The following is a 68440-nucleotide window of genomic DNA, read 5'->3' as shown; positions in this document are numbered from 1 at the left end:
CGCCCCTGCCAACCTTCAGCCGATATATTTTTGTTTTTTAAAACAATCTGAGCACATGTCTCGATCATACAACAACCACACTGGCCATAGCTTTATCAGATCAAGTGGTTCCAACGTTGTTTGAGCGGTGAATTGTACGCCGATCAGATGGAGAAATATGGCTGATACTACAAATTTCCGGAATTATAAGTATGATTTAAAGGAATTTCTACCCGTTAAATAACGAATCAAATGAAAACGATGGGTGCACCTGGAGCGCAAATGTGTCTATATTTTAGCACATGTGTCTATTTAGCTGAGATTTGTGCCGTTTATTCAAACACTTCTGTACAATCCGGCGGGGGAAGGAAATTTTTGACAGTTTTTGACAATATCGTCTCAAATATAGTGTTTATCGGGAGCAAGTAACTTTTTTAAAACACTTTTTATGTAAAGGGCTACCTCTTAAAACAAAGCGTGTGTATTTTTATAGAATTATTCAGGGTTGTTTCTGAACAATCGGCCGAAAACCTAATGCAACGCCGTTTCGAGTGGGTCGCTATGCAACGCAATCAAGTGGATACAGTTGTGTGTCTTACTTGCGAAGTCTTATCCGTCTTAAAAACAGTCATTATTTTCAAAGCCTAACAATGAATAAACTAATTTGGAGAGTTTTATATCATCATAATGATCCCGCCATTTCTAATATATTGTACTTTTATAGTTTTATGCTCGCTTAACATTTAACATATTTTTGCGGACATTGTCAAACACATCAACACATAAACATAAAGCAAGGATGAACATCGAACAATATCATTAAGTAAATAATAGTAATAGTAAAAACAAGAACCAGCTCACGGATATCTATCTCCTCCACGAATGGTACTGAACTGCATACCAAAGCGGGTTGGCTCTTTAAATCAGTATAGTTACAGTTGGTTACTTTTAGTCCCTAAAAAACAATACATTGCGATTTCATTACTGATTTGTTGTGCATTTAAGCTGTTCATACAAAATAAATAAAGTTTGGTCCATGATAAAAATATTGATCAGTTGTTTGTGTATATTTTCATTCATATTCCTGGTGGAACGTTCATTTATTTTCAGAGAGATAAATCACAGAGACCGTTAAAATTGGCCAGGGAAAAGGCAAGATTTTATTTGTCCTCCATAAAACAGAAACGATGTAATAAAACTCTATGGTCGCCGTTTAAAAATGAAAATACAAATGAAATGCAGACACCAATGAAAAAAAAGTTGTGTTGCAGACAGTTAAATAGTACAACTGTAACACGTCTCTCTTAGTATTGCTAGTCCGTTTATTTTCTTTCATTGGTGTCTGTATTTCATTTGTACATTTATACATTGATACCACACCCATTAAAATCCGTTCACTTTAGCTGTGTCTATCGCTCGCTAAACATTGCCTACTCGTGTATACTAATACAAAAATGTTGGAAGAAGGTCAGCGTACGCCGTTGAAATACGGTCCTATATTAAGAATCGTTGTATTCTTGGCATAGGGTGTAAAGACATTTTTGATGAAATATGTTCTGTTTATGGGCATAATGAAATATCTTTTTCGACAGTTATTCGTTGGTTTAAGAAATTCAAATGTGGATTAGTTTCAACAGATATACACCACATGGCCGTCGGCCGAAAACAGCAACGTCTGCCAAGATGGTTGCTAGAGTGAAAGAAATAGTTGCTACTGATGCAAGATACACCGCTAGGCAAATAGCTAGTATGGTTGGCATCTCATAAGAGCAGCTCATACAATTCTGAAACGTAATTTGAAAATGAAAAAGATCTGTGCTAGATGGATTCCCCATCTGTTGACAGATAAGCAGAAAAAGGCACGCGTGCAATGCGCAAACTTGTTGCTTAAACAGTTTCCAGATTACAATGCACGATCTTTCGCAAATGTCGTCACTGGTGACGAGATATGGGTTCACCTTTTTGAGCCCAAACTAAAGATTCGGAACAAAATATGGGCAACAAAGTCTGGCAAAAGACCATGCATTACAAAGCGGACCATGAGTGTCAAGAAGGTAATGTATGCCATATTCTTCACAACTCAGGTCTTGCCATTCAGGTTGCTGTACCTAAAGGCAAATCCGTAAATTCGAAGTTTAATAAGACTAAAGATCATACAACAATTCTTAATATAGGACCGTATTTCAACGGCGTACGCTGACCTTCTTCCAACCATTTTTGTATTAGTATACATGAGTAGGCAATGTTTAGCGAGCGATAGACCCCGTTAAAGTGAACGGATTTTAATGGGTATGGTATCAATGTATAAATGTACAAATGAAATACAGACAGCAATGAAAGAAAATAAACGGACTAGCAATATTCGCCTGACCTTGCCCCGTGTGACTTCTTTTTGTTCCCAAGGCTTCTGGTCGAAACTTTGTGCAGCGCAAACACCCCGGTTCTGCAATATTCCAGTGTCTTCATGGTATACCTAGAAAATACTACAAAAAGGTTTCAAGGATTGGATTAGAAGACTGAAAATTTGCAAATCAGTTGGAGGTGAATACTTCGAGGGGACCAAATAAAATTTTTATTGAAATCTATCAAGGATACATTTTTATGTGCTCAGATGCATTCATATTTGAACAATCCTCATAAAGAGTCAACCCGCTTTTGGCATGCTGTTCAGTACCATTCGTGGAGGAGATAAATGTCCTTGAACTGGTTCTTGTTTTTACGAACTATTACTATTATTTACTTAATGATATTGTTCGATGTTCACCATTGCTTTATGTTTTTTGTGTTGATCTTTTTGACAATGTCCGCAAAAATATGTTAAATGTTAAGCGAACATAAAAATGTATTATATATATTAGTACAAGATATTAGAAATGGCGGGATCATTATAATGATATAAAACTCTCTAAATTTATTCATTATTAGGCTTTAATGATTGTTTTTTAGACGGATAAGACTTCGCAAGTAAGACACAGAACGGTATCCACTTGATTGCGTTGCATAGCGACCCACTCGAAACGGCGTTGCATTAGGTTTTCGGCCGATTGTTCAGAAACAACCCTGAATAATTCTATGAAAATACACACGCTTTGTTTTAAGAGGTAGCCCTTTACATAAAAAGTGTTTTAACAGTTACTTGCTCTCGATAAACACTATATTTGAGGCGATATTGTCAAAAAACTGTCAAAAATTTTCTTCACCCGCCGGATTGTACAGAAGTGTTTGAATAAACGGCACAAATCTCAGCTAAATAGACACATGTGCTAAAATATAGACACATTTGCGCTCCAGGTGCACCATCGTTTTCATTTGATTCGTTATTTAACGGGTAGAAATTCCTTTAAATCATACTTACAATACCGGAAATTTGTAGTATCGGCCATATTTCTCCATCTGATCGGCGTAAAATTCACCGCTCAAACAACGTTGGAACCACTTGATCTGATAAAGCTATGGCCAGTGTGCAACTTCCGCTACCATTTTAACATGTTTAAAAGAACTCCCATATTCTATCAATGCTCAGAAAAAGGCACTGACCTCCAGATTTGGCTAAAAATAATCTTTCTTTCAACTTGAGGTTTGAACAAGTACATTGTCTGCTGTCATTTATGTCTTGGAAAGCTTTAATGATTTATCGGGAAAATAATTGATAAAGTAAAATAAATGTTAAAAAAATCAACTTAATTGATGCATCACAGGAATAAAGCTATTAACTGCAAACATATTGTTTTTTCTATTTGTTGCATATATGTTACCTCTGACCAACAGCCTCAAGACAAAAACCTCCCGACAATAACACCTCTCCAGAGCAACCAAAATACCTGTCTCCATCAGATGTTGCTCTGCATAGGTTATACTGAACCAATCAGACTTACACCAAACCTAGTCTGTAGCATGAACCTCTCAAGTTTATTTTTCAAATAGTAGTCCTACCTGAGTGCATTAAGGGGCTGACAGTTTGAAAAAGAAAAAGACAAAGAATAAACAATGTTTTTGTTGAACCATCTGATGGGATTTTCACCAAATTTGATATACGAGCAGTGTTCGAAAAGTATACGGAAAAGTTTCATATATAACTTATTAATTATATGGTTTAAATATTAGAATGAATATTCTAAAAGTGATACTTTGATATATTTTGTACATAATCCTAATGACAAAATGATACAAACTGCAGTCACTATGGCAACGTTGGGTAATGTTGGTGGTGGGGGGGGGGGGGGGGGGGGGGGGGGGGGGGGCAAACTACTCATTACTGGAACATGGCACCTCTAAAATTTATATCTTTTCAAAATATTTGCCTTTGCATGATATACATTTTCTCCCACCTACAAATCCACTTGTCAAAGGATGACCTGAAAGGCTCCTTTGGAAATTTACTCAGTGTTTCCCGGACAACAGAGTGCTTTTCCTGACATCATGCATGGGCGTCCAGATCTTGGGCGGTCAGCTACATCGTGCAAAGGATCGTTCTTGAAGACGTTGAACCACTCATATATATGCTGGTTTTCTTCATTGCATTTTCGCTGCAAGTGTCCATGATCATGGAGAACGTCTCTGATTTTTAGCTCGACTATACGTAGTATAAGGAGAGCTATCCTACTCGACCCGGCGTCGGCGTCGGCGTCTTTCCGCGTCCCCACCTTGGTTAAAGTTTTTTTTACACTTTCGCTTTTTTCAACTTATCTCTGTAATTACTTGATGGATTTGATTCAAACTTGAAATAGTTATTCCTCATCATCACCTACATCATCTGGCATAAGGGCCATAACTCTGGCACCAATATTTCATGATTTATCTCTCCTTTCCACTTAGTTTTTAAGGTTAAAGTTTTGATGCACTTTCATTCTATCTCTGTTATTACTGAATGGATTTGATTCAGACTTAAAATAATTGTTCAACATCATCACCCACATCATATGACACAAGATGCATAACTCTGGCACAAATTTTCCATGAATTATTCCCCCTTTTTACTTAGAATTTCAGGTTAAAGTTTTGATGCACTTTCACTCTATTTCTGTTTTTACTGAATGGATTTGATTCAAACTAAAATAGTTGTTCAGCATCATCACCGATGCCATATGACACAAGGTGCATAACTCTGGCACCAATTTTTTCATGAATTATTCCCCCTTTTTACTTAGAATTTCAGGTTAAAGTTTTGATGCACTTTCGCTCTATCACTGTTATTACTGAATGGATTTGATTCAGACTTAAAATAGTTGTTCAACATCATCACCGATGCCATTTGACACAAGGTGCATAACTCTGGCACCAGTTTTTCATGAATTATTCCCCCTTTTTACTTAGAATTTCAGGTTAAAGTTTTGATGCACTTTCACTCTATCACTGTTATTACAGAATGGATTTGATTCAAACTTAAAATAGTTGTTCAACATCATCACCCACACCATTTAACTCAAGGTGCATAACTCTGGCACCAATTTTTTATGAATTATGCCCCCTTTTACTTAGAATTAAAGGTTAATTTTGATGCATTTTCACTATCTCTCAGTTATTATGAAATGCATTTGATTCAAACTTGAAGTAGTTGTTCCACATTATCACCCACATCATATCACACAAGATGCATAACTCTTGCACCAAAATTTTATTAATTATGCCCCCTTTTTGCTTAGGCTATACTTATATAGTGTTTTGATACACTTTATCTGTACCTCTCTTATTACTTGATATTTTTGACACAAACTCAGGCAATTGTGCAATATCTTCATTCACCATTGGAGTTAATTAGAAATTGCTTTTGTAAAAAAGCGCATGTCTCCCCCAATGCAAAGTCCTATAGGCAAGAAGTCAATAGGGGTCAGGAGCGAAAGTCAAAGAGACACTGATGGTTGGCTTCAATAGGGATAATCTACTTGGCATGTCTAGTCATCCCGCTAAGTTTCAACACTCTTGGCCTAGTGGTTCTCAAGTCACTGTTTAGGCTCCTGTGACCTTGACCTTTGATCAACTGACACCAAAATAAATAGGGGTCATCTACTCTGCATGTCCAATCATCTTATTAAGTTTCAACATTCTAGGTCAAGTGGTTCTCAAGTTATTTTCCGGAAATGATTTTACATGACCAGGCCCCTGTGACCTTGACCTTTAATAGACTGACCCAAAAATCAATAGGGGTCATCTACTCTGCATGTTCAATCATCCTATGAAGTTTCAACATTCTGGGTCATGTGGTTCTCAAGTTATTGTTCGGAAACTGTTTTCCATGTTCAGGCTCCTGTGACCTTGACCTTTAACCGAGTGACCCCAAAATCGATAGGGGTCATCTACTCTGCATGTTCAATCATCCTATGAAGTTCCAACATTCTGGGTCAAGAGGTTCTCAAGTTATTGATTGAAAACGGTTTTCGATGTTCAGACCCCTGTGACCTTGACCTTTAACATAGTGACCCCAAAATCGATAGAGGTCATCTAATCTGCATGACCAATCATCCTATTAAGTTTCAACATTCTGGGTCAAGTCGTTCTCAAGTTATCGATCAGAAATGGTTTTCCATGTTCAGGCCCCTGTGACCTTGACCTTCAACGGAGTGACCCCAAAATCAATAGAGGTCATCTACTCTGCATGACCAATCATCCTATTAAGTTTCAACATTCTGGGTCAAGTCGTTCTCGAGTTATTGATCGGAAATGGTTTTTCATGTTCAGGCCCCTGTGACCTTGAACTTTGACATAGTGACCCCAAAAACAATAGGGGTCATCTACTCTGCATGACCAATCATCCTATGAAGTTTCAACATTCTGAGTCAAGTCGTTCTCGAGTTATTGATCGGAAATGGTTTCCCATGTTCAGGCCCCTGTGACCTTGACCTTTGACGGAGTGACCCCAAAAACAACAGGGGTCGTCTCCTCCATAAGCCCTACCAACCTATGAAGTTTGAAGGTTTTGGGTCAAATGGTTCTCCAGTTATTGCTCGGAAATGAAGTGTGACGGACGGACGGACGGACAGGGCAAAAACAATATGTAACTAGAAAATGCTTTTGTAAAAAAGCGCATGTCTCCCCCAATGCAAAGTCCTATAGGCAAGAAGTCAATAGGGGTCAGGAGCGAAAGTCAAAGAGACACTGATGGTTGGCTTCAATAGGGATCATCTACTTGGCATGTCCAGTCATCCCACTAAATTTCAACACTCTTGGCCTAGTGGTTCTCAAGTCACTGTTCAGGCTCCTGTGACCTTGACCTTTGATCAAGTGACCTCAAAATAAATAGGGGTCATCTACTCTGCATGTCCAATCATCCTATTAAGTTTCAACATTGTAGGTCAAGTGGTTCTCAAGTTATTTCCAAAAAATGATTTTACATGAACAGGCCACTGTGACCTTGACCTTTATTAGACTGACCCCAAAATCAATAGGGGTCATCTACTCTGCATGTTCAATCATCCTATGAAGTATCAACATTCTGGGTCAAGTGGTTCTCAAGTTATTGATCGGAACTGGTTATCAATGTTCAGGCCCCTGTGACCTTGACCTGTAACAGAGTGACCCGAAAAACAATAGGGGTCATTTACTCTGCATGAACAATCATCCTATAAAGTTTCAACATTCTGGGCCGAGAGGTTCTCAAGTTATTGATTGGAAATGGTTTTGCATGTTCAGGCCCCTGTGGCCTTGATCTTTAACAGAGTGACCCTAAAATCGTTAGGGGTCATCTACTCTGCATGACCAATCATCCTTTGAAGTTTCATCATTCTGGGTCAAGTGGTTCTCAAGTTACTGACCGGAAATGGTTTTCAATGTTCGGGCCCCTCTGACCTTGACCTTTCACAGAGTGACCCCAAAATCGTTAGGGGTCATCTACTCTGCATGACCAATCATCCTACTAAGTTTCAACATTCTGGGTCAAGTGGTTCTTAAGTAATTGACCGGAAATGGTTTTCAATGTTCAGGCCCCTGTGACCTTGACCTTTAACGGAGTGACCCCAAAATCGATAGGGATCATCTACTTTGCATGTACAATCATCCTATGAAGTTTCAACATTCTGGGTCAAGTGGTTCTCAAGTTATTGATCGGAAATGGTTTTCCATGTTCAGGCCCCTGTGACCTTGACCTTTGATGGAGTGACCCAAAAATCAATAGGGGTCAATTACTCTTTATGACCAATCATCCTATGAAGTTTCAACATTCTGGGTCAAGAGGTTCTCTAGTTATTGATCGGAAATGGTTTTCAATGTTCAGGCCCCTGTGACCTTGACCTTTGATGGAGTAAACCCAAAATCAATAGGGGTCATCTACTCTTCATGACCAATCATCCTATGAAGTTTCAACATTCTGGGTCAAGTGGTTCTCTAGTTATTGATAGGAAATGGTTTTCAATGTTCAGGCCCCTGTGACCTTGACCTTTGACGGAGTGACCCCAAAATCAATAGGGGTCATTTACTCTTCATGACCAATCATCCTTTGAAGTTTCAACATTCTGGGTCAAGTGGTTCTCTAGTTATTGATCGGAAATGGTTTTCAATGTTCAGGCCCCTGTGACCTTGACCTTTGACAGAGTGACCCAAAAACTACAGGGGTCGTCTACTCCAGCAGCCCTACAACCCTATGAAGTTTGAAGGTTCTAGGTCAAATGGTTCTCCAGATATTGCTCGGAAATGAAGTGTGATGTACGGACGGACGGACGGACGGACAGGGCAAAACACTGCGAAAAAAGAGTTAATATACGGGAGTGTACGGGATCCCGTATATTACCCGTATACGGGAAGAAATACGGGAAAACTAAAATACGGGCGTGTACGGGGCTTGTATATTTAAAAGTCCGTATACTAATAAAATACGGATTTCCGTATACTATGAAATACGGAATTCTTAGTATACGATACCCCGTATATTATTGAAATACGGGAAATTCTAAAAAGGGTTATTCTGATCGTATACAACACCGTATATTCCCGTATATGTCTGGTGTACGGAAATACATAAATCCGTATATTACGAAAATACGGGACGTATATTTCCCGTATATGTTTCATATACAACCCCGTATACTTCCCGTATATTCTGGATATACGGGATATGTATAGTTTGTATATTTCGAAAATACAGGGATTAAATTTCCCGTATATTCTTTGTATACAACTCCGTATATTTCCGTATATGCCTGAATTACGGGATTTAAATAATTTGTATCTTTCGAAAATACGGGACGTATATGTCCCGTATATGTTTCATATACAACCCCGTATATTTCCCGTATATTCTGGATATACGGGATATGTATAGTTTGTATATTTCGAAAATACAGGGATTAAATTTCCTGTATATTCTTCGTATACAACTCCGTATATTTCCCGTATATGCCGGAAATACGGGATTTAAATAATTTGTATATTTCGAAAATACGGCACGTATATGTTCCGTATATGCTTGGTGTACAACTCCGTATATTTCCCGTATATGCCAGAAATACGGATTTAATAATTTTGTATATTTTAAAAATACGGGACTTATATTTCCCGTATATTCTTTGTATACAACACCGTATATTTCCCGTATATTCTGGATATACGGGGTATGTATAGTTTGTATATTTTGAAAATACAAGGATTAAATTTCCCGTATATTCTTCGTATACAACTCCGTATATTTCCGTATATGCCGGAAACCCGGGATTTATATAATTTGTATATTTTGAAAATACGGGACGTATATGTCCGTATATGCTTGGTATACAACACCGTATGTTTCCCGTATATGCCGGAAATACGGGGTTTAAATAATTTATATATTTCAAAAATACGGGATGCAATCAATATGTGTAGTGAAAAATATATTCTCCGGCCATTTCAAAGGTCAAACGTTTTGCATGTTTTCGAACTTGTACGTGTATGTAGAATGAATGCCAACATTGAAAGAAAGAAATGTTTAATACAATTGGACATGAACTGAAAAAAGCATTCACGGACCAAAACAGGTATAAATTTAAAATCAAACATGAATGAATCCATCATTTCATCTAGCGCGTTCCCGATTTATTTAACATTTAATCTAAATAGCCGACTGAGAAAAAAAAGGATTAATCAATTCATCCCTATTTATTTGTAGTGATAAATACATCCGTGATCATCGCCATTGTAAAAATCTAATGCAAGCATAAATTAACTCTTTTTCTGCACATTTCCAACGCTTGTGCATACAATGCAAATATTTGTAGAAAAAAAGAGGAACTAATCCATTTATATTTTTACTGAAAAAGTATATAAGACATGTATTGATACTTTACTTATGAAATCAATTCTAATATTTTTACAGACGAAAAATAATCGATATAATGTGTCTGCGTCCAAAGATTCGAACAAACGCCTTTCGTTTCGATTTAATACAGTATCGTCTGCTACCGACCGAGTAGGTCGTTTTTTGTGTTTTGTTGGGATTAACGTTGCGCTGACACACTTATTGGTCCTTTAGCGACTTTCCTGTTTTCTTGGTGGAGGAATACCCCAGGTGCCCTAACGTGCATTATTTCATCATGACGAGCGAGCACCTGCTTAATGTCTTCCTCACATGGAGAATTTTAACACTCTGAGTGAGGCTTGAACCCGCATCGGTGATGGGCAACTGGTTTGAAGTCATCGATCTAAACCACTCGACCACGGAAACCCACTCCAGGTGGGCCGAATCTTTAAACCAACATGTAGATAACATAGCATTTTGGTAATAAAGAAAGCACATAATGTACCGAAGTCATTCAGTTTAATATAATTCAAAGAGCTATAAAATATGTATTTTATACCTTTTTGTTCAATGTTCACTTTCAACTGTTACTTAATTATAAATCATTAAGCGAAAAATATTTTCATATCCGTTGACTTTTGTTTCGAAGTAATTCTGCAGATGTTCTATGTATAGTACGGTGGCATAGCGAGAAATAGGAAATATTTTATTTTTTCTGTGGTCACGTGTTAGCTACCACGTGCGTATGTGGTAATTCGCACGTGCGCGGTTGATAACTATCACGTGCGCAAGTGACAGCACGTTATACTACCATGTGCCCATGTGAACTAACACGTGCGCACGTGTTAGCTGATCAATGAAAAAGCGTGAAAGATCTAAATGGATGTCTTTCAAAAGGAAGTGTTATTTATAGTTAGCTGTAATTTACGAAGTAAGTGTTTCTTTTTTTTTTGAAAGAAGGCTGATATCTCGATTAGTTTCGTTGGTAATATTTCACGTTCGCACGTGTCAGCTAACAACTGCGAACGTGATAGCTATCACATGCGAACGTGTTAGCTAAGATAGTTATTACGTGCGCACTTGTTAATCAACACATTCGCACGTGGTATCTAACATGTGATCGACTACGGAGTAAAATATTGAACCAATCATTCTGAAAACAAAGTGGTCATTTATTAGGAATGAAATCGAGTATGTCTGTAAATTCGATCTTCAAACATTCAATCAAACTAGTACCATTTCTTTCATTTTACCACAGATTAGACATGTATACACTGTTACATAATTATTATCGAATATTCGGCAACTCTAATATGAAATAATGTAAATTATATGATACCCTGATATTATTATTATATTTTAGTTAGGTTATATCTATGAGATTTGGATAATTTTAAATCCAGATTTACAGATGCATTATATTTATTTGAACATGATAAAGAGATGGGACGTTTATGATGAATATTTTACTTGTCTAAGAATATTATACTGACCGCGAGATTAGAAATTCTGGAAACTCTTCAGATTGTTTAACCAAATATTTAAACGTTTAGAGGCAAATATATCGTTCAGAACTTGTTCAGTCACAAAGTTTAAAGAGATGTTTGAAATATTAAATTAAAAAAAAAAGCTTAACAACGCGACTGTTATGCATTCTCATCAGTCAGATGTTCGTCAAAATCCCGGGGAACCACGGTAGACCTCTGGTATGCGAGAATGCTGTTATGTCACTGTGATATATTTTATCCAAACTGTACAAAAGATTTATTGTGCATTTTGAATGTTCTAACACGAAGGATTGCGTAATGGCGGACAGGTTAAGGAGCACTAATTTAGCATAGTTTACGTTAACACTATCGTTGGTTTAAATTATACCGTGGCTGTAGTTTTGACATTTTGGTAGGAATAAAATGGGGAAGTGTTATTTAGATCCCATTACCGCACTTTATGTGCTTTTGAAGTTTTGTGACAGGTAAAATCTCTCTTGAAAAAAGTCTCTCCCGTATTTATGTTATTACTGTATGTCAGTTTGAAGACAATCCATCAAAATGAGGTGAGGGTTGACTGGACAACGTGTGACGGCACTATGAACACCATGTATTTTATATTAAATATAATTTGGGAGATAGATTTTAACGTAATATAACCATAAAATGCAAATAAAACACTACATAGATAACTTGTATTAAATATCAACAGGCACGTTTAACGATATCTAATTTCTTTTCGCGACGAAATGAGTATGGGCACTTAATGATGTCGTCATCCCTGCCCACATGTCATTTTATTCGTCTTAATTTTCACATCACTTAAAAGATATAATTATCAGTATCTATGAATTGCAAGAGTCCATTTTTTATAACTTTTAATGCGTGCATTTTTTTTATTCCAGGTTGACACAACAGTTGTTTACTGGAATCAGAAAAATGGACGACTATTTATTTTCACGATAGAGAATATACTTATGTGTGAAGTTTCTACTAGTTTGATCAACAGATGCAGACAGACAGCCCGGACGAGCCATTCGTTCTCAGTGACATTCGTAACAACAGATAAAAGCTTATACTTATTGAGATCAGGAAAATGAATATTTCCATGTGGTTCATCATTTGTAACCTGCTTACATATCGTGTTCCAGTACAGAACCAACATGCGTCTTTTTAAAGTACATCTTCGGACGTTAGGAGGGGTGTACTGCTCTTTTTAGAAGACGGCAAATCGAAAAGCCTATAGCGGTAATCAGCATTCATGGGAATAACGAAAACATGTACAGACAATAGTAAAAGAAGTGATACTCAACTGATTTGTTGAGTCAACCGCGCAGAATTAAATGTGCGAATTGCTAGTTTTTCAGTTAGAAATGAACATAATAATATTAAGAAATGCTTGATGTTATTGATTACTCACATTTTAATTCTGCTTATTTCATTTGGACAAGAAATGAAAATGATTCATAACCGTTTGAAAAACTGATTTAAAACGTATTTAAGTTGAATAAAATGTTAGTTTAATCTGACATGTCTCCAATTAATAACAATATCATGATTTTTTTCTCATACCCTGTCTTTGTCTTGCTTTTTTCTAACATACCGTATTCTGCTGTAGGTATCACCGACATTCATTTTGTCATCTGTCAGTGTGTGCCCATATACAAAATCAGTTCACATAAAAGAAAAATACGGGATTTGTATACTACACATGCATACACGGGAAAAGTCTGGTAAATGTATCTTTTAGAAATACTGGTCCGTGAATTCCCCGAATACGAAAACCAAATTCAGTCTAAATGTGACACAAATATGGAATCTGTATACTCTGCATATCTTGCATAAACGGGGAAAAACCTGGCCCGTATATCAAAAACTACAGGTTCGTATATCCCCGTATATCAGATGCAAATACATTCCGTATATGACACAAGTACGGGATCCGTATATTGCGTATACCATGCATATACGGGACTAGTCCGTAGCCCGTATAGTAAAAAATACAGTTTCGTATTTTCCCCGTATATGACACAAATACGGGATCCGTATATTGCGTATACCATGCATATACGGGACTAGTCCGTAGCCCGTATATCAAAAAGTACAGTTTCGTATATGCCCCGTATATGACAAAAGTACGGGATCCGTATACTTAGTATATCATGCGTATACGGAAAAAATCCGAAGCCCGTATATTAGAAAATACAAGTCCGTATATGCCCCGTATATTAGATGCAATAACACTCCGTATATGACAAAAATACGGGATCCGTATACTTAGTATATCATGCGTATACGGAAAAAATCCGAAGCCCGTATATTAGAAAATACAAGTCCGTATATGCCCCGTATATTAGATGCAATCACAGTCCGTATATGACAAAAATACGGGATCCGTATACTACGTATATTCGGAATATACAGGCTCGTATACGTGTTCCGTATATTCCAAAATACGGAAAGTATACAGGAAAAAAAAATCTCAAGACCCTTCGAATACATGAAAAAGAAACTTATGTTAAAGCAGGACACGAATAAACACCATTTCTAGGGATTTTTTTTTTAAAGTTCGTATATTGCATATATACGGGAAATATACATTTTTGTATATTCGGCGTATACGGGATCCCGTATATGCATGACAAATATACGGACTTCCCGTATACTAGATGTTCCGAATACGGGATCGTATATTAGTTCCGTATATTTGTAATATACATCCCGTATACTCCCGTATTTTCGAAATATACGGGACCGTACACTCCCGTATATTGACCCTTTTTTCGCAGTGAAAACAATATGTCTCCTTGGGGAGACATAACTAGAAGATGCTTTTGCAAAAAAGCGCATGTCTCCCCCAATGCAAAGTGGTATAGGCAAGAAGTCAGTAGGGGTCAGGAGCAAAAGTCAAAGAGACACTGGTGGTTGGCTGCAACTGGGATCATCTACTTGGCATGTCCAGTCATCCTGCTAAGTTTCAACACTCTTGGCCTAGTGGTTCTCAAGTCACTGTTCAGGCTCCTGTGACCTTGACCTTTGACCAAGTGACCCCAAAATAAATAGGGGTCATCTACTCTGCATGTCCAATCATCCTATTAAGTTTCAACATTGTAGGTCAAGTGGTTCTCAAGTTATTTTCCGGAAATTATTTCACATGACCAGGCCCCTGTGACCTTGACCTTTAATAGACTGACCCAAAAATCAATACGGGTCATCTACTCTGCATGTTCAATTATCCTATGAAGTTTCAACATTCTGGATCAAGAGGTTCTCAAGTTACTGATCGGAAATGGATATCAATGTTCAGGCCCCTGTGACCTTGACCTTTAATGGAGTGACCCCAAAATCGATAGGGTCATCTACTCTGCATGAGCAATCATCCTATGAAGTTTCAACATTCTGGGTTGAGTGGTTCTCAAGTTACTGACCGAAATTGTTTTCCATGTTCAGGCCCCTGTGACCTTGACCTTTAATAGAGTGACCCCAAAATTGATTGGGGTCATTTACTCTGCATGTCCAATTATCCTATAAAGTTTTAACATTCTGGGTCAAGAGGTTCTCAAGTTATTGATAGGAAATGGTTTTCCATGTTCAGGCCCCTGTGACCTTTGACAGAGTGATCCCAAAATTGATAGGGGTCATCCACTCTGCATGACCAATCATCCTATTAAGTTTCAACATTCTGGGTCATGTTGTTCTCAAGTTATTGACCGGAAATGTTTTTCAATGTTCAGGCCCCTGTGGCCTTGACCTTTACCAGAATGACCCCAAAATCGAAAGGGGTCATCTACTTTGCATGTACAATCATCCTATGAAGTTTCAACATTCTGGGTCAAGTGGTACTCAAGTTATTGATTGGAAATGGTTTTCAATGTTCAGGCCCCTGTGACCTTGACCTTTAATGGAGTGACCCCAAAAACAATAGGGGTCATCTACACTACATGACCAATCATCCTATGAAGTTTCAACATTTTGGGTCAAGTGGTTCTCTAGTTATTGTTCGGAAATGGTTTTCAATGTTCAGGCCCCTGTGACCTTGACCTTTGATGGAGTGACACCAAAAACAATAGGGGTCATCTATTCTTTATGACCAATCATCCTATGCAGTTTCAACATTCTGGATCAAGTGGTTCTCTAGTTACTGATCAGAAATGGTTTTCAATGTTCAGGCCCCTGTGACCTTGACCTTTGATGGAGTGACCCCAAAATCAAATAGGGGTCATCTATTCTTCATGACCAATCATCCTATTAAGTTTCAACATTCTGGGTCAAGTGGTTCTCTAGTTATTGGGAAATGGTTTTCAATGTTCAGGCCCCTGTGACCTTGACCTTTGACAGAGTGACCCCAAAAACAATAGGGGTCGTCTACTCCAGCAGCCCTACAACCCTATCAAGTTTGAAGGTTCTAGGTCAAATGGTTCTCCAGTTATTGCTCGGAAATCAAGTGTGACGTACGGACGGACGGACAGGGCAAAAACATTATGTCTCCCCCAGAGGGGGGTGGGGGGGTGGGGGAGACATAATAAACACTCCAGTGACAGCTCCACTTTCCTCAGATGTGCCCAGTTTCACTATCCAGCATCGAAATAGTCGAGCTCGCTGTCTCCTGTGACAGCTCTTCTGTTTTTCCCATTAATACATAAAACTTTATGGAATATCACTGTTCAAGTGCCATATCGACGGCTTCAGCAAGACGAATGTTCTCTACTTCCATTGTTTATGGAAATGACGTCAGATTTCAGCCCATGACGTTACGCAGGAATTGACAAAGGGGCACGAAAGATGCACTATTTGGGCAGTTTTTGACATCGAGAATAAGATGTCTTTATGTACTCTTTAAAGACACATAAAAACTTGACATGTTCCGCAGTTTGCTTAAGTTGCCCCGCTCAACGTCACTCGACGTGGCTATGATGACAGTGGATTTTGAATTAGTGTAATTTGTATCATGTTTTCTTTTGGATTATGTACAAAATATATCAAACTATCACTTTTGAAATTTTTATTCTAATAACCATAAAAATAAATAAGTTATGAGACTTTTCCCGATACTTTTCAAACACCCCTGGTATAACATCCTTGTGAGGACCTCCCTTCAAAACATCTTTTTCATGTTTGGTCAGATAGTTCCACTTGACATCACTTTTGTAGCATAAAAAAGCTGAAATCAATGTAATGTTATGAACAGCTTGTTTCATCTTCATCAAACTTGGTTGGTAGTATCCTTAGAATGACTTTTTGGTCAGAGACCACCAATTCAAAAAAGTACAAGGAACTTACTGGGTATGAGGTAAGTGTATACCTGGGAATAAGGTGACGTCTGTGCGTTCTGATTGGTCAGTCATGTAAACAAACCCAGGAAGTAATTATTTTTTCAAAATTGATATTTGGTTGCGGGTTTATCCCGCTACCAAAGTTAAGTGTGTATTTCTGATTTCATGTAGCATCTTTATTTGATTCCAAATCACATCCAAAGGATATTCATGTGCTACACAAAGTAGTCCCATTCATGAACAATGCGGATGAATTATCAATGATCAAGCAGTTCTTATTCATCCTCTATCCATTCACACTGGCCATTTAGATTATATAAGATCTGTCAATGATTAGGTATTCCAGCCCATGGTTACATCACTGACTTCCAACTGTTCATGTATGGTCAGGCAGAGTTTATCTTAGATATGAGGCACATTAGTATTTGTTTCTTATACATGTATATTTATAGATTGGCATTTAAAATGAAAATAAATCTAGCAAAACCGGCAACCACCAGACATCTCAAGGCTTTGATTTTTCACTGCATTTACAGTATTTTATTATACATTTTGACAAAATTTGCTACATTTTATGTGTATTGAAAAAAAAGTTTTATCAAACGAATTTTTCCCGCCATGTCAAAGATGTAAACAGGGGGTCATCTCATTCACACAAAAATTACTTAAATAAAGTATCACAATTCGTATGTTTTTCGTCCGATATTTTGGTAGAACTAAGATAGTTCTTGAAAAACTTGTAATTAAATATACATGTTTCGATGTATGGAAGGCCGTACAAGCCATAATGTTACAATGTCAGTCTATGGGAGAACAGTTGGTGGACTCTAACCTTTTCAAAGTTTATTCAAAATGGTTCTTTTCGAACATACATTAGGGCTCTACCAGAGCTAAAACAGATTTTTGTGAACAGCTTTTATTTAAGGTAGTTATGCACATTTTGATTGAATTTTTTTCTACAATGTAGAATTTGATTAAACTCGGACTTTTCAAAACTTCAGAATATACTTAGAAAAGTCAGCAAATAAAAAAGATAAGGTCGTTTGCTTTGTTTTTTGCTAGACTGATTTGAAAAATTTGGACCTCACGCAATCTTTCATAATAGGAGTCTATGGGAAAATCGCAACAAATAGAAATTTTTCTACAATGTGGATTTTAATCAAACATCTCACAGTCATATACTTATAAACATATTGTCTATAATATGATGAAATAAAATCTATAGGTCCGTGTGCTTGCTTTTGAGATATTTGGCCATGATAAAAGTAAACCTCACATTTTAAGCTAGTTTTATGACATTATTTTGAATCTAACATGTCACATGTTCTAATATTATACTTTTATTTTAGAAAGATAGTAACAGTGCCATTGTAAGAAATTTATTCACAGGTTGCCATTACTTCACAAGATGATTTTCATTTCCGTAGGCCAAATCCAGCCTTTATTCTACATTTTCTGGATATTTTAAAATGATGTTACGTCATCACTTCCGGTTTAATTGAACATGTAAAACTACCTTTATACACCAAAAGCCACATTTTCTTCCAGATCCACATGGAATCTTGTCAGAATGAACATTGTATCTACTCACTATGGGTTTAGTTTGAAAGGCCATAAACAATGTCACATGGTCAAACCATAGAATAAATAAATAAATCTAAAATTTCTTTACTAACTGAAGTTAGGTCAGTTACAAAGCTAGCTCACCTAGGGTAAAAACTTGTTTAGTCACTAGGCCAAACCACAGAAAACCCTGTTTATACCCAAAGTCTCAACATTTTCTCACCACTCTACAAGTAACTGTTGAATTTGATGAACAAAATACCCCTTCATGGTCTTTTTATTTTGTCTGTAAAATTTACCATGTCTACAAACTATTTAAATCACTCTGCTTTGACATTTTAACAACTGGCTGCACAGAAAATTAAAGAAACAAGGATGAAATTGATAAATAGATGTTATGTTTTTCCTAAGGATTACAAAGTACTGAAAAATAATTTAATCAGAAAAGGGCAACTATGCTTCGCACTAATTACTTGTAAGGTTTACTGAAATTCATCATAAATGTATGTAGCAAGTAATTTGAAACATGCCACATCAAGGGCTATAACTCTGCTAAAAATCACTGAAGTGGAACATGCCACTGATATGCATAAGACTTAATAATGATCATTTCTGTATGGTTTGGTTAAAATCCAACTAATATATAAGAGAAGTGGCTACAACATCATAAGATTTGACCAATCAAGGGCCACAACTCTGCTGGAAAACACCAAACTGTAACATGCTGATAATATGCACAACTAGGCTTGGCAATGATCTCTCGTGATGTTTGGTGTACATCTGCCTCTGGTATTGGAGCAGTTGCCCAGGCAAGATAAAATAGACCAATCAAGGGCCATAATTCCACTGAACAAGAGGACCACGATGGTCCTGAATCGCTCACCTCTTCCCACATGACCCAGTTTTGAGTATGGCATCGTTCTTTTTATTATTTGACATAGTGACCTAGTTTTTGAGCTCATGTGACCCAGTTTTGAACTTGACCTAGATATTATCAAGATAAAAAGTCTGACCAATTTTCATGAAGATCCATTGAAAAATATGGTCTCTAGAGAGGTCACAAGGTTTTTCTATTATTTGACCTATTGACCTAGTTTTCGAAGATACGTGACCCTGTTTTGAACTTTACCTAGATATCATCAAGGTGAACATTCTCACAAATTTTCATGAAGATCTCGTGAAAAATATGGCCTTTAAAGAGGTCACAAGTTTTTCTATTTTTATATCTACTGGCCTAGTTTTTGATCGCACGTGACCCAGTTTTGAAACTGACCTAGATATCATCAAGGTGAACATTCAGATCAATTTTCAATGAAGATCCATTGAAAAATATGGCCTCTAGAGAGGTCAAAATATTTTAATAACTTTAGACCTACTGACCTAGATTTTGACTGCAGTTGACCCAGTTTCAAACTTGACCAAGATATCATCAAGATGAACATTCAGATCAACTTTCATACAGATCCCATGAAAAGTATGGCCTCTAGAGAGGTCACAAAGTTTTTTTATTATTTGACCTACTGACCTAGTTTTTTAAGGCACGTGACCCAGTTTCAAACTTGACCTAGATATCATCAAGGTGAACACTCTGACCAATTTTCATGAAGATCCATTCAAGGGTATGGCCTCTAGAGAGGTCACAAGGTTTTTCTATTTCAAGACCTACTGACCTAGTTTTTGATCGCAGTTGACCCAGTTTCAAACTTGACCTATACATCATCAAGATAAACATTCAGACCAACTTTCATACAGATCCCATGAAAAATATGGCCTCTAGAGAGGTCACAATGTTTTTTCATTATTTGACCTACTGACCTACTTTTTGAAGGCACGTGACCCACTTTCGAACTTGACCTACATATCATCACGATGAACATTCTGACCAATTTTTATGGAGATCCATTCATAAGTATGGCCTCTAAAGAGGTCACAAGGTTTTTCTATTTTTAGACCTACTGACCTAGTTTTTGACCGCACATGACCCTGTTTCGAACTTGACCTAGATATCATCAAGATGAACATTCAGACCAACTTTCATACAGATCCCATGAAAAATATGGCCTTTAGAGAGGTCACAAGGTTTTTCTATTATTTGACCTACTGACTTAGTTTTTGATGGCACGTGACCCACTTTCGAACTTGACCTAGATATTATCAAGATAAACATTCTGACCAATTTTCATACAGATCCCATGAAAAATATGGCCTCTAGAGAGGTCACAAGGTTTTTCTATTATTTGACCTACTGACCTAGTTTTTGATGGCACGTGACCCACTTTCAAACTTGACCTTAATATCATCAAGGTGAACATTCTGACCAATTTTCATGAAGATCTCATGAAATATATGGCCTCTAGAGAGGTCACAAGGTTTTTCTATTTTTAGATCTACTGACCTAGTTTTTGAAGGCATGTGACCCAGTTTCGAACTTGATCTAGATATCATCAAGGTGAACCTTCTGACCAATTTTCATGAAGATCTTGTGTAATATATGGCCTCTAGAGAGGTCACAAGGTTTTTCTATTTTTAGACCTATTGACCTAGTTTTTTATGGCATATGACCCAGTTTCGAACTTGACCTAGATATCATCAAGATGAACTTTCTGACCAATTTTCATGAAGATTTTGTGAAATATATGGCCTCTAGAGAGGTCACAAGGTTTTTCTATTTTTAGACCTACTGACCTAGTTTTTGATGGCACGTGACCCACTTTCGAACTTGACCTAGATATCATCAAGATGAACATTCTGACCAACTTTCATAAAGATCCCACAAAAAATGTGACCTCTAGAGTGGTCACAAGCAAAAGTTTACGGACGGACGGACTAACGCACGGACGGACGGACGGACGCTGCGTGATCACAAAAGCTCACCTTGTCACTATGTGACAGGTGAGCTAAAAAATCACTGAACCAGAACATGCAGACAATATGCATAATGAAGCTTGGTACTGTTAACTCTTGTAAGGATTGGTGGAATTCCACCCAATTATATAAAAGAAGTGGCCTAAACCTCATAAAATTGGATGAATCGATGATAACCCAGCTAAAAATCATCCAACTGGAAGATGCCAAGTATTTGCCCAATGATCTGTGAGGTTTGGTGGAAATCTGCTAAATACTAAATGTGGCCAAGACATCATAACATTTGATGAACCAAGGACCATAACTCAGCTGAAAACAAGAGCACCGCCTTGCGGGTGCTGACGCTCATCTGATTTTTTTTTTATAATAGAAATATTGTCCTACCCATGATTTTCTAAGTCTAAAAAGGGCCATCACTCTTGCAAAAAGCAGGATAGAGTTATGTTTCTTGATGTACAGTGTCCACTTATGATGGTGAAAAACTGTTGCAAGTTTTAAAGCAATAGCTTTGATAGTTTATGAGAAAAGTTGACTTAAACATAATATTCAACCAAGAAAATGATTTTTCTAAGTCCAAAAGGGGCAATAATTATTGCAAAAAGCAGGATGGAGTTATGTTGCTTGCTGCACAGGGTCAGCTTAATGTGGTGAACAAGAGTTGCAAGTTTTAAAGCAATAGCTTTGATAGTTTAAGAGAAAAAGTTGACCTAAACATAAAACTTAAGCAAGAAATCTGATATTTTCTAAGTCCAAAAGGGGCCATAAATCTTGCAAAAAGCAGGACGGAGTTATGTTTCTTGCTGTACAGGGTCAGCTTATGATGGTGAACAAGTGTTGCAAGTTTTAAAGGAATAGCTTTGATAGTTTAGGATAAAAGCTGACCTAAACATAAAACTTAACCAAGAAAACTGATTTTCTAAGTCCAAAAGGGGCAATAATTCTTGCAAAAAGCAAGATGGAGTTATGTTTCTTGACGTACAGGGTCTGCTTATGATGGTGAACAAGTATTCCAAGTTTCAAAGCAAAAGCTTTCATAGTTTAGGAGAAAAAGTTGACCTAAACATAAAACTTAACCAAGAAATCTGATATTTTCTAAGTACAAAAGGGGCCATAAATCTTGCAAAAAGCAAGATGGAGTTATGTTTCTTGCTATACAGGGTCAGCTTATGATGGTGAACAAGTATTCCAAGTTTCAAAGCAATAGCTTTGATAGTTTAGGAGAAAAGCTGACCTAAACATAAAACTTAACCAGGCAACGCCGATGTAGACGCCGACAACCGCTCAAGTGATGACAATAACTCATCATTTTTTTTCAAAAAATCAGATGAGCTAATCAATGAACCCGAAAAAGCCAACAATATGCACAAGTAGGCTTGGTAATGATCACTTCTGGGAGTTTGGTATAAATCCCCCCACTGGTGTTCGAGTTATATAGATAAACTTTGACAGACAGCACTTAATCGATTAAGTAACAAGAGCGCACTCGACTATTCCAAGAATTGATGTCCGTATTTTGTCTTAACTGTTTGACATATGGCTTTGAAACTTTAACCACTCATTAACCATTACAGTCTAGCTTAGAAGTTCTGAGTAGAAAAGTTATGTACTCTTGTCTACAGATAAAGACCATAATGGAAGCAAGTGTTGAAAGTTTCATAGCTATATATAAAATAGTCTAAACAAGCGCCACAACTAAGTCAAAATCCTTGTCCTAGCTATGTAGTCTTGCCTACACAAAGTTTCAAAGCCACATGCCAAATAATTTTGACAAAAAGTGGACTTGTACAAAAAACTGAACCAATTTTCAAGTCCAAAAAAAGCCATAATTCAGCCAAAATACTTGACAGAGTTATGTACTCTACATGTAGCCTACAGTTAGAGTCTGTTACAGTATTAGTAACTAAACAAGTGATAAAAGTTTGAAAGCTATACATCAAAGTTAACAGTTTACACAAAATATGAACAGTTAATTACGAAAAACTTAACCAAGATTTGTAACTTAGAAGAAGCCATAATTCAGTCAAAATCCCCAACAGAGGTGTTTACTCTTTCCTAAAACTGGACATGGTGATAGCAGACAAATGTTGAAAGTTACAAAGCTATTTGACAAAATGTGGACTGGTCATTGATTATACGTTGTCTTCACATTACGATTTCACTTTTTACGCTTATGTTTAGTCATTCATCAACAGCAGTTACATATACATGTATAGCCCAGTTTTGACCATTTTTGCCTGTCTCTAGCATAGTCGTGTATAATGCAAGCTATTTTGCAGTCAGTGTATACTGTACACTTGTGCATAAAGCCTGAACTAAAAGAACTAGGGTAAGTGTGGATTTTAAAACAAAAAATCTTTGTGTATTGAGTGATATCCTTTTGCATTTTCTAAGTCCTTTGTCCAGATTTTCAAGTAAGATGCGTTATGCGAATTTAACTGAAAAAAACCCAATGATCTAAGTTTTATGGGACCTCATACAAGTTTTAAATGGAACACACAGCATAGCTGTATATAGTTTGCAAGTTATTTCATAGTATCATAAATTCTTTTTAGACCCAAGCAACGTTGATCAGCTGTGACTGGAATTCTTCAACAAAAACAAACGATACGTTATACAGAGTTTGCAAGAAAATGAAAATCTGTTTGAAATGGTGACCACAAACCGTATTATTAATAAGCCAGCTATGCCTTTTTTATATACGTTAAGAAAATGTAGTAAATAGACCTTTTTTATGTGGGGTTCAGTTTCATAAAATGCACGGTCGGCATTAAATCTCCTGCATCGAGTGTACGCACGCATTGAATGTTAAACCTAACCGTAACATTTAGCCAGTATATAATACACTCAATACGTGCGCACATCAAATAGGGGTGATTTAATGCTGACGTAAAATGCACGTAAGATATGTTTAAATAAGGTACATTATGCTGATAAAATAATTGATTAATTCACAACGACAAATTACGTAAATCGATGTATGCCAATTAGGTACTTTAACAACATCTGGTTTACACATAATGCTTACTGAGTGGGAGTGTTAGAAATATGAAAGAAGTATAGCCTAAAATAATCCACTATTTGCAATTTGACAGTAAAATGAATTATGTCTCAATAAGGTATCTTATGAAAATCTGTTGTTTTATTCTGAAGTGTAGAAATGGAAATACAACTTGTATGCTTACAATAGGATCAGTACATCTACATTTCATATTTTTTTTTATTGTCACAAATTACATCAACAATGCAGAATTATAGGAAGAAATAATAGAGATGAAGAGCAAAGAAATCTGATCTTGATAATCTGAAAAGGACAAAGAGTTAAAACAAACGAATCCCATGGCCAGTAAACACATTAAAAACACCAAAAAAACACAAGGTATGAACAGAATATATCAGACATATGAAAGAGGCCTACAGATAGATAAAATTTGATGTTCTATATTAACTTTATATGAACCTAAAAATTTTAATAAATTGTGTGTAAACCATCATATTTAGATTTTCTTAAGAAACTATATATATGAATGAGATAATGATGATGTATTTTTAAAAATAGTTGGAAAAACATTACCTACGTATCGTTTTAACAGTATAATTGCTGAACATGTAATGTGTAATTCTGAATAAATTGTTCACGTTTTTTCTTGCTTTTGTGTGCGTCACTGAAGGTGATAGCTGTATAAATATTTTAAACAAATGAAAGAAAAAGCTGCTGTAACCAGTAATATTTGACTTTATATAAATGGTTTTAGACTGTTTTTTTTTTCGTGTTAGACATTAATAATTTATCTTTAAACATTTTAAGAAACATATTGCATAAAGCATGAGATACGTTATGCTAGGGACAGTCATGTTATATCAGATTTGCAGAGTTAAAAAAATTTTACTTTCAAGATATGCATTGCAATAAATGGATGCACGGTCTTGACCGATTTTGATATAAAATTATTGGATTGATGTTTTTCTCTTAAAAACATTAATACTTTTAGAAATTGAAAGTAGAAAATATGAAATATTTTACTTTTATTACAATTTTTTTTATAGAATTGTTAATTATGCCATTTCTTATAAAACTTTCTTTTAAAAAACATGAAAAACAAAATTTTGGCCTTGAGGAAATGTGTATCATTCAATATAACATATCTTAATTTAACTGTATCTGGGTGTTTATTTCTTATATTCTGGTACAAAATCTAGGGCCTGTTTTGACTTCAGAATGTTCGATCACTGTTGAAAACATTGTTCCATCAAATAAAAACACTCAAAAACCGTTGGAAGATTCGTGTTTTTTAACTATTTTTTACCTCTGAATTTAACAAGTTAAAGTAGAATCAATGTGGTATGAAAAACTTAAAAGTGTGACGCCAACGCTGTGTTGAGTAGGATAACTCTTCTTATTCAAGCTTAAACGGAGCATATTGTACAGTATGAATGTCAGCATACATGTGAATGTGGCCCAGGGAGATTGCAGAGATTTTTTGGTCTCTTGTGGTAAAATTATGCAACTACTAACCAATCCAAAATGATCAAAACAGTTGGTCCAGTTTGTTTCTTTAGATAACTGATTCAACGAAATGATATATATACACTGGAACAATGAGTTACACATTATTATTTGACATTATCAATCAAAACACATATTATTCACATTTTACTGTACCTACTGTCACTTTTTAACATTATTTTAATATCTAATCTTATAGATTTTTACTAGTAGGTATAACTGTCTTTCTTTCTCAGTCATCTAAACTTTGATGTCACATTCATTGAGTTTTCACTACTACCTTTGACCATTACTTGAATGTTACTTAAAATAATTTGGATGTCTATATATCACGGTCACATTAAAAAAATTTTTCACTAATGTCACACACAGTGAGTTGCATGTTTACCTCCACTTTTTTTCCCCAGTGTTCAGCAGAGTCCAGCCTTCAGTATCAGGAGTGTTAACATAAACAGATAATAAAGATTTTATTGCACCTATTGACAGGTAACTTCAGTTATCTGTCTGAATTTTCCATAGAAAAGCTACACTTTGGGGTCAGTATTACAGTGTATAATACTCGGTAGCAACATCCTAAGTCAACGTTACTGTGTGTTTTTCCTGTGTGGACTACTCAAGTCAGTGTTACTGCATGGAAACTCTTAATAGCAATGTCCTTGTCCACATTACTGTGTGGTAGACTCAGTAGCAATGTTCTGGGTTAGTGTTATTACATGGCAGATTTTCCTAATGGTAGTCTCAGCTCTTTAAATTCCAGCCAGATAAGATAAAGCGATTTCATCTGATCAGAAAACTGTATCCTACTACTTAGTTGATCATCAATGACTCCCTGTGAAGCAGATCCAAGTTAACTTCTTAGTTAAGATGCAACTGAAATAATGCAACAATATTAATCAGTAAGAGAAACAACAGCTCTTAGCTCGACAGTGAATAATACATACGTATAGGACACTAGAGCTATCACTAGAATAAGCAATACACCCAAAATACTTCTTTACCTGAAGAAACAGCATTTCAAGTGTAAAGTTTCTTTACTGACAAGTAGATTTCAAACTGGAGCTATCACTAAAGGAATTTTAAACACTCAGACACAGCTACAGATACAGAGAAAGTGAAATCATGACCTTTGACCTTCAAATGAGATCTTCACCTAGAATCCTGGATTATGGCCTAAGCCTTTGCATGATGTTAACAATAATTATTGATGCTACCTTTATGAAGTTTATTCTAGTGGTTTGAAAATACTGATTGGACACAAGCTTAAGATATATGATCTTTTGAGCTATGTGACCTTGACCTTGGAACTAGTAACTTTTGTTGTGTGCTCTGTGCTCTGCAAGATATCTTGATGAGGCAAGTAACTGATGCTACTTTTATGAAAATCTTTCCAACAGTTTAGAAGATAAGGAGCAGACATGAGTTTTAAGCTACTTGACCATTTACCTTAAACTGTGACCTTAAACTAGATCTTTGACATGTGAAATGGGATATGCACTCTGCACCTTGTCTTGAGGTAAAAAACTGATGTTAGTTTTGTGAAAATCTTCCAAGCAGTTAGGAAGATATGGATCTGAAGTGGGGATTGCTATGACTGGATCCCAGAACAGTTTCTAGACCTAAAGGAATAAAGGAGGAAATTATTTGCTTCTGGGTGAATAGAGGTTTGGAAGTGGGCAGGGGGCAGATAGTTGGAGGATTTGTTTATTTGTTTTGGGTTTAACGCCATTTTTCAACAGTATTTTAGTTATGTAGCTATGGGTATTTAACCTAACCAGTGTTCCTGGATTCTGTACCAGTACAAACCTATTCTCCGCAAGTAACTACCAACTTCCCCACATAAATCAGAAGTGGAGGATAATTGATTTCAGACACTATGTTTTTTATCAACTTGTCACAGAACAAGGGCCTCGCCCAAGGACCAAACTGACATTCCCCGCGACCCGTAGATCTGCACTTTCCCTACTGAGCTAAGCAGGCGGGCTGATTTTTTGAGGTACAGACATGTATACTAGCATTTCCATACATTAAACCCTTTAGCTTTATAGCAGAAACTAGAGTTGTCACACGAGTGACGAATTATACCCCAACAATATGGCCTTGTGACAGAACTAAGTCAATGTCAAAGCTGACCTTGCTTGACCTTTGACCTATTGACCTCAAAATCAATAGAGGTTATCTGCAGTCATGATCAACCTCCCTATGAAGTTTCAAGATCCTCGGCCCAAGCATTCTCAAGTTATTGTCCAAAAAAAGGTTTAAATGTTCCAGGTCACTGTGACCTTTGGAACTCAAAATCAATATAGGTCATCTGCTGGTCATGACCAACCTCACTATTAAGTTTTGTGATCCTAGTCCCAAGCATTCTGAAATTATTGTCCGAAAACAGTTTAAATGTTCCGGATCACTGTGACCTTGACCTTTGACCTACTGACCTCAAAATCATTAGGTGTCATCTGCTGGTCATAACTAACCTCCCTATCAATTTTCATGATCCTAGGCCCAAGCGTTCTAAAGTTATCGTCTGGAAATGGTTTATCATCCGGAAACAGTAACTGTTTTGTGTTATTGTGACCTTGACCTTTGACCTACTAGCTTCAAAGTCGAACTTTACCTGTATTCAATCATGTTACACCTGTGTACAAAAATTTATGATCCTGTTCTCAAGTTATCATACGGAAACCATTTAACTGTTCCAAGTCACTGTGTAGAACATGACCTGTTTTTCATGATGTTACACCTGTGTACCAAAATTTATTTTAATCAGTCGAGTCTATCACGAGTTATCATCCGGAAACCATATAACTGTTCAGGGTCACTCTGATCTTAACCTTTGACCTACTAGCCCAAAATTCAAACTTGACCTGTATTTTCTGTTACACCTGTGTACAAAAAATTATTTAACTCTGTCAAGCCTTTCAAGAGTTATCATCCAGAAACCATGAAAACTGACCGACCGCCAAGCTCACTCCTATATACCCAAACTTCATTTTGTGGGGGTACACCTAGCAAACTTCATTTATTTATTCTATTTATTTATTTGGGTTTAACGGCATTTTTCAACAATATTTCATTTATATAGTGGCGGGCAGTTAATTTAACTAGTGTTCCTAGATTCTGTACCAATATAAACCTTTTCTCCGCAAGTAACTGCCAACTTCACCACATATATCAGAGGTGGAGGACACACTATTTCAGCTTTCATTCTTTTGTGAAGAGTAATAAATGAGACACAAGCTTGCTTAGAGTTGTTCACAGTCTAAACATGAAGAGCTCTGGGGACAATTTTGTCAGTGAGGTAAAACAGGTAATTTTCTGATTAACTTACCTGAATCAATGGATACTTGGTCCTTCAGTTGGACTGATGTGCTGAATCTTTGTATTATCTTGGCTTTCATCCTCACATAGATCTCTTGTACAGACCTGTTGTTAAATATTATAAAATTACAAGTTTTCACAAAAAATTTACCATCACTGTTTTACCAAATGTTTTACATGTTTTAAAATATGTTATTTCTTGTTCAGCATTGTAATATTTCCTGTAATTCTACCTTCATTCTCAAAAAGAATAACAAAACACAGCTTTTTGATTAACACCTAAAATCTTAAGTTAATTAATATGCATGAAGATAGGCTGCATACACCTTAAAACTATTAAACAGGAATTAACAATCACAAGAAGTTATTTTTTACTATCTGATTGTGCTGATCTCTCCATGTATCACATGGAATTCAACATCTTTTGTGTCAAATTGTGATCTTCATTTTCACTGTTGGGTCTCTTTAATGCACAATTAATGTGATTATGTTATTTCATCTTTATAAAATCTGACACATGACAGAGTTACAAATAGTGCTAGATCTGTTGAAACAAGTGCTTCAAACAGGAATTATTCAGAATAACACTTTTTTAAAGCATTTCTGTGTAGTAAGCCGATATATGCCAGAGTATATACAATAAAGCTTGTTTGAAAGCTTATTTGAGCCGCACCATGAGAAAACCAACATAGAGCATTTGCAACCAGCATGGATCTGTGCAGTCTGATTAAGATCTGCTCTGTTCGCCATTCAGTCAGTATCTTTTCTGTAAGCACCCATTATAACAGTTAATGGTTCTGTCCAAATTAAAAGATGGACAAGTTCATTATACAAATTTAGCAGGGTAAGGGTTAAAAAGATGTTTAAGATAAACAGATTTGGAGAAAATTCTCATATACATAATTATACTCACTTGAAGAATGAAGGTACTCCTGCATATGGAATGTCTGGGCTTTTACAGAGGTACTTCCTGGCTCACATTCTGTCTGCACCACCAACAACCATGGGGATTTTCAGGAGCTGTAATTTTCATCAGATTCTGATCAGGTAATGGATTTGGTCAAAAGTTAAACAAAATTAATGATCATTAACACTTATGTGTGTGTTCACTGATTGCACAATACATGTCGAAATTCCACTGTAGATATTTTTAATCCCCCGCCACAGGTGGTGGGGGGTTATAGGAATGGTCTTTGTCCATCCTTCCGCAACACTGTGTCAGCTCCGTATCTCCTAAACCCCTTGAAGGACTTTCATCAAATTTGGATTAAATGATCACCTCATCAGGGCATGTGCAGAACTTATGAATCAGTCATGCTGACTCAAGGTCAAGGTCACAACTCATGCTCAAAAGTTTGAGCCTTCCATTTTGTGTCCACTCTGTATCTCCTAATCCCCTTGAAGGATTCATACAACCTGGGTCAAATGATCACCTATCCAAGACGATGTGCAGAACTCATAAGTCATGAGTCAGCCTAGTCGACTCAAGGTCAAAATCACAACTCAAGGTCAAAGGTTTAAGCCTTCAATTTCGTGTCTTTGTATCTCCTAAACCCCTTAAGGAATTTTAAGGTCACAAATCAAGGTCAAAGGTTTGAGCCTTCCAATAAATTGTTCATGTCTGCTCTATATCTCCTAAATCCCTTGAAGGAATTTTATAAAACTTTGGTCAAATGACTACCTCATCAAGATGATGTGAAGAACTTACATGTCAGCCATGCTGGCTGAACGGCAAGGTCACAACTTAGGGTCAAAGGTTTGAGCCTTCCATTTTTGTGTCCACTCTGTATCTCCTAAACCATTTGAAGCATTTTCATCAAACTTGGGTCAAATGATCACCTCATCAAGAACTTGTAAGTCAGCCATGCCAACTCAAGGTCAAGGTCACAACTCAAAAGTCAAAGGTTTGATCTCTGTATCTCCTAAACCCCTACAAGGATTTTCATGAAACTTGGGTCAAATAATCACCTCATCAAGACAATGTGCAAAATTCATGTGTGTGTGTGTGTATGTGTTAGGGTTTAACGTCTTTTTCGGTTCAATGTCAAGGTCACAGCTCAAGGTCAAAAGTTTACCCATTCACTATCTGCAACAGTGGCATGGGATTTAGCTGTTTTCAGACTGCTTTGTTAAAATTTGATTTTCCTATTCTAGAAACCAGGATAGTTATTTTAGCATGTGCATGAATTTAGTAAAGATACTTCATATGAATATGAGAACTTCTGTATTATGTTTGTCAAATATTAACATTAATTTAACAAATATATATCTACCCAAGGTTCATGACAAATTCAGTTTGTAACATTCTTATTACCTCCCTTTACTTATCCTTGCTGCACAATCAGGATATATTGGAAATAAATGAATTCCAAAGCTATATACTGTTTTAAAACTTGCCTGTTGGTTAAGATTGTTGAAATATACCAAAACTATGAAACACAAAATGTAAACTTAAGAAATTACATTTAAATCAAAAGCAATAGTCCACTTTTTGAATACTTTCATATTAACGGGGAAAAATCACAAATTTTCATAAAATGTAATAAAACATACATTTCTAATAAAGATCTAACACTATGAAATGAATATTTGTCTGAGGTTTCTTGTTACCCAGCCTAACTTGCAAATGAAGTGTTTTACTGTGTGAGGTTCTGGTTGTGTTAGCTATCCTCAATGCTTCAAGATTTTACATTTTGATACTGTGCTTCACATCTACCCTGCTAAATTTCTACAAGTATGCCCATGGGCATGATGTCGAGCCCGCCAGCTGTCAAGAGTAACCTTGACTTTGGACCTAGGGACCTGGTTCTTGCACATGACTCTCCATCTCATAATGGTTAACATTCTTGCCAAGTTACATCAAAATTGCCCCATTCAAGAAAAAGAAGACCTCCGGACAAACTTCAATTTGACTTTTGACCAACTGTGACCAAGACCTTTTAGATAGGAACATGGAGTTTGCATATGACACACCTCATTGAGGTAAACATTCATGCCAAATATAAACAAGATTTGTCCATGCGTGTCCACGCTATGGTCCAGACAAAATTGGATGGACGCACGGACAGACACATGCACATACACCGGAAGTGGCGACTATATCGAGCCGACTGCAAGCGGGCTCAACAACAAGAGCTGTCTGTAAGACAGCCAAGCTCGACTATTCGAAATATTGTCACAGAAGCAGGAAATTATTACCCAAAATGTTAAATATCAAAAGAGTTTTAAGTTCGAAAGGGGACATAATTTGACCAAAATGCATATCAGAGTTATGTGACTTGATGCTATCAACTAGTCTTATAGCCCCGAAGAAACATCTTAAGTTTCAATTCCATATTTAATCCCCCGCCGTGGCGGAGGGATTATAGGAATGGTCTGCGTCCGTCCTTCCGTCCGTAACAAAATCGTGTCCAGTCTGTATCTCCTAAACCCCTTGAAGGATTTTCATGAAACTTTGGTCAAATGATCACCTCATCAAGACGATGTGCAGAACCCATGAGTCAGCCTTGTTGGTTCAAGGTCAAGGTCACAACTCAAGGTCAAAGATTTGAGCCTGCCATTTTGTTTCCGCTCTATATCTCCTAAACCACTTGAAGGAATTTTATAAAACTTGGGTCAAATGATCACCTCATCAAGACGATGTGCAGAACCCATGAGTCAGTCATGCCGGGTCAAGGTCACAACTCAAGGTCAAAGGTTTGAGCCTTCCATTTTGTGTCCGCTCTATATCTCTTAAACCCCTTGAAGGAATTTTATAAAACTTGGGTCAAATGATCATCTCATCAAGACGATGTGCAGAACCATGAGTCAGTCATGCTGGCTCAAGGTCAAGGTCACAACTTAGGGTCAAAGGTTTGAACCTTCCATTTTGTGTCCGCTCTATATCTCCTAAACCCCTTGAAGGATTTTCATCAAACTTGCGTCAAATGATCACCTCATCAAAACGATGTGCAGAAATTATGAGTCAGCCATGTCGGCTCAAGGTCAAGGTCACAACTGAAGGTCAAAGGTTTGAGCCTTCCATTTCGTGTCCGCTCTATATCTCCTAAACCCCTTGAAGGAATTTTATAAAACTTGGGTAAAATGATTACCTCATCAGAACGATGTGCAGAAATTATCAGTCAACCATGCCAGCTCAAGGTCACGGTCACAACTAAGGGTCGAGGGTTTGAGCCTTCCATTTGGTGTCCACTCTGTATCTCCTTAACCCCTTGAAGGATTTTCATCAAACTTGGATCAAATGATCACCTCATCAAGAACTCATGAGTCAGCCATGTCAACTCAAGGTCAAGGTCACAACTGAAGGTCAAAGGTTTCAGCGCTGTATCTCCTAAACCCCTTGAAGGATTTTCATGAAACTTTGGTCAAATGATCACCTCATCAAGACATTGTGCAGAATTCATGAGTCAGCCATTTCAGTTCAAGGTCAAGGCTAAAATCAAAGGTTTTGCCTTTCACTATCCATAGCAGTGGCGGGGGATTTAGCTGTCTTTCAGAATGCCCTGTTGTTTTGGAGATAGTAACTTGCATGTAAAACTTTAAAAAAGTCCAAAAGGGGGCATAATTTGCTCAAAATACATGTAAGAGTTATGGAACTTGACCCAGTGAGGTTGGTAATTGACCTAGAAAAAGAATAAGTAAGTTTCAAAGCTAAATGCCTTTTGGTAATAGCTGTATGTACTTGCACGCAAAACCTTAACCAGGATTTTCTAAGTCCAAAAGGGGGCATAATTTGCCCAAAATACATGTCAGAGTTATGGGACTTGATTCTATCTACTAGTTTTATAATCCCGAATACACATGTGACGTTTCAATTCAATATCTACATTAGTTTTGGAGATAGTAACTTGCATGTAAAACTTTAACCAGGATTTTCAAAGTCCAAAAGGGGCATAATTTGCCCAAAATACATGTCAGAGTTATGGGACTTGACCAAGTGAGGTAGGTAATTGATCTAGAAAAAGAAAAAATAAGTTTCAAATTTATATGCCTTTTAGTAATAGCTGTATGTACTTGCATGCAAAACTTTAACCAGAATTTTCTAAGTCCATAAGGGGGCATAATTTGACCAAAATGAAGGTCAGAGTTATGGGACTTGGTGCTATCAAATAGTTTTATAACCCCAAAGACACATGTGAAGTTTCAATTCAATATCTTCATTAGTTTTTGAGATAGTGACTTGCATGTAAAACTTTAACCAGAATTTTCTAAGTCCAAAAGGGGGCATAATTTGCTCAAAATACATGTTAGAGTTATGGAACTTGACCCAGTGAGGTTGGTAATTGACCTAGAAAAAGAATAAATAAGTTTCAAAGCTATATGCCTTTAAATGATAGCTGTATGTACTTGCATGCAAAAACTTAACCAAGGTGTGACGCCGACGCCAATGCCAGGGTGAGTAGAATAGCTAGACTATTCTTCGAATAGTCGAGCTAAAAATGGACTGGTTCATCATTCAGTTTGGGCAAATCTTACTCACAGAAATGTTCACTGAAAATTAACTGACTGAATAGTGAGATGTGCAGGCTGACCTTGGTCTGCACTGGTCGCAAAGGCAAAACCACTTGCCACCAGTAGTCTAAAGGTTAACTTAAAGAGATTAAGACATGCCAGGGAATATTGTAGTTATTCCTATTAAAAGCCAAATATCGGTTGTCATCTACCTCTAGTATTAAACAATGGTGGGATCAGGTAAAAGACATGAATAATTGATAAGAACACAGAGCTCTGAACCTGATAAAAACACTTAACTTGATAAAATGTCCTGGTCTACTAATTATTTCATACTAATTTGTTTTAGCTCGATTGTGATGAAAACTTCAAGCTTATTGGAACAGCTCTGGAGCCTGCTTCCTGGAAAAACCAGTACTGGTGTCATATGAGGTCATGGTCTTGACCCCAGTGGGGCTCAAACCCACTGGATTGGGTGACCGACACCTTATCATCTAGAACACCACTCCCCTAAAATTATTTCATAATTATGTCTCCCACCACACTGTGGAGTTAGACATATTTACTCCAGTCCGTGTGTGTGTGTCTGTCACAAATCTTGTTCGCACTCTAATTTGAACATTTTTCATACGATTTTCACCAACTTGAACAAAATGTGTTTGACCATAAGACCTCGGCCAAGTTCAATAACTAGCCAAATCCACCCAGGCACTTTTGAATTATGGCCCTTGAATTACTGATGGGAACCATTTGTCTGAACCATCCAGACAAACTAGACATTAATGATACAGGGCTGTAGGAACAGGGGTGTGGGGGCAATAATTTGACCGATTATGGTTATAATCTTAGCATTTTTTTTTTTGACAGGGAGTCAGTTTCAGCTGATTTTCATAGTTTGTGCCCTCTCCCCCACCCCCCAAACTGAAAATGCTTCCTACGGTCCTGTGATAGGAACCACTCATCCAAACCATCCAGACCCCCAATACATTACTGATCAGAACCATTCATCCAAACCACCCACACCACTTTGAATCACTAAAGGATAAGGCAGTTGTGGGAGATATGCGCTTTTTTCAAAAGCAGCTCTAGTTGGTCTTAATATCTCCAACAGTGAAAGGGCAACACACTGGATTTCTGGCCTATACCATATCAAAAGTCTAGTGCCATGGCAGCTATTCTAAAGTGCAATACAACAGTGATTCTGCTACAGAGAACACAACAGATTCATTTTATTTCCATATTGCCAATTTAGCTTGCTGCGCGAGCCTTTTTGCCAAGAAACATTTCCTATTTGTTCGTGTAACAGTTATACAGTAAAATTAGGTGACAGCCATGTGCCAGTGAGTCGGACGATTGATTTAGCTAAACCCTGTCTACACATTAAGTTTTGTAACAAAATACTCACTTTAAATTAGAGGTATACATCTGGTTGGTCGATTCATAGATGTCTTCAGCATAAGGCCAGGTGATTTCATGCTTAAAGCCATTGGAATACAACCACTCTCATCCTGAAATTATTAATAAAAAGAAAAGAAAAAGCTGCCAAAAGACGGGAAGAAACATGGCTTAAAATATTCGAAGCTAGTAGATATCAAGTTATCAAGAGGTACTGCCAAAAGTTTTATACAGTCGAATACCGTTACCTCGATATTCAAGGGACTGTAAAAATTGCATCGACGTATCCGAAGTTCGACGTAACGTTATCGACTATCTGGGACAACTTTGTACTTGTGTCGGACGTCTTTATTGTCACTATATCCAATGCTTTTTTTTCAGAGGGTTTGAAAGGGGAAAGAAAATAATATAAACGTAAATACGATTTTAATTTTTTTTGACAAATAACTTTCTTAATTAAATAGTACATACTTACATTTAATTTTTAAAAATTTTTCAAAATATACGTGTAAACATTAGCATTTTATTCCTTCCATAAACAATTGAATGCAGCTGTGATGTCCCTACTTGGTAGCCCTTTTTGACGTGCTTCGATAACAAAATTTGCCTGTGTAATACGCATATTGTTACCCCAATCCTAAATGGCAGATACAGAAAAATATTTCATCCCAATTAATTGTTATACTGGAAAACAAGTTGCCCGCTTGCACGCTGTTTTATAAGACTAATTATTGGAAATTAAATGCAAACTTCCTAACATTTGAATTGGATTAAAGATTAAATAACAAACACTAACTTATAATGATAAATACATCGCCGGACAACAATAGGTTGCTTTTCACACGTCCTTACAAATAGCATGGATATTTTTGACACGCTGTGATATCGACGAAACCAGGTGTAAAAACATTACAGGTAAGTTGACGGGACTGAAAAATCTCATCGAGCTAAACAAAATATCGAGTAATCATATCAAGGTAATGATAAATAATTACATTAGAATATATAGGGAAAAAAATCGGGACCGACTAAAACACATCGTGCTAATCGGAGTATCGAGCTAACCGATATCGAGGTAAAGATATTCAACTGTATTTAAATAGAGAAAATATCAAATTTCACAGAATTGGCAAATGGAGACACTGGCTATTAAATAAAGGAACAAAAGTTTAAATAATTTCTACTGTGATACTGGCTTACTTCAAAGAAAATTCTTTTAGTTATTGAACAGATGCTATTAACTGTCACAATTTTGACCATTTCATTGATCTAAACTATTTGCCCTTAAGTGTTGGAATAAAGAATCAAAATTCAATAGGAGGTATAACAAAATTTTAACCCTTGGGTCAGGAGTATTTTTATAATTATGAAAGTGCATGTGAACTTGTTCTGCGTAGCAGCTAAAACCAAGGCCTTATCATGTCCTATAAACTTATAAGTGCTTACTTTATAACATGTCTTAAAAGAAATTAGACTGAATACAAAAAAATTGAAAATTTTTTTTGACAGTACTGGGTAAAAATTCAGATGGCTTACGAAACTATTCTGTCATATTTTGCCTATTCTGGTAAGGAAAAATACATTTTGGAAAGTCCTTGAAAAAGAAGTTCTATCCAGTGTATATTGCAAACAAGTTAAAACTGATATCAGCGACTGCTGGCTGATGAAGACCTTACAGAAAAAATCATTGAAAATCCTTATATTCCACCCTCTCAACACAAAATCAGTCGTCTAGCAAAGCTGGCCCAAATGTAGATCTGTGCTCCAAATGACTCCACTTGTGAATATTGTCCCAGAATTACTGAATGGAAACCCATTGGTCTGAATCCAGTCAAAAGGGATCATTAATGATACAGGCTGTAGGAACAGGGGATTGGGCAATAATTTGACGATTAGGTTATAATCATAGCATTTTTTTTTTGAAACGGGAGTCAGATTAGACCTGATTCATAGTTTGTCCCTTCCCACCCAACTGAAAATGCTCCTACGGTCCTGTGATAGGAAACCACTCATCCTAAACATCAGACCCAATAATTATGATCAGATCCATTCATCCAAACCACCCACCCGTTTGAATTCACTAAGGATAAGAGTGTGGAGCAGATAGCGTTTTTTCAAAGCAGCTCTAGTTGGATCTGTAAGCCTATCGACACAGTAAAAAAGGAACAACATGGATTTCTGGTCTACATATCACAAGTCTAGTGATGCAGCTATTCTAATGTGCAATACAACAGTGATTTGTACAGAGAACAAAAATTCATTTTATTTCCATATTGCATTTAGTTGACTGCAGCGAGCTTTTGCCAAGAAACATTTCCTATTGTCGTATAGACAGTTTACAGTAAAATTAGGTACGCCATGGCAGTGGCGAAACGATTATTTAGCTAAACGTCACTTTAAGTTTTGTTTAAAAATACTCACTTTAATGAGGTATACATCTGTGGTCGATTCATAGATGTCTTCGCACAAGGCAGGTGATTGCATGCTTTAAGCATTGGATACAACCACTCTCATCCTGAAATTATTATAAAGAAAAGAAAGCTGCCAAAAGACGGGAAGAAACAGGCTTAAAATATTCGAAGCTGTAGAATCAATTATCAAGAGGTCTGCCAAAGTTTATATTAATAGGAATATCAAATTTCACAGAATTGGCAAATGGAACATGCTTTAATAAAGGAAAAAAGTTTAATAGATTTCTACTTGATACTGGCTTACTTCAAAGAAAATTTTTTGTTAAGTTGAACAGATGCTATTAACTGGTCACAATTTGACATTTATTTCAAATGATACTTTTGACTAAGTGTTGGAATAAGATCTATCAATAGGAGAGTATAACAAAACTTAACCCTTAGTAGAAAGTATTTTTATATTATGAAAGTGATGTGAACTTGTCGCGTCTACAGCTACACCAAGGCCTTATCTGTCCTCAAAACTTATAATGTGGCTTACTGTTAAACATGTCTAAAATGAAATTAGATGAATACAAAAATTGAATTTTTTTGACAGTAGGGTAAAATTAGATGCTACGAAAACTATCTATCATATTTTACCTTTGGTAAGGAAATACATTTTGGAAAGTCTTGAAAAATGAATTCTATCAGTGTATATTGCATAACAAGTTTCAACTGTATCAGCGATGCTGGTGAATGAAGACCTAGTACAGAAAAATCTTGAAAAATCTTATTTCCACCTCTCTCAACACAGGAAAACGTCGTCTACAAACCGCTGGCAAAATGTAGATTGTTGCCAATGACTCCATCTGCGGTTATATTGTCACCAGAATTTCTTAATGTACTTGAATGTCTTGATTGGCAGTCAAAGGATCATATGTAGAATTTTACGACTGTGAGCAGACTAAAATATGGAAAGAACAAATGCTGAATACGGTAAGGCGAAAGAACCTGACAATCCGATCCATCTCTTCAACACTGGGAAACATCATTAAACATGTGGCCATATTGTAGCTGTATCTTTCCAACCGACCACGCTGCGGATATATTGTACCAGATCCTAAATGGCATCGTATAGCTGTGTGGATCAACAGTACAAAGGTCTGTTCAGGCTTGACTTCGTAAAAAAAGGAAAAAAAAACTTGCAGCCGAAACAGCACAATGGAACTATCATATCAGAATTTATTTACAGTATGATAATAATTTATGCTATCTTAAGGACCATTACAAAATTGAATGAAGCAAAAATTATAATTAATTCAAACATGTTTAAAAATTCAAGGTGTAGCAAACTATGCTTGTTAAACTACTGACACTACATCTTGCTATCATTTCAGTTCCTACTTTTTAACCTTACCTGACAAAGACTGCCAAGATGACTAATTAAAGAAAACTCATGCAAAATATGAAAGCTGCCAAGCTTATCGATACAAAACCAATATTATACTGAATTAAAAAAAGCTAACTAGTATTTGTACTTTACCATATTTTGATAAAATTATGTTGAAAGATAAAATCCTAAATTGATACTGGTACTGTAATTTATTTAAAATGTTATTTCAAGCTTTAACTGGTATCTCAATAAAAAAAAAATTTACTTTCTAGTAAAACAGATGGTATAATGAAAAAAGTGACTGAAATCAGTCAACAGAGTAACCAAACGTTAAACTTCAACTGAGATAAATTGGCTACTGACAAAATTCTTTATCAATGGAAATACAAGGTTTTTGCATGATTTACTTGAAATACATCCTTTGTTACTTTGAGTGCATTCTATTCAAAGTAAAAATCAAACTTCTCGGTTTGTGACTTATTCACTGAAAAACTTGAAAACTCTATCTGAAATTAAATCCACTTAAAAATACTTTGCCAGAGTGATACAAAAATTAAATCAACTTTAACCTTGCAACTGTGTTTTACAAATTAAATACACTCAAAAGTTCTTACCACTTAACAACACAAAAAATTATTAATATGCCATGCCACTGTCTCTTTAACAGAATAACCTAACTCTGCCACTGCTTTACAAAATGATTAGTTCTACTGTCTGGTCATTGTGTTTTAAAAAACAATTTACTTTAAACATTTTGATTTTGATATTCACTCGCACAATTTTACAATATAATTCATTTAACATTCATTCACTGCACGTTCTTTCACTGCATTATACAATGTAATTCTTTGACAGTCATTCAATGCACAAAAGCATTACACTGCACAACATTATTCTAGTAACTATTTCCATTTAACATTCACTTCATGATAAATGATTTTTTATTTCAAAAGATTTCTGTTTTAACGAACATTCTTAAGTTAATATTTTCTTTTATTGTACCTACCATCCCTAATTCTTGAAATTTACTCCAAAAATACACAATATTACTTATTAAATTTAAATAGTTGAAATTATTGATAAAACACAGATTTAATTGATAGAACTAAACAGCATTCAATTAAGCTTATTAGCTTAGGATTTTCTCTGAACTGGCTACAGTTACAGAATTGAGCAATAATAATGATATGGTACTCTAGTGTCTTTGGACTGTCAAGTTTGACAGTGGCTATAAAACAGTACAGTCCACAGTACAGTCCAGGAGATAAGTAAACCTCACAGAAGTATCTCCTCAGCAGTCAGAATGATAAGCAACACAATCACACATCTCAAACACACATAAATAATGAATAAAAAATGTCTGTAGGAAGACCACAACCAAACATATTTCTACTTAACCTTCAACTCTAAATAATATCTTACTACTTAAGTATCAAGATTGTCTTTGAAATGGAAAACTAGAAATTCAATTGCCAAAATGCTGCCATTCCTAAACAGATGTGCAGGCAGTGTGTGGAGGAAAATTCTTTGGAGCAGAGTGTCTAGCACATGAAAAATTTTGAACAGAACAAAAGCTTATTGTATATAAATTATATCTGAAGACACAGTACAAGTAATTTTTAAGTTTTGATACAATTATACACATTGTAAAAATGATGGAAATGATTACAGGCCCAAGGATTTTAAGTAAATTTGGCATTTAGGTTACAGGTTGCTGGAATGCCTTAAACTAAACAAACACCTCAATCTTTTCTGTTACAATGAAATGATGACTTGGTATCAACAAGACTATTTTTCCAAAACACTTATTAAATTAAGTTATTATGCCAATCCATATGCAGAACTAAATGTGTACTAAACAGCAATGCTGATGAAAATGTTCTTCTATTGTTATGTTTCTACAACTAGACAGTAATTTAGTGTATGACTTAATGACTAATTGAATTACTTTGTTTAGTAACATGTAATTATTTCATTTCTTTAACATTCAGCTAGAAAACCAAATAATTCCTGTGATTGCTTGAATTACATGAGTATCAAAACTAAACAAGTTGGCAAAAATTTTTTCCCATTCCGTTTCTATCTCATGGCAACAGTAATGCAATTGGCTTGGTGGATTTTTCCTCAATAGCTGTACCGGACAGAAGGATTACTAGAATCCTTCCAAACAGTTGTACAGGACTGGTTGCTCTTCTCCCGCAATACATGGTTGGGACAGATGGCTTGGTGGAATTCCTCCTCAACAGTTGGTTGGGACCTTAAGAAGCTGTTTTGACAACCTACTTGGCCGTAAGTATAGGACATTAGATGGCTTGGTGGAATTTCTCCAAAACAGCTGTTGGGACAGCTGGCCAGGAAGAAGCTGGCTTGGAAGACTTCCTCACCAATAGCAGGTTGGGGCAGGTGGCTTGGTGGAATTCTTCCTGCAAAAGCTGCATGGATGGGACAGCTGGCTTGGTAGAATCCTCCTTCTGAAGCTGTCTTGACAACAAATTTTGACATAAGTATAGGACATTATCAGGTGGTTTGTTGGAATTCCTCACGCAATAGCTGGATGGGACAGCTGGCGTGGTAGAATTCCTCCTTTTGAAGTTGTCTCGACAGCTAATTTGGAAGGAAGTATAGGACATTAGTGGGCTTGGTGTAATTCCTCCCGCAATAGCTGGATGGGACAGCTGGCTTGGTAGAATTCCTCCTTCTGAAGTTGTCTCAACAGCTTATTTGGACAGAAATATAGGACTTTATTGGACAATAAAGGGCAGGTGTATGGAGGTTTGCTGGCTTGTGGAATATTGTCCTCAGCAGCTGAGAGAGAGCTGGCTTGGTTGAATTCTACAAGGCAGCAGTTTTGGCCACAGCCAACTGGTCTGAATTTCCACTCTTAGAAGAATTGGACAGCTATTTGTGGGAGAAGTACGGGACAGCTACCATGGTTGAATACCACCCAGACAACAGAACTCCACAACTGCTTTTGAGCAAATAGCCATGAGGACAGTAAAAGCAAGTAAGTAGAAAAGAGACTTTGACTTTTATTCTATGTAAAACAGACTTGATTCCATCCCAAAGTTCTTTCAACAATTTAAATCAATGAGCCAGTTAGTAATACCTAATTCAAAAGAGAATGTTCAGGTTTCCTTGAAGGTAGAATTACTCTAAACAAATAATAACTAATTATCATAAATAAAACCTTTGAACTATGAACTTATGGACAATTATTGAATAAAATAATATTTTAGAAGAGAATCCAGAACCCAGCCATTAATCCGATGCCTAATTTCTGTACCAGTAAATACTGTTGGAATACTCTGTCGACAGTAGTTAAGTTTTTAGGTTAAGCTCCCTTCATCAATCTTTAGAACAGGTCTCCCATCTTTTATTTAAATGTATAGGTAAAGCCATTTGAGTATGGGTGTAATGTTAAGAAAAAAACAATGTGTTCATTTTTTATCTTGCAATGCAGATATTTATATCATACAGCTCCAGAAAGAAGTGAATGGCTGATGATCTTCCTACATTCTACCATATCATCCCTATTCACTAAAATTTTGTCCAAAAATATATGATGGCCAATTTACATTGCCCTTACAATGTGTTGATATGGCAGTTTTCATACAAAACCAGTAGCCAGAATTGAACCTTTGCCTAATTCTACCATATCCCTAGCAGCTACAGGATTTAATCATTTAGAAATTATCAAATATGCAAGTAGTTTAGTTTAAATTTTAACCAGAAGCCAGTTTTTCTTTGGCTTTTATCACCAGTACCAGAGTCCTAGCAATGAAATTCAGTGTTCTCCCTGAGATTCTGTGATGTACGATCATCTTAATTTTGGACAAATTTTGGATGAATCCCTCAAAGACATTCAATAACTCCAAAAAACACACTAGGATTAGTGAGTTATGAATTAAACGAATGTTCAGGTAGAACACTGAAATCATATACAAATAAAAAATTGATGGCAAAAAAAATAAATAGATATGACCAGCAACCCTCAGATTTTGATGTGTGGATTTTCACTAAACCAAGTAAATGGCCTGGCTACAACTGATGCATACACTGTATGATATGGTAGTACCTATTACATTGTTATTTTGAGGGCTGACAAACACGACCGTACAGTTCTCTTTCACACTAACAGTGGCAGAAAAACACCTTATTCTACCTTATCATCCCTATCAACTGAAATATAGTCCAAAAATACAACCCTTAAGATGCAGTGATATGGTAGTTTCTAGAAACCTGTAGCCAGTATGCCTTTGTCTTATCCTACCATATCCCTATCAGATTATTTTTAAATGTAGAAAGTCGCAGCTTTTCAGTCTTAATTGTAGTCAGTTATATTACCTGGCCTCCGCTTGACTTTGTTTAAACCGTCTGGCTATCTATAAGAGTTGACAAAGTAAATGATAAGGTAGTATCTTGAACTGCATTTAATTGTGGGGCATAAAGCATATTGGCAGGCATCTTTTCTAAAACACTACTATGATTACTGCATTTAATCTAGAACATTATCAATGCCTGCATTAAATTAACATTATATGCTTTATTCAGCCTAACCAGCTATAACTTAATTAATGTGGTGATATGATATAACAACTATAGTCAACATTGTTACAGTGACTTAATTTTGACCTTCCCTAACGCAATGGCTGGCATCCTCCTCCTAACAGTGTCCGACACTTCAAAAATATGAATTTACTTGCTAAAAACATTACAGTATTTCTTAAAATATTTCTTTTCTTTATGTGGTTAATGATTAACTAATGTAATATGAAAATTACATCCAGTATTGAACCCATTGGTTGAAAATAGATGTACTTCATGAAATATGAGCATGAAACTCAACCTGCATAATACTATTAATAGCAGTTCAGTAGCCAAACATTTTTGCAATAATAATTAAGTTAATTCTTATAAAATGTAGCCAGTACTTAAAGACAAAGTTTGTAACAATAAAAGGTAACCATCAAGTTAATACTTATAAAAAAATGTAGCCAGTACCTAATGACAACGTTCGTAACAATAAAGGGTAACCATTAATACTTATAAAATGTAGCCAGTACTTATTAACAATTTAAGTTCATAACAATAAAGGGTAACCATTTAGTTAATTCTTATAAAATTAATTCTTATAAAATGCAGCCAGTACCTAATGACAAAGTTCGTAACAATAAATGGTAACCATTAATACTTATCAAATGTAGCCAGTACCTATCAACAATTTTAGTTCATAACAATAAAGGGTAACCATTTAGTTAATTCTTATAAAATGTTTGTTTGTTTGTTTTGTTGGATTTAACATCGCACCGACACATGATAGGTCATATGGCGACTTTCCAGCTTTAATGGTGGAGGAAGACCCCAGGTGCCCCTCCGTGCATTATTTCATCACGAGCGGGCACCCGGGTAGAACCACCGACCTTCCGTAAGCCAGCTGGATGGCTTCCTCACATGAAGAATTCAACGCCCCGAGAGATCTTATAAAATGTACCCAGTACCTAATGACAAAGTCCGTAACAATAACGGGTAAGCTTAATTGGTAATATTCCCACATCTCCTTGTCTGCCTTAATCAGTCATAAAACATTTAACAATAATGAATAGCCAGTACCTTAATCATTTAAGTATTTGAAAAAGAGCAGCCAGGATATTTAGATCAGACATGAATTTATTAAATTATTCATTATAAAAATGCCTGAATAATGATTAATCACCTTGAAAAACAGAGCCATTAATTCTAGCCAAAATATAATGAAACAAGGCAGTCTGAAAGACAGCTAAATCCCCCGCCACTGCTATGGATAGTGAAAGGGTAAAACCTTTGATTTTAGCTGTGACCTTGACCTTGAACTGACATGGCTGACTCATGAATTCTGCACAACGTCTTGATGAGGTGATCATTTGACCCAAGTTTCAAGAAAATCCTTCAAGGGGTTTAGGAGCTACAGAGCTGAAACCTTTGACCTTCAGTTGTGACCTTGACCTTGAGTTGACATGGCTGACTCATGAGTTCTTGATGAGGTGATCATTTGACCCAAGTTTCATGAAAATCCTTCAAGGGGTTTAGGAGATACAGAGCTGAAACCTTTGACCTTCAGTTGTGACCTTGACCTTGAGTTGACATGGCTGACTCATGAGTTCTTGATGAGGTGATCATTTGACCCAAGTTTGATGAAAATCCTTCAAGGGGTTTAGGAGATATAGAGTGGACACAAAATGGAAGCCTCAAACCTTCGACCCTTAGTTGTGACCTTGACCTTGAGCTGGCATGGTTGACTCATAATTTCTGCACATCGTTTTGATGAGGTAATCATTTGACCCAAGTTTTATAAAATTCCTTCAAGGGGTTTAGGAGATATAGAGCGGACACGAAATGGAAGGCTCAAACCTTTGACCTTCAGTTGTGACCTTGACCTTGAGCTGACATGGCTGACTCATAAGTTCTGCACATCGCATTGATGAGGTGATCATTTGACCCAAGTTTGATGAAAATCCTTCAAGGACTTAGGAGATATAGAGCGGACACAAAATGGAAGGCTAAAACCTTTGACCTTGAGTTGTGACCTTGACCTTGAGCCGACAAGGCTGACTGATGGGTTCTGCACATCGTCTTGATGAGGTGATCATTTGACCCAAGTTTTATAAAATTCCTTCAAGGGGTTTATGAGATATAGAGCGGACACATAATGGCAGGCTCAAAACTTTTACCTTGAGTTGTGACCTTGACCTTGAACTGACAAGGCTGACTCATGGGTTCTGCACATCGTCTTGATGAGGTGATCATTTGACCCAAGTTTCATGAAAATCCTTCAAGGGGTTTAGGAGATATGGACTGGACACGATTTTGTTACGGACGGAAGGATGGATGGACGCAGACCATTCCTATAATCCCTCCGCCACGGCGGGGGATTAATAAATTTCTATTTTGGACAATAACATAATTCCAGTATTCCAATTTGTAACACAATGGCTAGGAAATGTTAAATCTTTACTTCTTAATGCAGTCATGCATTTACCTGCACTGATGATGGGTATTTCACAATGAAAGAGGAGTCAGTTTATTTATCTCTTTGCCTTATTCTGTCATTATAATTACAAATAACCAGAACACTGAATGGCAGTTTTTAGCATTAAATATATGAATTTTATGGAACTTTCCACTTTGTCTGTTCTACACTGAATAAGAGAAAGTAAGATTACTTTCATGATGATCTTAAATGAAATGAATGGCGGATGATGACCTAGTGGCTAAGTGTGTGACGCTTCCCTAAGGACTACTGGTTAGAGCCATTTTAAGTGACACCAGTATACCTCCAGATAGCAGATAATGGATTGATAAACACCGCATACTAAAACTCTGCTTGTTTACTTAATTTAAATAATTATGAGAAACTAGACAAATCTTCCCTCCCAATTTAGGCATACTTATTTCTCCAACACTTCAACTTGAAATTTCTACTGAGAAAGCAGCAAACATGCAAAGTGCAGTGCAAGGGAGGGAGGTGTACAGTGCAAGGGAGGAATGCATGCCACCTTCTCAACTGAATGTTCCTTGTCAAAGATCAGAGAAATAAATGACTGCAAAAATGTTTTTAAAGCATTTATGAAAGAAAAGCTCAAAAAAAAGTTTGTAGATTAAGCAAAGCAAGCTTGGATTCAGTTCTTGGTGAAAGATAATATAGACCTTTCTGGAGTTACCAAGATGGAATTCTCCATGATTATATTCTCAGGACCTAACCAGATCATATCTGTACATTCACTAACATAGTGCCAGTAACAACATATAGCACATTAATGTGGACTTCAGAACATCCTTCTTTGTATTAATTTATCAACACTGCTGATCAATGCATAACTCAGAGATCTGCTCTGGAGTTATATTGTTTATAAATTCAAGGGACATAACTCTGAAGTAACTTCTCTAAACTGGCATTTTTATCAATCTTCAGACCTACATTTTTGCAGGAATAAGTAAGATCAATATCAAAGAAAATATACCAAAGTTGTATTAAATGCATACAAAATTTTCTAAACATTTAGTAATTCAAGGGCAGTAACTCTGAAAATCCTTGCATTTTACAGAGAATCCTGTCGTGTATTGCCATAGCCAAGATAAATAAACCTATCCTTTTACTGACTCCTATTCACATTCAATTTTAACAAAATCACATGTCATTCAGTACAATAATAGCTGAAAGTGACAAACCTGCTTCAAAGTCCCATATAAAACCTTCACTAAAATTTCTATGCGATAATAAGGCAGGACTTTGTCAAAATTTCCAAACAGCTATACTTTTGCTTAAGATTTTGCTGGAAGTTGACACAAAGTTCCTAAAGGCTGCTTAAAATTCTACACTAATAAATGTAATAATAACAAATTCACAGGATGCCTACAGATAAACTGGCAAGAAGTAAAGTATGGCAATAACAAAGGCATCGTTTTTAAATTTTAATGGTTGCCACTCAAGCTGAGAAAAAAGTATCAAACTGTTTTCGAGAATCTGTATTTTGTAAACATAAAAAATCAAGCCAAAGTCATGATTTTCTAAAAAACAAAACAAAAAACCTTACCTGTCCAGATGCACAGCTTCCACCTTGACACACTTTGTCACTTTCTTAGAAAAACATACATGCTGGCATTACTCTGTACAGCAATTGCTATGTGGGAATCACAATTCAACCGTAACCATGGTGAAGATTGTAGAATATTTCGTCAGTGTCATCACAGTTCCTACAAGATACATCAAACAAGAAGAACCATATACAATAGAAAAAGAATTTAATATTAGTAATATTATCTAATTTCAAAGTCCAACAACAAATACACATATTATCCTTAACCTTTCGCCTGCTGGCAGCAAGTGATAGTGCCTTTGCAGCTAGTGCAGACCCAGATCAGCCTACACATCCTTGCAGACTGATCAAGGTCTGCATTGTTCACTATTCAGTCAGTAAATTTTCAGTTAACAAGTGAATGAAGTATTGCCATGCAATAAAAAGTCCCCTACTGGCCGGCAACTAATTTTCTCTACTGCAGTATAATATTATGAACTGATATCTGTCAATAATGTATAAACAATATTGTACTATATATACAATATGTTATAACAAAACACTTGGATTAAAATTTGTATGTATAAAAACCTTTAGTTTGGCCAATTATCAACAAGAGTGCCAGAATGTCACAATATACGCCTGTCACAGCAAATTTCTTTACTCTAGCACCTGTATTTGCAAATGGAATTTTAATTTTGTGGTTGTTTAGTAATCATTGTAAGTCATTTGATTTTCTAAGTCCACAAAAAAACTCCTTACCAGGTAGAGATACATTAAAAATCACCTAAAATTTGAAAGTAACATCTATGTTGTACCACAGAAAAGTGGTCTTGTTTTTTCCCTATGGTCAATTATAAAAAAGTTACTAGGGAAGATAATCTTTAAAAAAAAAAAAAAAAAAAAAAAAAAAAAAAAAAAAAAAAAAAAAAAATTGTAAGTCCACACAAAAATCTTTACCAGGTAGAGATTGGTCAAAATACACCTCATAATTGAATGTAGCATGCATGTTGTACTACAGAAAAGTGGTCTCGATTTTTCCCTACGACTAGTAATGAAAAAGTTACAATATAAGCTATTTAAAGTAACAACAAAGCGAAGTAATTTTAAAGAAGGGAACTGCGCATGACACTTCATCTCATGATGGTGTATAATTGTGCCAAGTTACATCAAAATCCCTCCATGCATGAAGAAGAAATGCTTCGGACAAAGTTATTCTTGTATCTGACCTTTGGCCTCTAAGTGTGACCTTGACCTTTCACCTAGGGACCTGGTTCTTGTGCATGACACTCCGCCTCGTGGTGGTGAACATTTGTGCAAAGTTATATCAAAATCCCTCCATGTATGAAGAAGATATGCTCTGGACAAAGTTTTCTTTCTTGTATCCTTTGACCTCTAAGTGTGACCTTGACCTTAGACTTAGGGACCTGGTTCTTGCGCATGACACTCCGTCTCATGATGATGAACAATTGTGCCAACTTTCATCAAAATCCCTCCATGCATGAAGAAGATATGCTCCGGACAAAGTCATTCTTGAATTTGACCTTTGACCTCTAAGTGTGACCTTGACCTTAGACCTAGGGACGTGGTTTTTGCGCATGACACTCCGTCTCATGATGGTGAACAACTGTGCCAAGTTTCATCAAAATCCCTTCATGCATGTAGAAGATATGCTCCGGACAAGGTCTGTGGACGCCGCCCGCCCGCCAGGGTTTGTATAAAAAGGTAGATCTATCACATAAGTTATTTATAGTAAAAAAAAAAAAAAAAAAAAAACTGAATGCCAGAATGTCACAATGTACGCCTGTCATAGCAAATTTCTTTACACCAGCACCTCTATTTGCAAATGGAATTTCAATTTTGTGGTTGTGTAGTAATTATTGTAATTCTTTTGTTTTTCTGAATCCACATAAAAATTTTTCCCTATGGCTAGAAATGAAAAAGTTACACTATAAGCTATTTATAGTAACAACAAAAGGAAGTAATTCTAAAGAAGGGGCCTGCGCATGACACTGTCTCATGATGGTGTACAATTGTGCCAAGTTACATCAAAATCCCTCTATGCATGAAGAAGAAATGCTCTGAACAAAGTCATTCTTGAATCTGGCATTTGACCTCTAAGTGTGACCCTGACCTTTTACCTAGGGACCTGAATCTTGCACACAACAATCTGTCTTATGTTAGTGAACATTTATGCCAACTTACACCAAAATCCCTCCATTAAAAAAGAAGAATGTCCAGACCAGTCATCTTGTATCTGAACTTGGCCTCTAAGTGTGACCTTAACTTTTGACTGGGATAGGTCTTGCACAAGACGCTCCGTCTCTAGGTGAACATTATCCAAGTAATATTCAAACTGTTTGGCATGAAAAGTAAACAAAGGAAAAGCCATTACATTATGACCAAAAAAACAGACCTGTTCAAGTCCATGTTAACTTGACTGCAGTGTGACCTACCTTTGACTGGGGTCATAAAGTTGTGCATTGAAACAATACTTTTATGAGGTTTATGTGCCAAAATATTAAAATCCCTTCATGGATGGCAGTTAGACCGACAGGAAAAAAGCCTGTTGACCTTTGACTTCAATTGTGACCTTGCATTAAGCTAGGGTCGGGTTTGCGCATGACAGACAGTCTCACTATGGGAACATTTGTGCAAGTAATACTAAAACCCTTATGGGTGACGAGTTAGGACCGGAACGAAATTGCAGACAGAGAAATGACGGACGGAAAAAGCGCATTCTATATACCCGAAAGGTTCAACCAGTAGGGGAACAATAAATGGTATTACAAATGATGATGGACAAATCGTTTAAGGAATTGTTGAATTCAGTAATTTAAAGAAGATATACTTACCATACTACTGGAGACACTAAGATCAGTTAGTGGTTTAGTAAGGAAGCAGATAGCATGAACACTTCCAGTATAATACTGGAACAAAGTGTCTAGATCTCTACACAAGACTTCGTTTCCATGCATGAATAATGAAAGTCTGCCAAGCCTAAATTAATAAGCCAAAACAGGAAAAAATGAAAATTATTTAATGTAAGTTGCTTAAATAGGAAAAGATTCAAGTATTGCAATGAGCTACATGATTATTTGAATGGCTGTCTGGTAGAGAAGGCAAACATTCAGAAATCTGAAGAGAGAAATCTGCCGTCGCAGCTTGACTGAAAAAATACAAAACCTGCCCAATGTATGTTCCGTCCAAGTAAAACATGCATTAGAAGACATAGGCAGGGTATTGACCTGAAATGAATAAGAAATCCTTGCAATCCCTGATTTCCGTCTCACTCAACAAAGGAACAACTATCATCTAGCAACCCGCCGGCAAGGATTGCAGATCAGTCACCCCCACACGCTTATATCTTGCGGACATATAGGCACCGGGTCCTCGATAGTCACGATAGCAGTCTTGATCAACAGTTATGGGATCTGCAAGGCCTTGAAACCTGAAAGAAATATTCTGCTGCTTCTGTATCTTCTGCAGTCTTAGGCAGACCTTGGACCTGGAAAAGATGAAATCCTGCCCACCTCATAAAGGTTGTCCTAGGCAGGTCTTGACGCTGAAAGAAAATTCTGCCGACTGTATGTATGGACGGGACACACAGTCAGTTGTCACTGGCAGGCTGTGTACCTGAAAAAAATTAAAATCCTCACAATCCCTGATTCCCATTTCTCAAAACAAAGGAATAACCTTCATCTTAACACTGCGGGCACAGAATTGTAGAACCAGTTACTCCCACACGTCAAAATCTTGCGGACATATAGGCACCCGATTGTCCTCGATGGTCACGCTAGCATGTCTCGATCAATAGTAAAGGGATCTGTCAGGCCTTGGCAGCTGTAACAAAATGCAACTCTGCCAATCTTCTGAAGCAGCATCTCCTCCTCAGCAGTATGGAAGATTGGCAGAAAAATAAAACAAAAGGAAAAAAGCTCACTCCTACCATCTTAAAAAGTAAAAAAACAAGAGCTGTCTCCATAGGATGACACATGCCCCTGATGGCACTTAGAATGAATAGTTATGGCCGATGTTAGAGTTTAGGACCTTTGACCTACGGAGCTGGGTCTTGCGCGCGACACGTTGTCTTACTGTGTCACACATTCATGCGTAGTTATTTTAAAATCCATGCATGAATGACAATGATATGGACCGGACACGCCCATCAATGCACTATCATGAAAAATGACCTTTAATGTCTAAGTGTGACCTTGACCTTTGAGCTACGGACCTGGGTCTTGCGTGCGACATGTCGTCTTACTGTGGTACACATTAATGCCAAGTTATTTGAAAATCCATCCATCGATGACAAAGATATGGACCGGACACGCCCATCAATGCACTATCCTTTAATGTCTAAGTGTGACCTTGACCTTTGAGCTACGGACCTGGGTCTTGCGCGCGACACGTCGTCTTACTGTGGTACATATTCATGCCAAGTTATTTGAAAATCCATCCATCGATGACAAAGATATGGACCGGACACGCCCATCAATGCACTATCCTTTAATGTCTAAGTGTAACCTTGATCTTTGAGCTACGGGCCTGGGTCTTGCGCGCGACACGTCGTCTTACTGTGGTACACATTCATGCCAAGTTATTTGAAAATCTATCCATCTATGACAAAGATATGGACCGGACACGAAAATTGCGGACAGACTGACAGACCGACAGACGGTTCAAAAACTATATGCCTCCCTTCGGGGGCATAAAAAGTCCTTACCCTATTAAACCATAACTAAATGCATCATCAAGTTAAAAATTATTCAAACTGAAACTTGCACCAAAATTGCTTAAAACTTCTGATTAAATTTACAAAATCTAAGTGGGTCACAATAGTGCTAGTTTGCCTGACCATGCTTAACATCTAAAAGGTAATGTAAATAGAGTGTAACCAAGGATTTTTCTGTGATCTAGTTTTTGACCTCAGATGGATTTAGTTTCCAACTGAACCTTCCACTTTACATAATACCTGGTGACTTTAAACACAAGATGACCAAGTTGAACATAAATTTAATTCCAAAAACGACCAAGTTTCTATTTTGACCTTTAGACCGATAGAAAGTCTCTACTATTGCCTTTACATGGGATTTCTATCCAATATCATTTTTTAAGTTGGTTTTTTTTACCCAAGATAACCAAGCTTGTATATTGACTTCATTTCTGACAAGCTTTCTGCAAGATAGGTAGAAATGTCTCCTCTATGGTGCTAACATGGATTTTTTATGATTGGCCTAGTTTATAGCTGGTGACAAAGTAAATACACTGTACTCTGTATCTTCTTCTTTAAAAAAATAATTTGATTTGGTTTCCTATTAATAGGACAGGAAATCAATATGAAACTAGAGATGCTTTTGAGAAAAGCGCATGTCTCATACAACTGCCCCTATGAAAAATGTTAGTTTCTCTAGATGTTTTAGACAAGTGGATCCAATCAGTAATTCAAGGGCCATAAATCAAAAGTGCCTGGGCGGATTTGGCTAGTTATCGAACCTGGGTAAGGTCTTATGGCCAAACACATTTTGTTCAAGTTTGGTGAAGATCGGATGAGAAATGTTCCACTTAGAGAGCGGACAAGATTAAACAGACGGATGTTTTCGGTAATTCAAGGGCCATAATTCTAAAATGCCTGGACCGATTTGGTTAGTTATCGAACTTGGCCGAGGTCTCATGGTCAAACACATTTTGTTCAAGTTTGGTGAAGATCGGATGAGAAATGTTCGACTTAGAGTACGGGCAAGAGTAAAAAGGCCAATTTTTCGATAATTCAAGGGCCGTAACTCCAAAATGCCTGGACCGATTTGGCTAGTTATCGAACTTGGCCGAGGTCTCATGGTCAAACACATTTTGTTCAGGACCGATTTGGCTAGTTATCGATCTTGGCCGAGGTCTCATGGTCAAACACATTTTGTGTAAGTTTGGTGAAGATTGGATGAGAAATATTCGAATTAGAGTGCGGACAAGAGTAAAAAGACCAATGTTTGGTAATTCAAGGGCCATAACTCTGGCGCCTGGACCGATTTGGCTAGTTATCGAACTAATGGCCGAGGTCTTATGGTCAAACACATTTTGTTTAAGTTTGGTGAAAATCGGATGAGAAATGTTCGACAAGTTTTGTGACAGACACACACACACAGACTGGAGTAAATCAATATGTCTCCCACACCACTGTGTGGTGGGAGACATAATTACACTATTAAGACATTACTCAAGAGCCAATGACTCATGGGTTATTGGATCAATCTTGCCAATTATTGTCTTGCAACAATTTGTACTCTGTATTATGTTCTATAAGATTGTTCAAGGGCCACAACTCTGGTTTTACAAAAATGATCTTGCCAAAAATCTTATCACAAACATTCTAGGATATGTAATATGTAACCTTGGTGAGTTTTTGAACAATTTTGTCTACTACTGAACTTGAACAAAATACTTTATATTATCTAATTACAAATATCTTAAAATTTTAATTGGCTTTACAAAATGTTGCCCATAGGGTTAAATGTTGAAGAAAGTTAAGATCAACTCTTGCATCCATTCATCTCATTCACCTTGCCACTTAACTTTCCATATTATATCAACTTTAGACATTGCCAATTTACCTTAAAAAATTATTCCTCAAACAGACATTTCAAATGCCAATGAATTTAAAAACAATTCATTTCAGTAAATTTGATTCATAAAGGAAACTATTTCCAATTAAAGCCTTGATACAGCAACTTTCTATCTTATTAATTTTTTTCTTGGCCTAGTAACCTGGTAACCTAGTCAGTATTAATGAACCCTGTTTAAATGAAACGCACCATTAACCAAAATGGATCAAATGAAGTTCATGCCTTGCTTGCTTTTAAACATCAGCCACTGAGAATAGTACAAATACTAAGAAATAGCAACCAACACTTCACTTAAGTGAACCTTGTCAAACAATGCCAGAGATACCAAGAGTGTAGAAGTCACAATATACGTATACCCTTCAAATTAATTTATATTTTCTATAATATTCTTCTTAATAGATTTAAATTTTGCAATTTTGATTTATTCAAGGGCAATTACTCTAGAAAACTGGTCCTGATTAGCAAATTATCAGAAATGACCTAGAAATATCCGGTATGCAGGAGATCAAAGAACAAGAGATGTCCCTAAGACATTAATGCTCTACTATTTGAATCAGGAATATTACCCTAATTTTTAAAATAACTACAGAGTTGAATGCAAAACTTTAACAAGGATTTACTTAGTCAAAAGGGGGGGGGGGGGGGGGGGGGAGAGCATAATTTAGCAATTTGGCTAAAATGAATGTCAGAGTTATGGGATTTGATGCTATCATCTATTTTTATAACCCTATAATATAGTCACTTGTAAAGTTTCAATATTAAATAACAGTTACTGAAAATAATGCTCTCATACGAGTTTTAGAAAACAACCATTATGATGCAGATTTTAAAAGCTTCAAGTTTTGCTTTCTTACATTTACTAAAAAAAGGTTCTATCAAACATGGAAAAATCATACAAGCTTAATTGTTTTTAATTACTGTCTGTGGTAGGCTTAAATTGTAAGTGTTACTATAATATTAATTTGATAGGTCCCGTATTTCCATAATGATTAACTTATAATTTAAAGTTTAAACAAGTTGCTAAATACTGAAAGACTGAAAGACTTCTGTCAAGAGCAACAGGTAGAAGACTGGAAGTTATACAGCCTGTAAGAAAAGAAAGCTAGCTTGCTGTATACAACCATACAAGGTAACAGGTTTGGCTAGCCTGATGGATGAAATATACAGCCTGGTAGCACACAGGAGAGCTAGTTAGATGTAATGTATAGACCATAATGAAATATACTACCAATAAGACCCTATAGGATAGATGAGCTTATAGGAATATATAGGGTAGGCTGTAAGAAGCAAAGAATGGTAAATACCCTTAGAAGAAACATGGGCTGGCTGGCAGTATGCAGCATCTCTCTTGGTAGCAGCTTCGGCTAGCTTGGTGGATGAAATATACAACCTGGCAGCACATGTGACAACTAGATGGATATAATATGGGTCCTAATGGTAGTTACAAGAAAGAAATACATACCATATTAGCATCATGGAGAGACACCATGGGATAGCTAGGTATATAGAGCTAGGTAGATGTGATAGTAAGCAGGAAGAAATATATAACTTTAGTAGCATCATGGAGGGGCACCATGGGATAGCTAGCTAGAGTTACATGGATATAATAGCTTGAAGACATATACCCTAGTAGCATCATGGAGGCAGCACCATGGGATAGCTGGCTAGAGTTCGGTGGATATGATAGTTAGCAGGAAGAAATATATACCCTAGTAGCATCATGGGGGTACACCATGGGATAGCTAGCTAGTTAGGTGGATATCAGTGAAATAGGATAGGAAAAGAAGTTAGATGGGAAAGTTAGCTAAATGCAGATACAAGCACAGCGAACAAGCTGCATTGATAGAAAAGCAACAGAGTAGAATAAAGAAAATTGATCTTATCTTTCAGTCTTTAAATACTGAGCTTTTTTTCAAAATAGTACAATCAATAAGTCATGTGATCAATAGATATTTCACTCAAATTCAACAAAATATATGAAAAACTACTTACAGTAACCAGTGCTTATGCTTATGCTAATTTAAGGGGACATGAGAGGTATAGCACATTTCATTACCTCTCAAAACTTCTCATTTGTACCAAGTATGCTAGTAGGTTTCCACAGGATGTTCTTATACATTTTTTCCAATTTTTAAGCATATTCATTTTAAAGACTTAAGCTGTGGCAGTTTGATACAAAATTGACCTCTCATGTATTTTCTTTATGTTGTAAAGTATTTTAAATCTGCACTAAAATGGTTATTCTCATATCATAATATTATCTTGTATCAAGACAAACTATAATTTTTAAACTAAATTCCATCCTTTTCTGTGGTTTTTCACCACATACACATTTGAAGAGCAAATTCTGTAACTTATGAAATATGCATGTCTCCCTAGTTATTTGAAAATATTTCCATAAAGCTACAAATTAGACCTGAAATACCGCCTGTATGACCTCTACCTTGACCTTTCAAAGTGTAAACTTGACCTCAAAATGTACAGCCTTGACTGGTGCAGAACACAAATAATTTTGCTAAGCTATATAAAGATATCTTATGCACATAAAAACCTGCCTATTTGACCTTTGATCTCACTGTATGACCTTGATACTGAACCAACATGACTGAAAAATGTGTCTTGCAGGTCATTTTACTTTGGTAAACCATGTGCCAACTTCTTGAAAAATTTTCAAACTCAGGTAAAAAGAAAAAAACAGCACACATAGTAAAATGGTGCCTGTGTGGCCTTTGATGTCACCATACCACATGTAGTGACCTTGACCTTGAATTGATAGGACTTAAAAACATTCCCCAATCATTATGACAAAAATTTATGAGCAAGCCCGTCCTAGATTTTTTTTAAAAGTCATACTTTTATTTTTAGCTCTAAATTTACAAGCACAAATAAGTGAAATGTTGTCTCTATTTCATAGTACAAATTGAACCACACTGATGAATATTGCCCAAGTTAACAGACTAAGATGTAACATTGAGGGAAGTGAAGACCTGAACATTTGCTTTGCTTATGTCAGTGCTGGACTCGGCTATAATTTTGCTCAATGCATTTTCAGTTTTCAAAAGATGTTAAGATTTTAATTTTTCAAAGATTTTCAAACAAACACTTTCACTGCAAAGACAGAAATGCTCTATCAAAGCTGTTCTATATTAAAAATTCTTCAGTTGTTGCTGACAGGAATCTGTCTTACAAATATATGCTTTGAATTTCTATAATTTTATGCCTTGAATTTCATAAAAATCATGAAAGAAAGGTGTAATTGTATCAGTTTATTTTATTTATCTGTTAAATTATCAAAAAATAGTTCTAAATAAAAGTCTTCATGACCTACAAATTCAAGAATCATGCAAGTTGTCTGTGAAAGAAATACAATTCAAAATAAGGTAAGGTCTTAAAGCAAACATTAACAAAAATATGCCTTTTCCCCTTATTATCCCCTTTGTATAAAACTTGAAAAAATCTGTAAACATCCTAAAATTTATTCTATTACTCCCTGAATATCTAATAACAAACAAGTATAAGGCAGATGGGACAGACTTTTTTCTAACATGTATGAAAACTATCTTGAATAAATAAAGGATACATTTGTATGCGGTAAATAGGGTTGGCAGGCCAATGGTAAACAGACCATATCTAAATCCTGAAATACAGTAGTTCAATATTAGTCAGTAGCTAATATTTCTTAACCCAGTCTTATGATATTCCAAACAGCTAAGCTTCACGTTAAAACTGTTTGACACTGAAACTGTTCTGACATTAATCCATATAAAGCAAGCTATTATAGCCAGCTGCAAGTATTTTTGAAAGATGATCAACACCATGAGAATGTTGACTCAATTTAGGAGAAATGCGACTTTTTTAAATTGTGCTATCAGCTGAAAAATGGCCTGTAATACAGTTCGCATCTTGACGTAGAAAAAAATGAAGATGTCTTTAAATGCAGTTACATGAACCAGCAGCCATTCCACCTACTTCCCTTGTCAATGACTTTTTTCAGTGTTTTTGAAAGATTGGTGGCATTTTGGTCAAAAGTATATTGATTTTCTAGTTAATCATCTGATATTGATAACAAAAAATATATTATCTAACATATACATGTTTCTTTACAATTTCCCCATACTAGCTATTAAAGCAGTTGAAAGATTACAAATGCCTCCGAAATGAATGACATTGTCCCTACATGCAATTTAAACCTGAATCGGAAGCTTTGTTTGTTTGTTTTTTGGGGTTTAACGCCATTTTTCAACAGTATTTCAGTCATGTAACGGCGTGTAGTTAACCTAACCAGTGTCCCCGGATTCTGTACCAGTACAAACCTGTTCTCCGCAAGTAACTGCCAACTTCCCCACATGAATTATAAGAGGTGGAGGACGAATGATTTCAGACACTATGTCTTTTATCAAATCGTCATGGAGAACATACGCCCTGCCTGAGGATCAAACTCACGATCCCGCGATCCATAGCCCGACGCTCTACCTATTGAGCTAAGCGGGTGGGTGAATCGGAAGCACTTCCCCTGCTAGTGATGTAATGTATTAAAAGAAATTTGATAAAAAGTATTTAAAAGTCTAATACCACTAGAGCCCTTTCATGTTATTTGAAGAATCCAGTTCCTTTTAAATAATATTCTTGTAACTTGTAGCCAAAAATAGATTCTGAGAGTTTGGTTTATTCATAAATCTTTTAACAAGTACCTCTTTGCTAGTTTATCTTGGGTAATTATTGACCAGAAACTGTGTTCTACATTTAGTACCAGTGACCTGAATCCAGTAGCCTTTAATACAAACTGTATAAGCTTATAAACTTGCTATTCACTAAGCTTGGTAACAATATGCTGTTTTAGTAATGGTGACCTTGACCCCAGTCTTATGCCTTTTCTCCTAAAAAGCTTTCTATCAACTTTCATTGCAATATCTAATTCATAATTTCAAACTTGCTACACACCATATTTGGTGACAACTAAATTATTGACCTGAAACCACATTTGATGCAGTTAACCTAACCCCACTGTTTTAACCAAATTCAATTACCACAACTGGCAGAAAACTGTATACAGTGACCCCAACTGCCTCAATACAATCCCAAGCTAGGCCTAAACATAAGTTTAATGAATAAATATCAATTTGAACTACAACCCAGATTGCAACCCAGATTGACCATGCTTGTCAGCCCAAACTTGGTAACCAGGATTTTCAAAATTGGACCGTGTGAAAATGATTCGTTGAAATCCCTTGAAATCTTAAAAGTTATTTCAGAATGAACAATCTGGAGGAAAAGTGCCATTGTCTGTGACCTAATATTTGAGGGACTGAATTGACTCTCAACATAGCTTCTCATTATGCTTAACTTTTGATAAAAGTTTCATTGGAATCCACTGAATAGTTTAAAAGTTTAAATATTGCCGAGACACAAAATAAGTATTACAGTCCTTTTAATATGTAATACTGGGGAGCTTGACATTTGATGTACTGACCTCAGACTGACTGTTTTCCATAACATAACATCATGCTGAACATTTCATTTAAATTACACTAGATGTTTTGGAGAAACTAACAGTGCGATTATATGAGAACATGAATATAATCAAAATTTGATGGTACATTATACTAAATTTGACTTGGAACTTTATGAGGAAGTGGCAAGCATAGTGCAAGGTGCATGCTGGGATGCTGAACAATGCAGGAGAACAGTGCAAGGGAAGGATGCAAAGGGAAGGAAGAACATAAAGTCCCAGGTCAAAATTGTAGTATAATGAACATAGAAAATTGTGAAACCATAAAAAGATAATGCAACAGCAGACGTATATTACGCAAAAAGCCTGCCTCCAATTTTACTAAGTTGTTGAATTTTTTACAAAATATTATTTTTATTTAAGCTAAACAGAATAAGAGCAATTTAATTAGGCTTAAATGTGCTATAAAGTGTAACCAATTTGCAAAATCTAATTATTTATACAGAAAGATGAATGCCAAAACAGGATACTGGTTGCAGAGAGCCAATCAATCTGTTTCAAATTATGACAATGGCTTTTTAGATTTGGAACCCCAAACTCTGTTCCCAGTTAAGACAATGTTGTTCAAATGAAATTAACTTGTTCAGAGCCCTACCATGCAAGTAAATGATTTCAATAGTGATATTGCTTAGCTCAGAGCCTGACATACTTTTCCCATTAACTTAGCAAATATAGTGTAAACCAACTTGACTATTGAGAGGACATTGGTTAAGACCTGACATGGTTTTCCCAATTAACATTTAAAGGATACTGGTTCATATCTATTGTAAACCAAGTTGACTAATGAGAGAATAGTGGTTGAGACTTGACATGGTTTTCCAAATTAACTTTTAGGGGATACCGGTTCAAATCTATTGTAAACCAAGTTGACTACTGAGAGCATACTGGTTTAGACATGGTATGTTTTCCCTATTAACTTTTAGAGGATACTTGTTCAAATATAGTGTAAACCAACTTGAATATTGAGAGGACATTGGTTTTCCCAATTAACTTTTAAAGGATACTGGTTCACATCTATTGTAAACCAAGTTGACTGACAGAAGAGTGGTTAATACCTGACATGGGTTTCCCAATTAACTTTTAGAGGATACTGGTTCAAATCTATTGTAAACCAAGTTGAATACTGAGAGAATACTGGTTTAGATGTGGCTTTCCCAATTAAGTTTTTGAGGATACTAGTTCAGATCTAGTGCAAATCAAAATAATGTCTAAATCTATTAAGATATTTGTTCACAACATTCAAATGTTTTTCCAAAATTAATATTTCAGAGTACACTGGTTCAGATCTATTGCAAATCAAGACAACGACTACAATTATTGAGAGTACACGGGTTTAAAGCACTGATATGTTTTCCCAATTAATTTATTGTGAGCATACTGGTTCATTTCTCTGGCAAATTAAAATTTTGCAATTTGCTTTCCAGATAACCCATTTCATAGTTTTCGAATGACCTGACCCAAACAAATTATTTACCAACAAACTTGAGCATATAATCTGCATATACATGTGCTATGTAAAAATAATTGAGTTATGGCCCTTTTAATGGTAACTGCATCCAAATATATCAATATTTATAGTAAACCGAACTGTTTCATGTATTAAATTTCTTGACAATCTTCAAAATATATAGCCTATATAAACTACTACTTGCACATTGAAATATTAAAACAGCAAAACCATACAAATCAATTTTACCTTCTGTATGTGACAAATAGAATTATGGTCCATAGTGCAAAGACCTTGAACCATAACTGAATTTTAGGATGTGTACAATTTCTTCTCCCCTTTGTATGATGGCAATTTTAATGTAGAAAACAGAACTCAATTACACTGAATATATTGACAGATGGCAATGAGAAGAAATGCAATAATTATTTGATATACATACTGGTATCTAGGATGAAACTAGAATTTTCAGGCCAAAAGGGTACAATATTTATTTGTTGAGACAGAAATATATATTTAACCAATTTTAAAAAAAAGACTGCTCCTTGCATGTCAAAGTTACAGCTCAGAAAAGATCTAACATTACCCTTGACCTCTTTATTAATGAAACCTTGACCTTTGAGATAGAAACCTGCATCTTACTCCAAACACTATTTCACTGTGGCAAACAGTTATGGCCCTGACAAGACCTTACATGAACTTTAACCCCTAAATGTGACCTTGACCTTCAAGAAATAATATGGAGACTGATCCATGCCTGTCAATGTTGCAGTTTGGACAACAATTCCCTTTGATACTTTTGTGACCATAACCTTTGAATTAGGAGCCTGCAGCTTGTGCTCTATAGGCAAATAAAACTGTCAAATATAAAACAAGAGCTGTCTCCACAGAATGACACATGCCCCCGATGGCACTTTGAATGAATAGTTATGGCCGATGTTAGAGTTTAGGACCTTTGACCTATGGACTTGGGTCTTGCGCGACATGTCGTCTTACTGTGCCACACATTCGTGCGTAGTTATTTTAAAATCCATGCATGAATGACAAAGATATGGACCGGACAGGCCCGTCAATGCACTATCATGAAATATGACCTTTAACGTCTAAGTGTGACCTTGACCTTTGAGCTACAGACCTGGGTCTTGCGCGCGACACGTCGTCTTACTGTGGTACACATTCACAATAATTTTAAAATCCATGCATGAATGACAAAGATATGGACCGGACACGCCCAACTATCATGAAAAATCACCTTTAACATCTAAGTGTGACCTTGACCTTTCAGCTATGGACCTGGGTCTTGCGCGCGACATGTCGTCTTACTGTGGTACACATTCATGCCAAGTGTTTTGAAAATCCATCCATAGATGACAAAGATATGGACCTGACAGACTGACAGACGGTTCAAAAACTATATGCCTCCCTTTGGAGGCATAAAAAATACTGCTCATGCATGTCAAAGCTATGACCCACATGAAATTAGATAGACATAAGACCTAGCAAATAACCATGGATCTTACAGAAAACTGGTTCAAGCATAACACAACATGACCACTGCACTATATCAGAAACAAGGCAGTCTGAAAGACAGCTAAATCCCCCTGCTATGGATAGTGAAAGGGTAAAACCTTTGATTTTAGCTGTGACCTTGACCTTGAACTGACATGGCTGACTCATGAATTCTGCACAACGTCTTGATGAGGTGATCATTTGACCAAAGTTTCATGAAAATCCTTCAAGGGGTTTACGAGATACAGAGCTGAAACCTTTGACCTTCAGTTGTGACCTTGACCTTGAGTTGACATGGCTGACTCATGAGTTCTTGGTGAGGTGATCATTTGACCCAAGTTTGATGAAAATCCTTCAAGGGGTTAAGGAGATACAGAGTGGACACCAAATGGAAGGCTCAAACCTTCGACCCTTAGTTGTGACCTTGACCTTGAGCTGGCATGGTTGACTCATAATTTCTGCACATCGTTCTGACGAGGTAATCATTTGACCCAAGTTTTATCAAATTCCTTTAAGGGGTTTAGGAGATATAGAGCAGACACGAAATGGAAGGCTCAAACCTTTGACCTTCAGTTGTGACCTTGACCTTGAGCCGACATGGCTGACTCATTAGTTCTGTACATCGCCTTGATGAGGTGATCGTTTGACCCAAGTTTGATGAAAATCCTTCAAGGGGTTTAGGAGATATAGAGCGGACACAAAATGGAAGGTTCAAACCTTTTACCCTAAGTTGTGACCTTGACCTTGAGCCGGCATGACTGACTCATGGGTTCTGCACATCGTCTTGATGAGGTGATCATTTGACCCAAGTTTTATAAAATTCCTTCAAGGGGTTTAAGAGATATAGAGCGGACACAAAATGGAAGGCTCAAACCTTTGACCTTGAGCCGGCATGGCTGACTCATGGGTTCTGCACATCGTCTTGATGAGGTGATCATTTGACCCCAGTTTTATAAAATTCCTTCAAGGGGTTTAGGAGATATAGAGCAGACACAAAATGGCAGGCTCAAACCTTTGACCTTGAGTTGTGACCTTGACCTTCAACCGACAAGGCTGACTCATGGGTTCTGCACATCGTCTTGCTGAGGTGATCATTTGACCCAAGTTTCATGAAAATCCTTCAAGGGGTTTAGGAGATATGGACCGGACACGATTTTGTTACGGACGGAAGGACGGACGCAGACCATTCCTATAATCCCTCCGCCACAGCGGGGGATTAAAAAATATACTTATCGCCAAATCACTCTAAAGAAAATCTAGAAAAAACAATCTGATCAAACAATACAAGTCTAAAAAAGCAAAACTCTATTTAAACATTCTTTTTTTAAATTATTTTACCTAAAATCTTCCTTGCTTTGTGTTCATTTTTTTGTCCTTTACCAACTGTCTGCTGAATGAACATGCACTCTCAACAATCGTCACACGATTAGCATTGGTTAGCTGTAGAATAAAGGTATACAGTAGTAAATAAATTTACAATATGTTCTATACAAAAATTAGAAATCTTCTGAGAGCTGTAACAGTCGTTAATTCATAAAATATTGGTGCAAGAGTTATGCACCTTGTGCCATATGGTGTGGGTGATGATGTGGAACAACTACTTCAAGTTTGAATCAAATCCATTTAGTAATATCTATAACATAGTGAAAATGCATCAAAATTAACCTTAATTCAAAGTAAAAGGGGACACAATTCATTAACAAGAGCTGTTGGAGGACAGCAATGCTCTACTATTCAACAGCCTTGTCAACTGAATGAATACAAAAGTCAACAAGAGCTATCTGTCAGACAGTGCGCTCAACTTTTCTCAGTGCTAGACTCTGAATTAGAGCTTTGCCAGTAAAAACAGGAGCTGTCACTAATGGTGACAAATACCCCCGCAGCACCTTGACCTTTGACCTGGTGACCTTGATCCTTAATTTGGGGTTGTGTACTCATTATGTACTATCAGCATGTGAAGTCTGAAGGTCCTGGGTGCAGTGGTTCGCGAGTAAAGTGCCTTCATGCAAAAAGTTAATGTTGTGACGAATGAAGGAACGAACTAACGGACGGACAGTTTAAACCTAATATGCCTCCTTCCGGGGGCATAAAAATCCAATTTAACAAGAGCTGTCCGTAAGACAGCCCGCTCGACTTTTCTCAGTGCTTGACTCTAAATTAGAGCTTTGCCAGTAAAAAAAAATCCAAGTTAAAACGGGACATAAAACGGGACATAACTCTGTCAAAACTCAAATCAGAGTTATGGGAATTGTGTGTCCTGGTGTAGACTTTAATAGTAAATTACTATTCCGAGTTTCAAGTAAAAAGCTTTAATAGTAACAGAGATATTTGACTTTATCAAAAATTTTAACAATAAATTCTAAGTTAAAAAGGGACATAATTCTGTAAAAATTCAAATCAGAGTTATGGGGATTATTACTCCTGATGTAGACTTTGATGGTAAATAAGTATTTAAGTTTCAAGTCAATAGCTTTGACAGTAACAGAGATATTTGACTTTATCAAAACTTTAACCAAAAATTCTAAGTTAAAAAGGGACATAATTCTGTCAAAATTCAAACAGAGTTATGGGGATTGTTTCTCCTGGTGTAGATTTTGGTAGTTAATAACTAGTTTGAGTTTCAAGTCAAAAGCTTTAATAGTAACAGAGATATTTGACTTTATCAAAAATTTTAACCAAAAATTTTAAGTTAAAAAGGGGCATAATTCTGTCAAAATTCAAATTAGAGTTATGGGGATTGTTTCTCCTGGTGTAGACTTTGATAGTAAATAACTATTTTAAGTTTCAAGTCAAAGCTTTGATAGTAACAGAGATATCTTACTTTATCAAAAACTTTAACCAACGGCAATGCCGAAGCCGTGGCGAGAACAATAGCTCTATTTTTTCTTTCGAGCTAAAAAGGGACATAATTCTGTCAAAATTCAAATCAAAGTAATGGGGACTGGTGTAAACTTAGATTATAAGTAAATAATATCTCAAGTTTCAAGTCAAAAGCTTTAATAGTAACAGAGATATTTGACTTTAGCAAAAATTTTAACCAAAAAATTTTAAGTTAAAAAGGGGCATAATTCTGTCAAAATTCTATCAGAGTTATGGGGATTGTTCTCCAGGTGTAGACTTTGATGGTTAATAAGTATTCTAAGTTTCAAGTCAATAGCTTTGATAGTAACAGAGATATCTGACTTTATCAAAAACTTTAACCAATGGCAATGGCGATGCCGACACAGACGCCAGGGCGAGTGCAATAGCTCTATTTTTTCTTTGACAAAAAGTTGAGCTTAAAAAGGGGCTTATTGTTGTAAAAATGCAAAACTGGGTTATGGAACCTGCACAGTACTTATCAGCTCATGACAGTGGACAAGTGTGTAAAGTTATAATCCATTTCCTTTAGTGGGTACTAAGATACCATCTTACATCTAAAAATCCAACTAAACAAGGGGGCCAGATGGCCCTAGGTAAGGTCTTGTGTTACACACCATAACACTATAAACATGTTTTACCTAGTGATTACACGGAGACAAATATTTTGACCAATTTTCGGCAAGATTGGACCAAAAAAATGTGGCCTCTTGAGTGTAAACAAGCATTTTCTTTGATTTGACCTACTGACCTATTTTTTACCCCATGTGACTTAGATAAGATCTTGCCAAAGACTTCATGACAACAAATCGAGGGCTTGGCGCAAAACTATTGTATCTTGTTCTTTATTTATATACACTTACAATAGTTTTGCACCAAGCCCTCAAAATACTCTGACCAAAATTTAAGAAGATAGAATAAACAAGAGCTGTTACTTATGGTGACAAATGACCCCACAGCGCCTTGACCTTTGACCTGGTGACCCCATAGTCAGTAGGGGTCGTGTACTCAATAAGTACTATCAGCATGTGAAGTTTGAAGGTCCTGGGTGCAGTGGTTCGCAAGTAAAGTGCTTTTATGCAAAAAGTTAACATTGTGACAAACTAACGGACGGACAGTTGAATACTAATATGCCTCCCTTCGGGGGCATAAAAAAATGTGCCCCCTAGGGTGTAAACAAGCTTATTCTTTGATTTGACCCGATGACCTAGTTTCTTACTCCACATGACCAAGATAAAAATTTCATAACAACAAAGGGAAGAAATTAAAAATAAATCTAAGTCTTCCGAAAAAATATCTATGTCCAAAGGACAGGAACAACAAAGGGAAGAAATTTAACCAGAAAGAAAAAAAATTCTTACAAGGTGCAGAAATGTCAAAATACACCTATAAATTGGAGGTACCATCCATGTTGTACCACAGAAAAGGGGTCTTGGTTTTACCCTACGGCCAATAATAAACAAGAGTGCCAGAATGTCACAATATATACGCCCGTCACAGCAAATTTCTTTACACTAGCACCTGTATTTGCAAATGGATTTTGTAGTTGTTTACAATGTTTTTTTTTAGAAATTACTGTAATTCTTTTATTTTTCTAAGTCCACAAAAATAAATTACCAGGTAGAGATACCTTAAAATACACCCAAAATTTGAAAGTAACATCAATGTTGTACCACAGAAAAGGGGTCTTGGTTTTTCCCTATGGTCAATTATAAAAAAGTTACAATGTAAGTTATTTATAGTAACAACTAAGGGAAGTTAATCTTAAAAAAAAAAAAAAAAAAAAAAAAAAAATTGCAAGTACGTACAAAAATCCTTAACAGGTAGAGATAGCTCAAAATACACCTCAAAATTGGATGTAACATGCATGTTGTACTACAGAAAAGTGGTCTCGATTTTTCCCTACGACTAGTAATGAAATAGTTACAATATAAGCTATTAATAGCAGAGCTACCGGCGCCGCAAAGCGGCGCCGACAGCGTCGCATTACAGTTAGACGTATGAAAAAGAAAATGAATAGAGAGATCTAACTGTGTATACTATCGAGTTGAAAATTCCTGGTACTTTTTGGAATCGGTGTTGTTCGGATTTTTTCATGTGCACTATGCACATAGTAATTAATCAGTAAAGA

At 36.3% G+C, this 68440-nt stretch overlaps 1 long non-coding RNA gene across 2 annotated transcripts; it reads right to left on the bottom strand.

Moving 5' to 3' along the window:
- Positions 1–17503: 17503 nt before the first annotated feature.
- On the bottom strand, positions 17504–48543 carry LOC123565990 (uncharacterized). 2 transcript variants are annotated; one of them, XR_008372200.1, is made up of 6 exons: positions 48387–48543; positions 36044–36146; positions 30101–30207; positions 29198–29292; positions 21261–26742; positions 17504–20958 (listed from the first exon to the last, which is right to left on the bottom strand). It is a non-coding gene; the product is annotated as an uncharacterized LOC123565990 (long non-coding RNA). The 2 variants fall into 2 exon arrangements; XR_008372201.1 differs by lacking the exon at positions 48387–48543 and adding an exon at positions 40431–41568.
- Between the last annotated feature and the right edge of the window lie 19897 nt (positions 48544–68440).

Source organism: Mercenaria mercenaria, chromosome 8, assembly GCF_021730395.1.
Source record: "Mercenaria mercenaria strain notata chromosome 8, MADL_Memer_1, whole genome shotgun sequence".
Classification (NCBI taxonomy): Eukaryota; Metazoa; Mollusca; class Bivalvia; order Venerida; family Veneridae; genus Mercenaria; species Mercenaria mercenaria.
This window is presented reverse-complemented; position numbering and strand designations above follow the sequence as displayed.